General features: G+C 36.5%; 2 protein-coding genes across 2 annotated transcripts; one reads left to right on the top strand and one right to left on the bottom strand.

Moving 5' to 3' along the window:
• The first annotated feature begins 20,504 nt into the window (after positions 1–20,504).
• CLDN16 (claudin 16) lies at positions 20,505–43,855 on the top strand. Its single transcript, XM_004278752.3, has 5 exons — positions 20,505–21,084; positions 34,301–34,403; positions 37,992–38,156; positions 41,049–41,240; positions 41,907–43,855. The coding sequence occupies exons 1-5, from the start codon at positions 20,971–20,973 to the stop codon at positions 42,038–42,040; spliced, it is 708 nt and encodes a 235-aa protein (XP_004278800.2). The 5' UTR covers positions 20,505–20,970; the 3' UTR covers positions 42,041–43,855.
• A 14,491-nt stretch (positions 43,856–58,346) lies between these two features.
• TMEM207 (transmembrane protein 207) lies at positions 58,347–70,192 on the bottom strand. Its single transcript, XM_004278827.1, has 5 exons — positions 70,118–70,192; positions 68,225–68,262; positions 62,520–62,564; positions 61,336–61,478; positions 58,347–58,486 (listed from the first exon to the last, which is right to left on the bottom strand). Exons 1-5 carry the CDS (start codon positions 70,190–70,192, stop codon positions 58,347–58,349), a joined length of 441 nt encoding a protein of 146 aa, XP_004278875.1.
• Positions 70,193–72,089: the final 1,897 nt, after the last annotated feature.

Raw genomic sequence — 72,089 nt, forward strand, 5'->3', positions numbered from 1 at the left:
TCTAAATCTTGTCCATTCTTCACTCTTTCCTTAGCTTAGCTCTTTCATTTAAAAAATACTTGATTAGTTACCTAGTTCCAAATTTATGTCTCCGTTGTCTCAGTATCTTGATTTCAGATTTTCACATTGCAACAGTAAGTCCAGTAACCACCTCCTTCACTTTGTCAAGCATCACAACCATTCTCACTTACTGTTTTACTGACAGGTCCTGCTTGGCATAGATTGGAACCGAAGAAGCATTGGGGTTGGCTGGTTGAGGCACAATTTGCAAACTAATCCACACTGCCTTCAGAATAAATTTTTCCAAAACCGTCTATTACACATTTATTTATTATTAAGAATCTTGTCTCTTTGGAACAGCTTCAAGATGGCGGAGGAGTGAGACATGGAGATTACCTTCCTCCCCACAAATACATCAGAAATACATCTACAAGTGGAACAACTCCTATAGAATGACTACTGAACGCTGGCAGAAGACCTCAGACTTCCCAAAAGGCAAGAAACTCCCCACGTACCTGGGTAGGGCAAAAAAAAAAAGAATAAACAGAGACAAAAGGATAGGGACAGGACCTGCACTAGTGGGAGGGAGCCGTGAAGGAGGAAAGGTTTCCACACACTAGGAAGCCCCTTCGTGGGCGGAGACGCGGGTGGCGGAGGGGGGAAGCTTCGGAGCCGCAGAGGAGAGCGCAGCAACAGGGGTGCGGAGGGCAAACTGGAGAGATTCCCGCACAGAGGATCAGTGCCAACCAGCACTCACCAGCCCGAGAAGCTTGTCTGCTCACCTGCCGGGGCGAGCGGGGGCTGGGAGCTGAGGCTTGGGCTTCAGAGGTCAGATCCCAGGGAGAGGACTGGGGTTGGCTGCGAGAACACAGCCTGAGGGGGCTAGTGCAACACAGCTAGCCGGGAGGGAGTCCGGGAAAAAGTCTGGACCTGCCTAAGAGGCAAGAGACCATTGTTTCGTGGTGCACGAAGAGAGGGGATTCAAAGAACTGCCTAAATGAGCTCCAGAGATGGGCGCAAGCCACGTCTATCAGCGTGGACCCCAGAGACGGGCATGAGACGCTAAGGTTGCTGCTGCAGCCACCAAGAAGCCTGTGTGCAAGCACAGGTTACTATCCACACCTCCCCTCCCAGGAGACTGTGCAGCCCACCACTGCCAGGGTCCCGTGATCCAGGGACAACTTCCCAGGGAAAACACAGGGCACACCTCAGGCTGGTGCAACGTCACGTTGGCCTCTGCCGCTGCAGGCTCGCCCCGCATCCGTACCCCTCCCTCCCCCCAGCCTGAGTGAGCCAGAGCCCCCGAATCATCTGCTCCTTTAACCCCGTCCTGTCTGAGAGAAGAACAGATGCCCTCAGGCGACCAACACGCAGAGGCGGGGCCAAATCCAAAGCTGAACCCTGGGAGCTGTGCAAACAAAGAAGAGAAAAGGGGCTTCCCTGGTGGCGCAGTGGTTGGGGGTCCGCCTGCCGGTGCAGGGGACACGGGTTCGTGCCCTGGTCTGGGAGGATCCCACATGCCGCGGAGCGGCTGGGCCCGCGGGCCATGGCTGCTGGGCCTGCGCGTCCGGAGCCTGTGCTCCGCAAGGGGAGAGGCCACAGCAGTGAGAGGCCCACGTAACGCAAAAAAAAAAAAAAAAAAAAAGAAGAGAAAGGGAAATGCCTCCCAGCAGCCTCAGGAGCAGCGGATTAAATCCCCACAATCAACTTGATGTACCCTGCGTCTGTGGAATACATGAATAGGCAATGAATCATCCCAAAATTCAGGCAGTGGACTTTGGGAGCAAGGGTAGACTTGGGGTTTGCTGTATGCAACAGACTACTTTCTGATTTTTATGTTTATCTGAGTATAGTTTTTAGCATTTGTTATCATTGGTGGATTTGTTTATTGGTTTGGTTGGTCTATTCCATTTTTTAAAATTAATTTTTAATTTTAATAATATAGTTTTATAATTTTTTATTTTAATAACTTTATTTTATTTATTTTCTTTCTTTTATTTTTTTCTTGCTTTTCTTCTGAGCCATGTGGCTGACAGGGTCTTGGTGCTCTGGCCGGGTGTCAGGCATGAGCCTCTGAGGAGGGAGAGCCGAGTTCAGGACATTGGACCACCAGAGACCTCCCAGCCCCACATAATATCAATTGGCAAGAGCTCTCCCAGAGATCTCCGTCTCAACACAAAGACCCAGCTCCACTCAGAGACCAACAAGCTCCAGTGCTGGACACCCCATGCCAAACAACAACCAAGATAGAAACACAACCCCATCCATTAGCAGAGAGGCTGCCTAAAATCAAAATAAATTCACAAACAGCCCAAAACACACCACCGGACCCACATCAGAAAGACAAGGTCCAGCCTTATTCACCAGAACACAGGCACCAGTCTCCTCCACCAGGAAGCCTACACAACCTACTGAACCAACCTTATCAACTGGAGGCAGACAACAAAAACAACAGAAAAGCAGGAACTACAAACCTGCAGCCTGCGAAAAGGAGACCCCAAACACAATAAGTTAAGCAAAATGAGAAGACAGAGAAATACACAGCAGATGAAAGAGCAAAGTAAAAAACCATGAGACCAAACAAATGAAGAGGAAATAGGCAGTCTACCTGAAAAAGAATTGAGAGTAATAATAGTAAAGATGATCCAAAATCTTGGAAATAGAATGGAGAAAATTCAAGAAGCATTTAACAAGGGCTTAGAAGAACTAAAGAGCAAACAAACAATGATGAACAACACAATAAATGAAATAAAAAATTCTCTAGAAGAAATCAATATCAGAATAACTGAGGCAGAAGAACAGATAAGTGACCTGGAAGATAAAATAGTGGAAATAACTACTGCAGAGCAGAATAAAGAAAAAAGAATGAAAAGAATTGAGGACGGTCTCAGAGACCTCTGAGACAACATTAAATGCACCAACATTCGAATTATAGGGGTCCCAGAAGAAGAGGAGAAAAAGAAAGGAACTAAGAAAATATTTGAAGAGAATATAGTTGCAAACTTCCCTATTATGGGAAAGGAAATAATCAAACAAGTCCAGGAAATGCAGAGAGTCCCAGACAGGGTAAATCCAAGGAGAAACATGCCAAGGCATGCATTAATCAAACTAACAAAAATTAAATACAAAGAAAATATATTAAAAGCAGCAAGGGAAAAACAACAAATAACATACAAGTGAATCCTCATAAGGTTAACAGCTGATCTTTCAGCAAAAACTCTGCAAGCCAGAAGGGTGTGGCAGGACATATTTAACGTGATGAAAGGGAAAAACCTACAACCAAGATTACTCTACCAAGCAAGGATCTCATTCAGATTCGATGGAGAAATTAAAACCTTTACAGACAAGCAAAAGCTAAGAGAATTCAGCACCACCAAACCAGCTTTACAACAAATCCTAAAGGAACTTCTCTAGGCAGGAAACACAAGAAAAGGAAATGATCTACAAGAACAAAACCAAAACAATTAAGAAAATGGGAAAAGGAACATACATGTCGATAATTACCTTAAATGTAAAAGGATTAAATGCTCCAACCAAAAGACCTAAACTGGCTGAATGGATACAAAAACAAGACCCATATATATGCTGTCTACAAGAGACCCACTTCAGACTTAGGAACACATACAGATTGAAAGTGAGGGGATGGAAAAAAGATATACCATGCAAATGGGAATCAAAAGAAAGCTGGAGTAGCAATTCTCATATCACACAAAATAGACTTTAAAATAAAGACTATTTCAAGAGACAAAGAAGGACACTACATAATGATCAGGGATCAATCCTAGAAGACGATATAAAAATTGTAAAAATTTATGCACCCAACATAGGAGCACCTCAATATATAAGGCAAATGCTAACAGCAAACAAAGGGGAAATAGACAGTAATACAATCATAGTAGGGGAGTTTAACGACCCACTTTCACCAATGGACAGGTCATCCAAAATGAAAATAAATAAGGAAACACAAGCTTTAAATGACACATTAAACAAGATGGACTTAATTGATATTTATAGGACATTCCATCCCAAAACAACAGAATACACTTTATTCTCAAGTGCTCATGGAACATTCTCCAGGATAGATCATATCTTGGGTCACAAATCAAACCTTGGTAAATTTAAGAAAATTGAAATAGTATCAATTATCTTTTCTGACTGCAATGCTATGAGACTAGATATAAATTACAGGGAAAAAATGTAAAAAATACAAACACATGGAGGCTAAACAATACACAGCTAAATAACCAAGTGATCACTGAAGAAATCATAGAGGAAATCAGAAAATACCTAGAAACAAATGACAATGAAAACAGGATGACCCAAAAACTACGGGATGCAGAAAAAGCAGTTCTAAGAGGGAAGTTTATAGCAATACAATCTTACCTCAAGAAACAAGAAAACTCTCAAATAAACAACCTAACCTTACATTTAAAGCAATTAGCGAAAGAAGATCAAAAAAACCCCTAAAGTTAGCAGAAGGAAAGAAATCATAAAGATCAGATCAGAAATAAATGAATAATAACTGAAGGAAATGATAACAAACATCAATAAAACTAAAGGCTGGTTCTTTGAGAAGATAAACAAAATTGATAAACCCTTAGCCAGACTCATCAAGAAAAAAAGGGAGAAGACTCAAATCAACAGAATTAGAAATGAAAAAGGAGAAGTAACAGCTGACAGTGCAAAAATTCAAAGGATCATGAGAGATTACTACAAGCAACTATATGCCAATAAAATGGACAACCTGGAAGAAATAGATAAATTCTTAGAAAAGCACAACAACAACAAAAAAGCACAGCCTTCAAAGACTGAACCAGGAAAAAATAGAAAATATAAACAGACCAATCACATGCACTGAAATTGAAACTGTGATTAAAAATCTTCCAACAAACAAAAGCCCATGACTAGATGGCTTCACAGGCTAATTCTGTCAAATATTTACAGAAGAGTTTACACCTAGCCTTCTCAAATTCTTCCAAAATATAGCAGAGGGGAAACTCTCCCCAAATCATTCTACGAGGCCACCATCACCCTGATATAAAAACAATACAAAGATGTCACAGAAAAAGAAAACTACAGGCTAGTATACTGATGAACATGCTTGCAAAAATCCTCAACGAAATACTAGCAAACAGAATCCAACAGCACATTAAAAGGATCATACAGATGATCAAGTAGGGTTTATCCCAGGAATGTAAGGATTCTTCAATATATGCAAATCAATCAATGTGATAAACCATATTAACAAATTGAAGGAGAAAAACCATATGTTAATCTCAATAGATGCAGAAAAAGCTTTTGACAAAATTCAACACGCATTTATGATAAAGACCTTCCAGAAAGTAGGCATAAAGAGAAGTTACTTCAATATAATAAAGGCCATATATGAAAAACCCACAGCCAACATTGCTCTCAATGGTGAAAAATGAAACCATTTCCACTAAAATCAGGAACAAGACAAGGTTGCCCACTCTCACCACTATTATGCAACATAGTTTTGGAAGTTTTAGCCACAGCAATCAGAGAAGAAATAGAAATAAAAGTAGTCCAAATTCTTAAAAAAGAAGTAAAACTGTTACTGTTTGCAGATGACATGACAGTATACGTAGAGTATCCTAAAGATGCTACCAGAAAACTCGTAGAGCTAATCAATGAATCTGGTAAAGTAGCAGGATATAAAATTAATGCACAGAAATGTCTTGCATTCCTATACACTAATGATGAAAAATCTGAAAGAGAAATTAAAGAAACACTCCCATTTGCCATTGCAACAAAAATAATAAAATACCTAGGAATAAACCTACCTAAGGAGACAAAAGACCTGTATGCAGAAAACTATAAGACACTGATGAAAGAAATTAAGGATGATACAAACAGATGGAGAGATATGCCACGTTCTTGGATTGAAAGAATCAACATTTTGAAAATAACTATACTACCCAAAGCAATCTACAGATACAATGCAATCCTTATCAAACTACAAATGGCATTTTTCACAGAACTAGAACAAAAAATTTCACAATTGGTATGGAAACACGAAAGACCCTGAATAGCAAAAGCAATCTTGAGAAAGAAAAACGGAGCTGGAGGAATCAGGCTCCCAGACTTCAGATTATACTACAAAGCTACAGTAATCAAGACAGTATGGTACTGGCACAAAAACAGAAACATAGATCAATGGAACAGGATAGAAAGCCCAGAGATAAACCCACACACATATGGTCACCTTATTTTTGATAAAGGAGGCAAGAATATACAATGGAGAAAAGACAGCCTCTTCAATAAGTGGTGCTGGGAAAACGGGACAGCTACACGTAAAAGAAAGAAATTAGAACACTTCTTAACACCATACACAAAAATAAACTCAAAATGGATTAAAGACCTAAATATAAAGCCAGACACTATAAAACTCTTAGAGGAATACACAGGCAGAACACTCTATGACATAAACCACAGCAAGATCCTTTTGACCCACCTCTTAGAGAAATGGAAATAAAAACAAAAATAACAGATGGGACCTAATGAAACTTAAATGCTTTTGCACAGCAAAGGAAGCCATAAACAAGGTAAAAAGACAACCCTCAGAATGGGAGAAAATATTTGCAAATGAAGCAACTGACGAAGGTTTAATGTCCACAATATACAAGCAGCTCATACAGTTCAATATCAATAAAACAAACAGCCCAATCCAAAAATGGGCAGAAGACCTAAACAGACATTTCTTCAAAGAAGATATACAGATTGCCAACAAACACATGAAAGGATGCTCAACATCACTAATCATTAGAGAAATGCAAATCAAAACTACAATGAGGTATCACTTCAAACCTGTCAGAATGGCCATCATCAAAAAAATCTACAAACAGTAAATTCTGGAGAGGGTGTGGAGAAAACGGAATCCTTTTGCGCTGTTGTTGGGTATGTAAACTGACACAGCCACTATGGAGAACAGTATGGGGGTTCCTTAAAATACTAAAAATAGAACTACCATATGACCCAGCAATCCCACTACTGGGTGTATACCCAGAGACAACCATAATTCAAAAAGAGTCATGTACCACAATGTTCATTGCAGCACTGTTTACAGTAGCCAGGACATGGAAGCAACCTAAGTGTCCATCAACAGATGAATGGATAAAGAAGGTGTGGCACATATATACAATGGAATATTACTCAGCCATAAAAAGAAACAAGTTCTTGGTAGTGAGGTGGATGGACATAGAGTCTGTCATGCAAAGTGAAGTAAGTCATAAAGGGAAAAGCAAATACCGTGTGCTAACACATATATATGGAATCTTAAAAAAAAAAAAAAGGTTCTGAAGAACCTAGGGGCAGGACAGGAGTAAAGACACAGATGTAGAGAATGGACTAGAGGATGTGGGGAGGGGGAAGGATAAGCTGGGATTAAGTGAGAGAGTGGCATGGACATATATATACTACCAAATGTAAAATAGATAGCTAGTCGGAAGGCCACATAGCACAGGGAGAACAGCTCGGTGCTTTGTGACCACCTAGAGTGGTGGAATAGGGAGGGTGGGAGGGAGACGCAAGAGGGAGGGGATATGGGGATATATGTATACGTATAGCTGATTCACTTTGTTATACAGCAGAAACTAACACACCACTGTAAAGCAATTATACTCCAATAAAGATGTTAAAAAAAAGAATGTTGTGTCGTTGCACTCTTGTACAGATTATGTCCTACTCCAAATGTCTGAAACCTCATCTCTCTTCTTGTTGGTGATGTGTGTGTGTGTTACACACACACACACTCATATATATATATATATGCATACCTATACATATATAGATATCACATTGATATGAGTGTGGTCCTCATAAAGCTTGGGAATCAAAAGCTTTGCATATGAGATCAACTTAAGATTATTGGATATATTTCTGCATGTTATATGTTATGTGATCATAAGGATTTTATTTACTCTGGGAATATGAAAGATTAGAAACCTAAAGAAATTAAAATTTTGGTTTAATTCAACAAGTATGGATAGCGTATGTTGATGACTGCTTAAAGAGTCACAAAATTGAAAAAGACTTAGTCTCTGACATCGGGGGCTCAGAATTCAGAGGGAGCCATGCACAAATACATAAATATAAAACAGGCTATAAAGTGTTACAAGAGAAAAAGAAATAAAAATATCTGCCATAGTAATATACAGCAAGGAGAAATTAACTTTAACTAAGAGAATCTGAAAAGATTATCAGAAAATAATGGTGTAGATATGCTCATGTATAGCCAGAGGAAACAATTTGAGCAAAGATGCTGATGATTTGTCCACTTCATTTACTCATCCAGTGTTTATTACTGATCTAATGCTGGCTAGCATTAGAGAAATGGAAGGCATGTCTCTGCTGATAAAGAGCTCTTAACCTGATAGGGAGGAGAGACACAGACAATAACAGTCTGATGTAAAAGGGAAGTTATCTATGGCAGTGAATTCCCCGAATTTCTGGGAGATATTTTAAGAATTTATGATGTTTGGAAATCACAATCTCTGCAGGTATCTACTTTTTGATAACCACTCCCCAGGTGATTCTGTTGAGCAAACAGGTTTTAGAGTCAACCAGCTATGAGGTAATGAAACCTGAGTCCAGAAAGAGGCAGAGGAGTTAGTTAAATGGTGAGGAGAGGGGAAGGGCAAGGATCTTCCAGGCAGAGGGAAAAGCTTTTTCCAAATGCTGGAGAGATAGTCATTGGTTCAAAGGAACATCACTGCATGTTAGAAGTCATAACAGGTGAATCTAGAGAAGCAGAGAAGGGTCAGATTGAGAAAGATCTTGCATGCTATGTTAAACACTTTGTATTTTGTCCGTAGAGTGATGGGAATCTTTAAAAGGGTAATGGGGAGCAATGTGGTAAAGGAGGCATGAAGGAATTACTCCTAATGCATTTGATTCCCAAAGAATTTTTTTCACTAATGTTTGAATTTTGTAGTTGGAACATTTCACTAAAATGGAGGAATCACATGATTGGTCTCCTTCTATCATAAGAGTTTCCACTCTTGGGCTCCATTTTGTGCTTTATCAATTTTAGTTAGTTTTATCTCTGTAAATCAGTTTAGCTTACCAGAATTTAGTTGGTCCCAGGTTAAAAAAACAAAAACAAAACCAACTCTTTGCTCTTCTGTTTTAACGACTCCTTAGATATGCAAGTAAATTATAGTTACTAGTGTGTATTCTATGTGTGTAATTAATAATCATGATATGCTGTAATATCTCAGTGTGTTATAATTAATGATCTCTGATCACAAAAACTTCCAATAAATTGAATTCTTAAGGACTTGCTATAAACAAGATATCTGTGCAATACTGTAGGTGATAAGAGGACGAGGAGGTGCCTTTCACGGCCTTATGAATCTCTCAGGCACTATGTAAAGTGTGAAGTGGAGGGGTTTTGGGTCTAATCAATCTCAGTAACTATTGAGTCACCTAGGATAAGATATTTTACTGGAGCCTCAGTTTCCTCATCTGTTAATCCAAGGTAGCTTTCCAATTTTAACCATGGGTTTCCAGTGACGTAGTAGAAAAAGGTATGGTGATAATGCAATGTGGAAGTCTGTAGTGCATAGTGATATCAGGACCACCTTCCCTGGAGTCAGTCAGACCTGGGTTTGGATCCTGGCTCCATTATTTGCTAGTTGTGAAAACTGGGATAAGTTACAATATCACCCTAATCATCTGTTTCCTTATCCATAAAGTATATGTTTATAATAGAACTACCTCTTATGATTGTTGGGAGAATGTAAAAAGATAACACTCAAAAATCAATTAGCGTAGTCCATAGCATGTAATAAGCCCTCAATAAATGTTATACAAGCTAAGAGTTAATATTGACTCAGAGGAGAGATTACATAAAAATAGGAGCCTTGCAATGCACTGAAACAATGATAATATTTGAGAAGATCCTGGAAGATGGAAGAGCATCTCAGCAGGTGGGTTTGGGAGACAAGAGTGAGAAGAGGCAAGAGTGGGAGGAGAAAGTTTTCCTGAAGGGGGTTAGAACTTCACAGTGTTTATACACGTGCATAAAACAGGACATGAAGTACAATGGAGTTTTCCACCCTTCATGAGTGATGTCACTGCCTCCCTGAGGGCAGATGGGTTGAAACTATTTCACTGATAAATTCAAACAAGTAAAATGACATGCTTCATAGTTTCAGCAGAGAGCTTTCGTCCTACCAGGATGGTAATCCAAATATCACGAGAGCCAGGTCCTGATTCTTTCCTATTCAGTGGTGGTTAGGACGGATCTTACATCTGACTCCTGCTTTAGGATTAAGGAGTCAGAATGTTGGACAGGTAACAGGTGGAGTGAAACTGTCCCTGAACACTTGCCAGGTTTAAGTGGGTCTGCTGTCCTCTGGAGGACTTCCATTTCCCTGACTTACCTCCATTGTCTTTTACAGTTTCCATTGGATGCTTGCCTCTGCTCCACTTAGGTTGCCTTGGATCCAAACCCTGATTTTGCCACCTTCCAGCTCCATCAGCTTGGGTAAGTAATTAAACAAATGATCCTTATTTTCCTCTTCTGTATGTGATATGATGCCTCTCCAATTGTGTCTTTAATACAAAATGAAATAATACAAATGAAAATGCCTATAAACTCCAATTAAATATGATTAAAATTAGGAATGTTGATACAGAGTTTTTCATAAATTCTTTAAGCACTTGTATATAGACCTTTTTGCTCATTTGATGCATAAGTAGAGAAATATACTTGATTTTTTTGTTTTAAGCCTCAGTTATATAGATTGGCTATCTAAAATGATCAAGTTACTGGACAGTTTTTAAAGGACCTTTTAACATTTATTTTATTATTTTATTTATTTTGTTTTACAATATTGTGTTAATTTCTGCTGTATAGCAAAAGGATTCTGTTTTACATATATATACATTCTTTTTCATATTCTTTTCCATTATGGTTTATCACAGAATATTGAATATAGTTCCCTGTGCTATACAGTAGGATTAAAGGTCCTTTATTTTCATGTAATACAAGCTAATAAAATCTAAAATGTACCTTGAACTGAAACCAAGTATATGGAATTCCAGCCCAATATTTTCTATTAAAACACCCTGCATCTAGAACATAAGATACATTCTAAATAAGCTATATTATAACTGGGTCACCTTTGAAGGACCTTTTTAGAATACTCATGCTAAATTTATAGCTTTATCTCACAGAAAAACATCAACTATCTATTAAGAGCGTAAATACTATTGAATATCTTTCCTCCACTAGAATATTTTGTTCTTAGATGTATTTCTAGTGCCTAGCATGATGCCTGGCACATGGAATTTATTCATTCATTTATTCATTCACTCAACGTGTATTTATTGAAACCTAGCATTCAATAAAGCTATTCACATAGTTCCTACTTCTATGGGGCTTAAAATTTTAAACAAACAAATAAACATCCCCAGCACGTGAGCTTCTACAATGATGCCATCACTGTAGTTGATATTGTGGAGCATTTAAAGTACAGGCAAAACATGAAATAAAACAAAAAAGGATTCCTGCTTGCTTATTGGTACTTGTCACAAACTCATTTCTCAATAATGTGATGCACATTCACACACCTCTCTCTTTGCTCAAGATGTTTCCCTTGTCTGTTCCCTTCCTTTATGTTTAACGAATTATCACTTAAAAACCAAATCAGCCATTTTCTTTTCCACAAAGCTTTTTGTAATGATTGCCTAGAGATATCAATCATTCCATCATTTATGCTCCTAAAACATTTTTCAAAAACATATACTTCAATACAAGATCTATCTATCTATCTATCTATCTATCTATCTATCTATCTATCTATCTATCATCTATCTATCTATCTATCTCGTCATCTCTTCTCCCAATCAACTGCAAACTTCTTGAATGGTGTTTTATTAATATTTGGATATGAAGTAACTAACCCTGTGCCTGACACATACTTTCTACTTGGTGAATTTTGTTTGTTTGTTTCTTAAACACCATCTGGAGACATCAAAATAGTGTATAGAAAACTTGAAATGATGGCATGCTAAACTATGTGGTTATTGATTACATGTCAGACAGAGAGGTGAGTGAGCTAGAGATATCATATAAGGCTTTGTAAAGTTAATATTCATCCCTTTGTTGATGATTAGGATTATAATAAATGGTGAGAAAAATGAAAAGCATTTCATCCAGAAGAGATAGCATAAACATATGTTAAGAGACAGAAGTAACCAGAGGTTAAGAAAGAAACTGCATAATGTCTAGAAAGGAAACTCTGTTGAGAAGGACTGAATGAGCAAATAGAGGTGATACATAATCTTCTTATTAGATGTGTATTAGGGTTCTCCAGAGACATGAACACACACCCACCCACACACACACACACATGCACATGCACTCGATTATGGAGGTGGGCAAATCAAATCCCAAGATCTGCATGGTGAGTAGGCAAGACCCAGGTGACCCAGAAGAACTAGATACAAAGTGCACAGGTCTGAAAACGAGGAAGGCCAATGGTGTAGCTCTCATTTTAAGGTTGGCAGGCTCTAGACCCAAGTTCAGTTTCAATTCAAGGCTGAAGGGAGGAAAAAAGCCAAATGCCAGTTCTAAGGCAGCCCAGCAGGAAGAATTCTCTCTTATTCAGGGAAAGGTCAGAACTTTTGTTCTATTCAAGCCTTCAGTGGATTGGACGAGGCCCACTTACATTAGGGAGGGCAATCTGCTTAACTTAGAGTACTGATTTACATGTTAATCTCACCCAAAACACCTTCACAGAAATACCTGGTCATCTTGACCAAATATCTGGTCAAGCTCTAGCTCAATCAGTTTGACACAGAAAGTTAACTACCACAAGATGTATAGAGGAAACATTAGAAAGATGATTTTCATCAGCATTATTAGTAAGAGGCTTTATGAAAAAGACATCTTTAAGGATATATAGGTTTGGGATAAGTGGACTTTGGGTTTTATTGGGGGTCATTCCTGATGACAAAGCAGCATGAACAAAGGTATAATTCAGGAAAGGACAGGGTATTCGTAGTTCAGGCAATGGTCACCTACATGGGGCATCAGTGAGGATACAGGGAGGGAGTGGCAAAATGACCCATCCTTGCCTCCTCTCCCCTCAATAGTCAAGACCTTTGAGTTTCTGTTCTCTTCTCATTCCCTCCTGCTTTTCCAGCTCAAAGTTGACTGTGAAAATACTGCTGGAAAAAATTATGAAGATTTACAAAAATTAGGCTGGTGGATTTTTTATAAATTAGTAAAATTTTAGCTCACCTGCCAAGGAATCAGAGGGACAATCAAGGCTTGGAGTTGCTTCCCCTTGGTGGGCAGAAGGAAATAGATCTTGCAAATTAACTGATACAAAGTAGGGTCCCCAGGACCAGAGCTGCAGAGGATGCAATGGAGGTTATTCAGATTGGCCAGGAGGGTGAGCATGAGCTATACCCTCGGGAGCACCAAAGGTAAAAGCTAGGGAATATGTCAACTTCCCAAGTCCAAGGGGTCAGTGCTGGGATTTAAATGACAGATAAACTACAAAGGCTCTGGATTCAGGAAGACAGGGCAGTGGTACAGGGTGATGTGCAGCAAAGTGCACGGGACAGAGTGAAGAGGGAGGACCGGAAATAGTTTCCTAAAATATAATTAGTTGACTAGAACTTGTTTTTATTAGCTTCCCCACACCTGGTTGGTAGCAGATCTTCTGGTTTAAAGGCTAAGGATTAGGGCAGTTAGGAATTAATTTTATAAGTAGTAGTAAAAAGGGAGGCTACCTGAACTGTCTGTTACTTGACCACTCTCACTCTCTTGTCTAAAACTTTCAGTGGCTCTCAACAAATAGCACGTTAATCCACGCTCCTTAACCTAGGGTTGAGGATCTTCTGCAATGTGACTGTAACTTGCCACTCCAGCTTTCTTTTCCTCTATCGTCCTAAACATATACTTAACTCTCTGCACAGCAGAGCACTCAAGGCTTACTCATCATATACTTTATCCTTCTGCCTCTAGGCCCTTTATACCATTATTTTTTATCACTGACGTCATCTAGCACCAGTGTATTGAATGAAACCCCAAATTAGTCATCTATTGTCTTAGATAGGGACTTTGTGCAATTTTCATTCCAAAAGAGCTGAGTTAAGAATACATCAATTAAGCCAACTGGATTGTAAAGGTGAGCACAAGGGCAATGATAAGGACACAACCTGATAGCTTATAAGAACATCTCCTACAATTTCCTGACAAGTTCAATATTTTCCTGCTCAACGTGGACTAAGTATACACTGAACATTCACCATTCATATAGCCTTCATAATTTACAAAGAAGAACTGAAACTGACTCCCTAAGTGAATGCTTAAATATGCAGAGAGAAAACAAGAAGAAGGAAATGCAAAATGGTGAGGAAAAAAAATCACAACTGTCAAGTGAATGCGCTTGAGTCAAATGAAGAAAGTTCAACTTGTGAAATAAACCCTGATTCTGATAGATTTACTTAACACCATTTTAACAATGAACATAAGGATATATGTGAAACGGTGCAGGCCATTGAAGAGAAAAGTTTCATGTGAGAATGGTTTCATGAGTTACCTGTTACCTCAAAGAGAATAAAATGCTAACCTTCGATACCAGGTTTATTACATTGCAGTTCCCCTAGAGCACCCTTGATAGCTTAATCATACTGTACCATGATGAAAAGCTTGTTTTTCAAGGTGAAGTAAGTTACAGAATGAGTAATGATACATGCATTACTGCTGAAGTTGAGGTGTGATTTTTGACGAATGATTCACTGAGTCATCGTTAAGGTTTGCTTAAGAAAGACTCAAATTCTGTGTAAGGTAAGAGATAACTTAAGTGCACAAGTTTTCCTGGACCCCATGCCCTCCAAGCATTCTCCAAATCAGAGTACAATTATCCCATCATGAACTGATTCATGAACCCTCTGCCAATGGTAATCCTTTCTCTGTTTGAATGTCTCCAGTATTAAGAAAACCATCAGACCAGACCACTTCCCTTTCAGTCAGTTCTGATTTTTGGAAATTCTTCCTGAATTGAACACAACTTTGCCTTTCTGCGCTTTTACAATATTTTCTAGTTATGTTTTCTGAAGCCTCCCAGCAAGATTATTATTAAAGATTATTATTCCTTTCCCGTTTGACAACCCTTCCATTATTTAAAACCCACTGTTGTGTTTACTATCTCCTTTATTTAGATTTAAAATACCCTCTTCTTCCCAACTTCCTTCAGTTATACTTAATAGGAGATAGCTGCCAATCTCCTCACTAACTTCACTAACTGGAACCTTCTCCTCTAGGTGGGCTCCAGTCTTTCTTAAATGATGTACTCAGGAGTAAACTCAGTGACTCCAGGTGTGGTCTAGCCAGGATGAGCATTAGACTTTCAGTCTAACACTAAATGAGTATGTGTAGAGGTTTTTCCATTGGAACCATTTTAGTCCCAGGTTTTTGGTTTTTTATTTTATTTTATTTTATTTTTTTGTGCGGGCCTCTCACTGTTGTGGCCTCTCCCATTGCGGAGCACAGGCTCCGGACGCACAGGCTCAGCGGCCATGGCTCATGGGCCCAGCCGCTCCGCGGCATGTGGGATCTTCCCGGACCGGGGTACGAACCCGTGTCCCCTGCATCGGCAGGTGGACTCTCAACCACTGCGCCACCAGGGAAGCCCTATTTTTTTATTTTTATTTTTTTTAGTTCCAGTTTTGACTGAAGTCACTAGACAGTAAATACCACACTCCAAAATGAGATGAGGGATCCCAAGCTGGAGTTGCAAAAGAGGTGTCTTAGAACCAGTTTTGCAACTCTTAGTGGGCCAGCTATCTCCACCCTGCCCACTCTTCCCCATCCGTTGACAGAAAAAGACAAAGTTATCTCCAAGAAAAGAGATGAATATTAGGAGAGCTTTTTGGAGACTGACATGTATTGAGTCCCGCTTCCCTGGCACCATAGAGGCGAATGATAGTTCTAATACCTTACTTTAAGCCCAGAGAAAGGAGTTCCAACTCGTCTACACTGAAAGCCTGGTATTTGTTCCCTGGACCTGGAGAGACATAATGGACTGCTGTCTGTCTCGGGCCCAAGAAATCTAAAGGGCAGAGACCGTGGCAAGCACGTTGCTATGAGGGAGGCCTGCACGAAGGAGGATTGGCTGCAAAGGGCTTCGCCTCTGTACAGGAGTACAGATGTTTACATAACTGGAATGAGGCTGTGTCTTTGTGCCTTGAAATGACCAAAAGAATTTATATTACCTAAGAATGACAGCGATGTCATGGGACCTACCCTAGATTTCATCCTAGAGGCAGGGGAAGAAATGGCCCAAAACGAATGGATTGAAAGGATCATGGGAGAGAAAAATGAAATTTCTTCATGGTTACACCTTTTGTTTCCTCTGTGTTCAATTAAGTTGTTTTACTATGTATATATGATGTCTATGTGTACGCACATATATGCATACACCACGTATACCTACCTGTACACACGTGTATATATATATTGATATATATATATATGGCACATATGTAGAAGAGCAAGATTGTAACATAAAAATAATAATAGCTATAATTTATTGATTGTTTATTATGTTCCAGGCACTGTATTAAGACCTCTACAAATGTTATTTATTTTTCACAGCCATCTTAGACAGAATTTGTCATTTTCATTTTATTGAGCCAGCTATTAAGTAGCAAGTAGTGTTCCCAAGAGCTCACGTATGTTAAGTGGCTTAGTCTGAACTTGAGTCTGCCTGACTCTGAGGTCCAAACATTTTAACCACTGGTTTATTTTGCCCTTAGTTATAGGCAGTATGGCCTTTGACAACAACAAATGATTTTATTATGTACTTTTTTCCAGTGAGCACTGGGCAATTAAAAAGGAGTGAGAAGATTATTCGTAAGATGTGGTATAAATCAGCTTATTCCTCCTAAGGACGTATAATGAACATAGAAGGAACAGTGCGTGACCCTAACAGAAACAACAGTTAGCACAAAAACAACTTGCTGCTTTTCTCAACTGAAAATGCAGAGCTACTTCCACCTGCAGGCCAAAGGGACAACTGCAGTATTTCCAGCTGAGCAGAGACTGACAGAGTGCTGGACCAAGGGCACCACTCACTTCATCACCAGGTGGCTCTAAATCTTCAACCAGGAGTAATGCACGTACTGGGTGAGTGGGAACACAGTGCTAAGGAATCGACCACGATGTCTTAGGGATCCTGCAGAACGAAAAGCTCTGGAGCTGCAAAGATGATTGAGCCGCTTCTGCCAGCACAGTATTTATCCTGGGGGACCCTGGATGATTCAGAAAGAGCAAGCTCACCTTTACTATCTCTTCTGTCGAACATGGGGGCTTTGAGGATTAAATGAAATTCATCACCTAGTTGTTGAGAGCCTACTATAGGCCAGGCAGAATTTTAAGCATTTGGGGTGCAGTGATGAATCAAATAAAGCTGTCTGTCTTCATGGAGCTTAGATGAGATAATGTATTTGAAAATATTTTATAAACACTACTGGGTCACACGCAGAGGGATGATTGTCCTTTGTGTTTATACTATAATGGGAATCCCTGCATGTTTTTAACCAATGTGCCCGTGTACTACTATTGGAAGTCGTACTATCACTTAAGACTGTACTCAGCGTTGCCTGAACGGAACTCTCACTTCCTTTCATGTGCCAGGCTCTGGTCCACTCACTGTAGCTTCTCAAGGACGGGGACCAGGTCTTCCATATTCTATTTTCTCTGTGTCTCCAGGACCTAGCATAGTGCTGGTCAGAGTAGGCTATATGTATATGTGTACTGAGTGGAATGGAACTAAACTAGGATTGAGTAGATAAAGCTAAGTATTGGAATCTAGAGCATGGGCAAAAAGAAGAATTGATTTAATTACATAGGCTCATGAATGTTTTTTTGCTTTTGTTTTATTGAAGTATAGTTAATTTACAATGTTTAGTTTCAAGTGTACAGCAAAGTGATTCAGTTATATATATATATATACACACATATATATGCATATATATAATTTCTTTTTTCAGATTCTTTTCCATCAAAGTTATTATAAGATACTGAGTATAGTTCTCTTGTTTGTCCTTGTTGTTTACTTGTTTTATATATAATAGTGTGTATTTTTTAATCCCAGTTGCCTATTTGGCCCGTCCCCCATCCCACTCTCCCCTTTGGTAACCATAAGTTTGTTTCCTAGACTCGTGAACGGTTTACTCTGCATGTGCACCTCCATGCTCACAGCTCCCAACACGTTTGTCTCCTCCTTTGAAGTGCACTCACACTCCACCCATGGAGTCCTTCTTACTCATTGGTTAGTCTGCATGTCTCTCCTTTCTTGGATCTCCTATCATATTATGGCCTCACCCACAGAAATTGACCCTGAAGCATGCTTGTCTTACGTTATTCTCTAAAAGTACTATACTTTGATTCAGGAACAGCTCTATAGTCACATTAATGGTCTCCCAATCCTTAACCACATAAGCCGTCCAGTACAATTTGGGGAATGAAATAAATTAAGGTACAGCCTATATATTTCCTGTGAAGGAAACTCTGATTTCCAGAGATATGTGTGTACTGGTGTGTGTTCGCATGCATAGTGCATGCATGGAGCCCAGTGTTTTTTTCCTTTACTTCACCTTCTTCATTAAGTCCTGATATTTGGATTTGGGACCTGTTATGGTACTGATTAGGGAAGACTTTGGTACCAAAGATGTAATTCTGGTGTCCCCCTCCCACAGCTTTGTCTGTGAGCTATAGTATATGAGTCTGTAAAGTAATATGCTGGTTTTAATGCTGATTTTTCTTCTCTTCTTCTTAGTCTCTCAAAGCATGGTCATCTGGTTCAGAATCAGAATTTTATACAAGACATTTACAAAATGGGAACTCTTGACTTCCGTTCCCAATTTCCCGAATCCAGATCTCTGAGGGTGGAGCTCCCAAGTCTGCATTTATAACAAGTGACTTTGGAGATTCCATTGTGCACTCAAGTTTAAGAACCATTGCCCTGGGGTGCACTGTTAGCAGGAAAAGTACATTGTGGAAGGTCCCTGGGTGGCAAGCCAGCAGCCAAGTCCAGGACTTTTCCTGTAATGGGCATGTGCTTTTGGAATTGGTTTCCCTCCCAGATCAACAGAGCATGAGCATTTTAGATTTTAGGGCACAGGGACAGATTCACTTGTGACTCACCGAAGCAGCATGTGTGCGTTGTAGCTGCCTTACACCATAGGTAATTCCATTCTTTGAATGGGTACTTTAAAAACTAAGTGTTCTTTTCCCCAATTGTTAGGTGAAATAAGTCAAAAAATAAATAAATAAAACTAAAAGCAATTGTAATGCCGCTCACAAACTAATGATAACTACTGATAACATATATATTTTATTTATGGCAGTAAATAGACATATTCCACATATGGTTTTACAAATGATTTTACATTTATATTTACAGTTTATACTTTTGAACACAAATCAATTAGAAAATAGCAAATTTTAGTCACAAAAGTTTATTATTTTAATATAGACTTGAAGGATGTTTTATCAATACTGATTTTAGTCTTTTACCCTAAATATTATGACTGAATCATTATTAAGTGGAAAAAAGTAATCCCTTCCTGAGCTGTCACTAAAATAACTTTCTTAGGAGATGATTCTTCCCAGAGTAATGACCTATTTCTAATCCTTTTCCCTTGATCCTCTGTCTCTTTCTCTCTCAATCTCTCTCTCTCCTCCGCCTTTCTCATTCCCTCTCTTGCATTAAGAACCATGTAAAATATTTTTTATTATCACTTAAAAATCTGTATTTTAGTGTAGGGAGGTCTATCTGATAATGATTAAATGAGGGTATGTATGCTCTTTTAAGTATTTTTTTTAAATTCTACTGGTTATGGAATATTTATACTCAATAAGTCTACCCATTCGGGTGTAGGTAAAACTCTAGTTGCCCCTGCTATATCACAGACTTAAAAAAATCCTTTTATTCTAGAATAAACAGTTTCTTTTTCAAGCATATTTTCAAACATTGGTTCATGGGGGAAAAGTAATCATATAGGGAATTCTTGGTCATGTTAATATTTACCATTTAGCTACTTTTGTCAGACACTGTTCTAAGTGATTTACAGATACAGTATCGTTTAATTTTCCCAAACATTTCATGATGTCTGTTTGTATTAATATCCCCATTTTACAGAAACCACAGCCCAAGTGCCTTCAGCCTGTAAGCTTCAGAGCAACGATTTATATCCAGAGCTCTTTGGGTTAAAATGCGCAACTCTTTCCCACTGAATGATGTCGAAAGGTTAGGAGCCATGGCTCTACCTGGGGCCCAGGTGCTTGGAAACCCTTTATGGGCTGTTCTGTCCAGCACTTTGGAATGCAAACTCCCTTGAGCAAGCCCTTGTTAGCATAGTTTCACCAGTGGCCTGTCTGTCTAAGGTAGTCAGCGAATATTAAAATAGTCCTAATAATAAAAGCACTCAGTCAACCATATAGCCCCCTTACTGAGGGGAGGAGGAGAATAGCTCACTTTCTCTGGAGGGCCTGAGAAGGATCAGTTTACAGGCGTCAGCATGGGGTGTGACCCTTCTTCCTTCTCTCCATCTTGGCGCTGGCACGTGCCTCTGGTGACCATCATCTCACATTAGCCCACGGTCTGGGCAGAAAACATTACCGGGGCTCCTTTTCTCCCCCACCCAAAACATTCTCAGTCCTTTCACTGTCCTGGCTTCTGATTGGAGGCTCGTTGCTTCAGATAATGACCTCCAGGACCCCTCTGTGGGTTATAGCCTGTTTGTATTACTCTTACCGCAGCTTAAGACGCCTGCAGTGGGGAGTAAGGAAAAGGAAAAGACCAGCATTTTCAACATCCCCAGGTACCAGAAGCACAGAAGACTGACAGCATTCCAGCTACCTGCGTGGGTCCAGGGCTGGCAGCTGCCCATGTGTCCCTTGCAGACAGGCCGTTCGTTAAGATGAGGGATCTTTTTCAGTATGTCGCCTGCTTCTTTGCATTTTTCTCTACTGGGTTCTTGGTTGTGGCCACCTGGACAGACTGTTGGATGGTGAATGCAGATGACTCCCTGGAGGTAAGAAGTCAGCAGCTTCTTTTACTGACCCAAGCCTGTCCAACTTTTCTCTAAGCCCCACTGGCCCATTACATTCACTAGGACTAAGATAGTAATAATAGCCAACATGGTTGGACTTGTTTCTTACTTACTACTTACTGAGTCTTTACATTATTAGCTTATGTAATTCTCACAGCTCATCTATGAGGTAGGTATTGTTGTTATCCCATTTTACAGATGAGGTAACTGAATAAGCCCTTTTTCATAAAGGTAAATTTACACAAGCGTAATTATATAAGCTCTCCAGAAATTCACCTCTTCCATTGCTGCATATACCAAATTGAATAACATTCCATTAACATCATTTCTCACAAACAGAAATTTGTTAACCTTGAAGACAGCATTAAAAGTAGTATGACAGACTTTCTTAAGGAGTGATCATCTAAATGTTGATCAAGTGATCAAATTCAAGTTATATAAAACCTACCCAATTACTGTGCAATGGAAAAAATGTCATTGTAAGGAGTTTCCAAGTAGGAGAAAACATTCTCTGGGAAACCAAGTTTTTCTAGTGTGTCCCAAAGTACAGGAGACAGATATGGGTTTAAGAAACCCTCTTTTAAAAATAAGTTGCTCTTGGGAACCTACTCTTCATGTACAAGATGAGTGAGTGGTTCATATTTTAAATTTTATTTTTCTCACTGGAGAAGCTCTGAAAGAAGTAGTTTTCAAATTTAGAATTATTTTCTGTGGCTATAGGAATCTGAGAGAGGTAAAACTAAGTAAAAATCAATTCTTCAGACTCAGCAACTATTCATTTGTAAGGTTTCAAAAAGCGTAGGTGAGAAAAAGGAACAATATATCAGGAACTCACTGAGAATATACAGCAACTCACTATGTTCTCCTATGTACATCCTGAATGGAACAATTTACTCTAGCAAATGCTATACGTTTATGAAGTTTAAGAAAGATACCTGAGGGCAAGTTTTTATATTTTTTCTTCTAATTTTATTTATTAAACTCCCAAGTTGGAGTTTTGAAGGGAAAGTAATAATCTTTTGTTTTTCTGTGTATTATTTTTGTGTTTTATTTTTTCTTGCTTTTAAATTTCCTCTGACTCTTACATGGTGTTTCAAAACCAAGAGAGTTTTAAGTGCTTCTTTAGCACTAGAAAATTATTTCTCTGAAAATTGTGATAGAACTGAAATACTATAAAGGATGTCTGCTATATGTTAATCCAGTGGTGCATTATCCGGCCATGCACATAAGTGGTGAATGAAAAAAACAAACCAAAACTCTCCTTTGAACAGTACTCAGAAAAGTGCAGATAGAAATGTTCTGCTGCCATTAGCTTGCTAGAGTATGGGCTGCCAGTAGTAGGTGATGAATACAGAAATATGTTGGACTTGAGCTCACTTAAAATTATGTTTTTAAAAACATGCAAAATCTCATCTAAAAGCATTCTTAAAATATTTTCCAGAACAATTTGAAAATCTTTCTCCTTAAGCTGATGGAACTGCTAACTTCACTTGATAAGAAATGAAAGTTTAGAAAGAGTCAGACCTTGCTGAGACGGATTGGGAGTTCTGGCATTTAAAGTGCCTTCTTGCTTTCATCTCAGTACATACAACCAATCTTCCCTCTGTTCTGTGCAAGAACACTTCTAGGTAAAATGAGTGGAATGAGTAGTCTAGTTTATTCACCTTGAGTAAATCCTTGCTAACCTCGGACTATAGTTTAGTAGTTCTTAGCTTCTTTCATATTTCCCATACTTGAGATGTATTGCAATAAATCTTCCCCAATAATCCTCCCCATTAAAAGAAGAACCCTTTAGTCATTTGTAGAGACGTGGATGGATCTAGAGACTGTCATACAGAGTGAAGTAAGTCAGAAAGAGAAAAACAAATATTGTATATTAACGCATATATGTGGAACCTAGAAAAATGGTACAGATGAACCGGTTTGCAGGGCAGAAATAGAGACACAGATGTAGAGAACAAATGTATGGACACCAAGGGGGGAAAGCGGCGGGGGATGGGGGTGGGATGAATTGGGAGATTGGCATTGACATGTATACACTAATATGTATAAAATGGATAACTAATAAGAACCTGCTGTATAAAAAAAATAAATAATATTCTAAAATTAAAAAAAAAAGAAGAACCCTTTAACAAATGAGGCCCCCTTCTCTCCAACAGTCTCTTTATTTGTCAGTATTTTTAAAGGGACATGGAACTCACATAACAATTACTCCTTCAGTTGGCTAGCATATAAAGTCATAATATTATCCATAAATGTCAAGGTTCTGATACTCACTGACTCAATTTTACTGTTTTGTCTCTTTGCTTCCTTCCTTGTGCATATATCGTTGTTGGTGCATATTAACAACTCACTTTAAACAACTACTGGACAAAAATTGACACAATAAAAGGGCTTTTAAAAAAAACATACCCACAGAAAATTTAAGCAAAAAAGAATATAATGAATTTTTTGCTTTGTTAATCTTTGACAGTGATGTAGGCATCAGTGTTGGAAAATGGATTCTGTAGTTCAGTTCAACAGAACAAACATGAAATGTATGTCATTTCAAAGGTGCCGTGCAAATCCTCCAAGGGGAGTCAAAGCTAAAGCAAGAACCATTCCTGCCTTTCATGAGCACACATTTAGGGAGGAACAAAGATGCACATGGAACTCTAATAAAGGGTGTAGGCCAATTCATATTTGAGAAAGAAATGAACAAAGCAAAGAAGAGAGAGCGATTATTTCCTGTCAGGAGCATTGAGACAGGCCTCAGGGAGGAAAAGACATTTGAACAAAGCATCAGAAAAGATGCCAAGGATTTCAAAAGTTAGAAATGGCAGCAGAGGTCTTCCAAGAGAGAGGACAAATAACAAAACTACAGGCTAAAGGCGAGTAACAGGGAGCAAGAAGCAGAGCTCAGGTATCCTTTTGACTTACTAGAGAATACTCAAAACACTACAAAATAGTATGGGGCCTCATTTATACCTGTCCTGAAGAGGTTAAATAAAGTAAAAACATTAGGAAAAAGAAATAGCACACGGAATTGTGCACAGTCCCAAGTCAGGGACCAGGGGTCCTGAGCTACCATGCTGCTCCTGTCATTCTTGATTCATGTGTGTCTTGGGGAAGACTGATGTGTGAAGAGAACCTGGGTTTTGAAATTATTCCAGCCTGTGTTCGCATCTTAACTGTCTTCTATTGAGCAGTCACAGCTCGTGTCTTCAGCTCAGTTTCCTCAATTATAAAATGAAGTTGAACTCAGTTGTTTTAAGGTCCTTTTTAGTCCTACATTCTTTAACATCAGAACTCCTTGACTATGACTATGTCTAGAGACATGACTATGTCTTTCAGAGAGATGGTCAGCCGCTGGAGGACTGATGGCATCTAGAGCCTCCCTAGAAATTTCCACTAGGAAATCTAGTGTGAATAGTCTTCATTTTTCTGTTAACTTTATATGCTTTTTCTTCCTATTTCCCACTCTACTTCTCTCCTTACTTTTTTTCTCCCTTCCTTTCTTCTTTCCTTCCTGCCTCCTTCCTCTTTCTTCTTCTTCCTCTTCTCCCTTCCTTCTCCCCCTTCTCCCTTTTCCTCCCTTTTAAAAATCCTTTCATGCCCTACTTCTCTTTTATTCTTCTTTTTCTACCCCCACCATTCTCCTTCATCTCTTTCTCTCTCTTTTGTGCTCCCCTTTTTTTTCTTTTCTTTCTATAATCTTTCATTCCACAAATGCTCTTTGATACCCACTCTCTACTTGGTACTGTGGTGGGTACAGGTTATGAAGGAGGATGAAACTTGGATCTTCCTTAGGTTTCTCCCAGCATATTGGCGGAGACAGACAGGTAAACTGATAGACAGTATGATATGACCAGTGTTATGATTACAGATAACTCTGAGTGGCCAGCTCACTCAGTCGTGTATAATCAGTGAAGGCTACCCAGAAGAAATATCTAAACTAGGCTTGAAGAACAAGTGAAGCGGGAAGAAAAAGTAGAGAGTATTGCATGCACAGGACATGATATAGGCAGAGATCTAGGTATGAGAGTGCTGTATGTTTATCACTTTGGACATATTGGAAAAAGTTTCCAACATAAGGAGGAGAATATAAGGGCTGGATCATCGAGGGCTTGTGTTCATGTAATATATAGATCTTACACCATAGACAAGGGTGGTTCACTGTAAGCAAACATATATGTGTGTTTTAGAAAGAGCAATCATTCTGGCTAATGTGGGGAATGATTAGAAAGGGTAAAATGAATTATAGGGAGATCAACTAGGCAGCTTTTCCCATAAAACAGGAGGAAAACATTGATGGTCTGAACTAGTGTAGCAGCAAGCATAAAAAGGGTAAAAATGAACTTGTTTACAAAACAGAAGTAGAGTCACAGATGTAGAAAACAAACTTATGGTTACCAGGGGATAAGGAGGGAGGGATAAATTGGGAGACTGGGATTGACATATACACACTACCATGTATAAAATAGATAACTAATAGGAACCTACTGTATAGCACAGGGAACTCTACTCAATACTCTGTAATGGTCTATATGGGAAAACAATCTGAAAAGAGTAGATATATGTATATGTATAACTGATTCACTTTGCTGTACATCTGAAACTAACATAACATTGTAAATCAACTATAATTCAATAAAATTTTTTTAAAAGACATGAAGATATGGGAAACTAAAGAACTCACATTGATGGGATTAATAATTGATTGCATGTGGGGAAAGAAGGCTGATGGAGAAGGAGAAGTAAAATTTGAAATCCACTTTACTGTTTTGGGGTAATTGGAGGAAGGATGGAACCACTCACCTAGAGCTGAAATGGAGGAAAGTTAGTCTCTATACAGAAGTCATTAAGCAGCAACATCCCTGGACCATGACACTATTTTTTTCTTACTTAGATGGTTGCACAGCACCTTGAGGGGGCCAGGAAGTGAATTCTTTTCAGTGTGAATGTTTATAGGTTGGACTTGATGTTACAGGGACCTAAGATTAAATCCCACCCTGCCAGGCAGTAGCTGTGTGAATTTAGACAGATGTTTAAGTTGTATAAAACGGCATTTCCTCTTCTATAAAGGGAGAGTAACAATATGCACATGGTAAGTGTCTTGTGAGGGTTAAATGAGCCTGTGGATCTAGTTGACCGCAGTACCAGGCAAATACAAATCAGTCAATAAATTTTAGCTATATTATCGTCTATTTGCAGTTTATTGTTTTGTTTTTGTTCTGGAGGAGGAGATGACATTTTGTACAATGTTCACTGAAGGGAGAAGTATGAGATTTAAGTTTTGTTCCTATTTTCTCTATTGATTCTCTTGGACACATTTTGTTTACTTCTCTGAGCTGTGGTTTTTTCCATTTTTACACTTATGACTGTTCCCTTTTTGTCTATCCAGGGGAATAAGGCAGAGAATAGAGACAAAATAGCATAAGTTATATATTGAATACATTTTAAAAGAAAATAAATTATGAATTAATAACAAAAATATGTTAATTACATCATAAAATGTGTAATTCTTCATTATCCACAGTAAAATAGGAAAGTAGCTTCTTCACAGAGTTACTGGTCTCTCAATTGTCAGAAAGAAAAAATGTTTTCACAAGTTTATTTCATTTTTCAGTTCAACTTTTGTTAATTATTTACTGAGAATTTGCCATGTACCAAGCACTGTTATGATTAAAATTTTATGACCTCAAATGAAAGGTAATCCACATTTGGATTTATTTTATCTTCATTACCAGGTTCTCCCCTGGGATTTCTATTTTAATAAATGATGCTACAATTCTTCCATACATAAATATTGAAATTATTAGAGCTAGCATGTACTCTGATTATATATACTTGTTTTGCTTTCCAACTGATTTTAAACTCCTTTAGCAGACATTTGAGCCTAGAAATATTCTTTAATTTGCCTCATGGTCTCCTACAGCTCCTAGCACCCCCTTCCACATAATGGGAACTCAGGATGCATTTGTTAATATGAAGTGAATGGGTACCTATTATGATACTTGACATACTTACTAAAAGAATGAACAAATGAGTGAAATATAATGTGAAGTGATATTTGGAAATCTCATGTTGAACACTAAATAAGAAGTATCTCTGTAGAAATACCATCATTTTTTCTTAGGGAAGATCTTTCATCTTGCTGCAGTTTAAATTTTTTCAAGATATGGATTTGGTCCCTCTTTTTAATCAGATAGGAAAAAAGAGCCAATCCTCTGAGATGTATAATAAAGTTGGTGAAGAGTGTATTCCTACCTAGAAAATATAGCTTTTCTTCCTGGTGCTTCAAAGAGGGAAAGAAATTAAGAAAAGGAGAGAGAGAAAAGGAAATTAATATTTTGTAATAATTCACTCAACATAAATTGTGATCTCTGCCACTGGCCAGTAATCTTTGCAAAGTTGTGATTCCATACTTTCATGAGGAAAACATTCTAAAATGATTAAATGTATGACTTAAATTAAATAATAAATATTAAAATGGAAATATTTATATAGTCCATATATGTAAATTAGGTAATATGACCATGAAGGCCACAAACATTATATTAATACCTAAGAAGTTTGCATTATCCCATTCTTGCCGTTTGTGCCTTTAGCCAGTGATCCACAGCTAAGCAAGAAGAGTTAAACCAAATATATTTTAGCAAATAAACTCATGGTACATAAATGGAGTAAAAAAGAAAGGTGACATCTATTTTATTTATTTTAATCTTGTTTTCTCATCCTTATAAATACCTGTCTTGAGTTCTTTTAGGCCCTGGGATAGTAAGAAAAAGAAAAGAAAATGTAAAAATTAAAAGTTCAGAACTTTAGTATGAAAAATTCAAATGCCTTTCTGTTCAAAGTGAAAATGTTTCATGTTTTAGTGGTAAAACATTATTTACTATAGTATTATTAAAACTTTTGCACCCCAATACATATATTCAATTAAGTACTGGAAACAAGTAAGTTGCATCTTCAGCATTAAAGTACACTAGCACAGGGATGGTAAAGTGGTGTGAAAACTATAAATCTCTATTTTATGTATACGCAAGGTGGTTTTTAAAAGAATATATCTTCATGACATCCCATTTTTCTTTTGGCTAATGATTATTCTTCCTATATGTATTATATTTACACACAAATCCCAATGCATATGCATTTATAACATAATGCATAGTGACAAAGAAAAATCTTGTTTGATGTGGTCAACCAAGAAAAAACATTTACTAAGCCTACTGTGTATAATTACTATATATATTGGATTGGCCAAATGGTTGGTTCCTTTTTTTCCATAAGATGGCTCTAGTAACACTTAGTTGTCTTTTAAATTCATTCAAAACAATTTTGTTAGAGTGTATGTGACAGCTGTCATATCAGAGTGCATTTAAAAAAGACTTATCAAAATTGGTGAATTTTTGTGTAGCCATTTTAATATTGAAGACGGAAGAAAAAAAGCAATGTTTTCAGCATATTATGCTTTATTATTTCAAGAAAGGTAAAAATGCAACCTAAATGCAAGAAAAGATTTGTGCAGCATATGGAGAAGGTGCTGTGACTTGTTGAAGGTGTCAAAAGTTGTTTGCCAAGTTTTGTGCTGGAGATTTCTCTCTGGACGATGCTCCATGGTTGGGTAGAGCAATTAAAGTTGATAGCAAACACATTGAGACATTAATTGAGAACAATCAACGTTGTACCACATGGGAGACAGCAGACATACTCAAAATATCCAAATCAAGCTTTGAAAACCATTTGCACCAGCTTGGTTATGTGAATCGCTTTGATGTTTGGGTTCTACATAAGGTAAGCGAGAAAAACCTTCTTGACCATATTTCCGCATGCAATTCTCTACTTAAACATAATGAAAACGTTCCGTTTTTAAAACAAATTGTGACGGGCGATGAAAAGCGGATACTGTACAATAATGTGGAACAGAAGAGATCGTGGGGCAGGCGAAATGAACCACCACCAACCACACCAAAGGCCGGTCTTTATCCAAAGAAGATGATGTTGTGTATATGGTGGGATTGGAAGGGAGTCCTCTATTATGAGTTGCTTCTGGAAAACCAAACAATTAATTCCAACAAGTACTGCTCCCAATTAGACCAAATGAAAGCAGCACTCGATGAAAAGCATCCGGAATTCGTCAACAGAAAACGCATCATCTTCCATCAGGATAACACAAGACCGCATGTTTGTTTGATGACCAGGCAAAAACTGTTACAGGTTGGCTGGGAAGTTCTTCATTCATCCACCGTATTCACCAGACATTGCACCTTCGGATTTCCATTTATTTTGGTCTTTACAAAATTCTCTTAATGAAAAAATTTCAATTGCCTGGAAGATTGTAAAAGGCATTTGGAACAGTTCTTTGCTCAGAAAGATAAAAAGTTTGGGGAAGATTGAATTATGAAGTTGCCTGAAAAGTGGCAGAAAGTAGTGGAACAAAACGGTGAATACATTGTTCAATAAAGTTCTTGGTGAAAATGAAAAATGTGGTTTTTTTTTTTAACTTAAAAACCGAAGACACTTTTTGGCCAACCCAATATATATATATATGTAAATTTCTCCTATGTAACAGGAGGAGAAAATGCCAATTAATTCAAGTATTTTTAAGTTTCTCTCTTCTCAAAAGATATATAAAATATATGGAGGCATGACAGGCACACTCAAAACTGCAGAAGATAAGACAATGCAGGCAAAATTGTGTGTTGCCACTTGTAAATATTTTCAGAGGGATAAGAAAAGGGAAATTGGCAGAGGCTAGGATAGAGAAAAGAGAAACCTTAATTGGAAACTGCTAAAGAGGTTAGAATAAGAAATTCCAGGAATTAAGGAATTAATTTATGCCATTATAAACTCAACTAGGAAGAGGGACCATCAGTCCCTCTTCCCGAAAGTTTCCTGAAACTATTTTTCTATGTGGTATCCTGCTCATCCTTAGTATTGTGGTGAACACTTTCCAGAGCCAGTTGAGTAGACAGGGTCCAGTCTGACACCAAATCAGCATAAACCCTCTGGTCTCAATAATATTTCTTTAACTCCTGGATTTAGACATTCTAGCCTGTTCAGTCAAGTCAAAAGGACATATTAAGCCTCAACTGTGTGTACAGTATATCAGTAACCATTTTCTATGCCAAGTGAGAAATGAGAGTTAATGTGTATGAATTAGAAAAATTGACAAATATTTTCCCTCAGCAAACATCTTTTGAGCATCTATTATATACTGAGAAGGCAGATTTGTAAGCTCCTTGAAGCAAGGTGCCATGCCTATCTTGGTCATTGCTGTATCCCCAGCACTTAGCCGGCTGACTGACACATGACAGACATTTAGTGAACATAGTTTGAAAGGCAGACTTGGGAGACAGATGCACATAAATGCACATAGAAAGATAATGCAATATTATAAATGCTATAGAATATGGACTAGTTACTGTGGGATCCAAGAAGAGATTAACTCCAGCTGGAGAGACTGGGAGAATCTCATGGAAGAAGGGATATCTTTGAGGTGAGATTTAAATGACAGGGAGAAATTTGAAGATCCACTCAGCTCCTGCTAATTGCTGCAGCCAGGGAGTCCAGGTGGCCAGACTGACCAAGTTTCCAAGGGAAGCCAGAAATCTGTACTCTTCTGTAAAATCTCTCTGTTTCACTGTTGGCAGGTAATTAATATTAAGAAATTTAGGTTGGCCTCATGTTTGTGACTTGCACTTTTATTGCCACATCTTGGATAAACTGACTTCTTCCCACTTCAGGACCAACAGATATTTATTGAAATGGTATAAAAATTCCCTGAGTATTATTTTATATGTTATTTATTAATATATGAATCACATGTTAAGAGCACAAAGATTAAATTTGTAATCGTCTATTTTGGACAACGCTGTGAGATAAAATTATTAGTTAACATTGTTTTTACCCGTTAAGTAAGGTTAACTGTAATATTTTAAGCATGAGTCTGCTTTGTAAGAACTTTGCCTTAAAACTTTAAAGAATGTAGATTTGCTTGTTTTAGAGAGTTCTTAATAAGCCATTGTACAACAGGAGGATAAGTGAAGATTCTAAATTATAGGCAAGGAGGGCTTTCCTAAATGTGATAAATAACGAACAGTCTTTTAACCTTGTATTTTGTGCACAAAGGCACCTTTAAGGGTGTCTCCAGTAAGTGCTATATTAACACAGAAGTTTAGTTAATTACAGCCGCTATTCTCACGTACCTTAACTGAGTGTGAATACCAAGCAATCTAATATTGTGCCCCTAAGCATTAATACCTAATGAAATTGGATTCCTTGTTTCCTTTAATGAGCTCATTGCTTTTCTAAATATGGTCATTGCAGGTAAATGATCAATAGCCTTGAAAATGACACCATTACTGGATTATTTTGGCAAGAAAAAAATACTCTTTTTAGTTTAAATATCCTCACATATATAGCTCAGCTCATTTCCTAAATAACCTCATATATAATGAGAATGACTATAGTAGGTTTTATTTGCTTGTTTCAGTGGCTGAGTTAGACAGCAGGAAATTGGGGACAGTCACTCTCTGATTGTAGAATAGGACTTCAGGTCCATATGACCTAGCTCAAATTGGAATGAACTGGATCCAGTGTGTTCCTGTTAATTGAGAGATTGAAGGGTAATAGGCTATGAGAAGGCTTGTCTTCTGTTGCGGTATAATAGTTCAGTACAAATTGTCTCTACTATCCATTTCTTAGGGCTGCCATAACACATTGCCACAATTTGGTGACTTAACACAAGAGACAGTTTTCTCTTACAGTTCTGAAGGCCAGGATTTTGAAATCAAAGTTTTGGCAGGGCTACACCGCCTCTGAAGGCTCTAGAGGAGAATGCATTCCTCGCCTCTTCCAGCTTCTGGTGACATAGGCATTCCTTGGCGTGGGCCCACGTCACTCCAGTGTCTGTGTCTGTGGGCACATTGCCTCCTCCTCTTCTATCTGTCTCTCCTCTGTGTGTCTCTTCTTATCAGGACACTTGTCATTAGATTTAGGGCCCACCCTGGTAATCCAGGAGGATCTACTTTTCTCAAAACCCTTAATTTAACTACATATGCAAAGTCCCTTTTTCCAAATAAGGTCACATTCACAGGTTCTGGGGATTAGAACATGGATACATCTTTTGGGGGGCTGCCATTCTACCCATTGCATCTACCTTTCTCCACTTTCATATGGTTAGTTAGTAATGCTGAACTTAGTCACTACTCAGGTTACTATGCTGTTTAAGTACTTTACTAGTATTATCATTTATTGAGCAAATCATTTATGTTGTGTGTGTTTGTAATTTTTAATTCTTATAGTCACCCTAGCATTAGCTCCTTTATAAAGATAAGGAGATTGAGCTCAAAAAAGGTAAGGCCTTTCCAAGGATGCAGCACAGCTAATAAGAGTGTCAATTTAAAGTCTGTGTTTTTTCAGTTATAGCTTAAATTTCATGTGCACGTAAGTTTAGATATTCACATCCTTCTTTAGAAATTGATATATTAGGTTTCGCAAGATGGATTTTCTTTATCAATATTTTGGTTTCTGTGGTGCCTCAGGTCAGATAATATTCCAACATTCTAAAACATCACTACTAGATTTAATCTTAGGAAGAGCAAGCCAAAGTGAGGTTTCATAGAATAATGGCCATAGGATGAGATTAAAGTTAGGGCTTACTACTTCACCCAAAACTATCTTCCAGTTTCCAATTCTGGAGTACTTTCACCTGAAGTAAAATTAGAATTTAAAAAAATAGGTTTTAAGTATACTGCAATGCTTAAGAGCGTACACACAGACTGCTGTATTTGAATCCTATCTCCTCCATTTAACTACACTTTCTGGGGTTATCACTTAACTTTCCTGTGCCTCCTTTTCCTTATTTGTAAAATGGACAGTAATAATGATAGATCACAGGATCCTCTAATTAATAAGTGAGGTGATAATACACTTAAACAGTAACTGCTTCAGAGTATAGATTCAATATAGAATTATTAATTATTACCAATTATAAGCATTTTACATACAAAGTGAAAATAGAAGTACAGCATTCAAAATTGTGATGGAGTAGCCAGCAGTAGAGTTTTATTTGGTGCACAGCACAACTTCAAAGCATATGGGTCAAAGAGTTTCATAGCACAAATATTCTCTGATATAATTTTCTTTTGCAAATCAAATGTTTCATGTTCCTTCCTTTCTTCTCCGTACCCGTTATAATCTCCCTGTCTTTGCATTTCTCTTCCCACTCTGCTCTGTTATTTCTTCTTTCTTTAAGGAAAACTTTAAGCTTTCATTTTCCAAGATAATTTGTGGTTAAATCTTACTAAACTATTCCCAGATTGCCAAGGTAATGTGAATCTGTAATCAAATCAGAATAAACAATCATATTAGTTCTGTTCCATATGTATGAGCTCTGTCAAGAATACTTGAACACATTTTCTGTTGGCATGTTTACAATTCTAGGAAATCTATTTTGACTTGCAGCTTATAGGTAAAATATGAGAAGGCTCAGGACACTTGTACCTTTTAGCTCTAAGTGGATACTTAGAATCATCTGTACAGCATTTCTACGTAAAAGCGATTTATGACTGCAAGGTTGTATGAAATTAATGTTCAGTTTGTTTACATCCATCTCATAGCTTAAACATTGGTAGTCCATCAGTGGAGCAAGGAAGACGTAGTATGGTCTTTATGTATAACTTTCTTTGACCATTATTTTAAATTTATGAACTTCATATATAATAACATGTTTCTTCATGGGACTCATTGTTCATGATGAAGAAAAATTAATATATATTCCTAATAGACTCAAGATGTCAGCAGTTATCATCTATTGTTATATTGATTTTTTTTTTTTTTGGATAAGTAAAGGTCAGCATATGGTAGTGAAATGAATTGTCGCCCTATTAAACTGACTCGATGATAGAACCAGCCATAGGCATTTGCATATGTTTAATTCTGATTTTATCCATCTTAGGCATGACTTCTTTCCGCCCCCCACCCCCAAATCAGGAAGTGATTTTACTTCCTGGTGGGGAAAGCCTTGAGTTGTTAGTGCTTAAGGGAAAATACTCTAAAATGCATTGTGTTTGTTGTAAATGAAATTCTGATCATGCTTGTAACCACTGTACTTTGCTATCAAACTCACAACAGCCAAGTTCTTCCTTTGATCAAGGTGAATTGAAGTGTGTCTGCCTGAGTTGTTTCACATGGTGTCTTCTCCAACATCTAGGTGAGCACAAAATGCCGAGGCCTCTGGTGGGAGTGTGTCACAAATGCTTTTGATGGGATTCGCACCTGTGATGAGTACGATTCTATACTTGCTGAACACTCCTGTACGTATGCCTTAGACATCACCCTTGTCAGGGAGGGAAGACCAAAGGAAATTGAACTCAGGTTTCCATTATGTGTTTTTGTTTTTTTTACGATTCAATATTAAGTTTCTGTCCAGTTTTAACTGTTTCAAATAGAAATTTAGTTTATTTCTAAAATGTGAATTGAAACATTTTTAGCATATTTTATCTTTTCCCATGTATTTATAAATTCCTTTAGGGTAAAAATATTATCTTGTTCAGTTCTGCTATCCCACAAAGGGTCTGGTATAAGCCTACTACAGCAGGCTTATAGTAAACACTTTTTAAATTGAAATGAAATCTTCAGGGTGCAGTGATTTTATGATTAGAATTGACCGGTTAGATGAAAAGCATTTCAGAGATGTCTTTTAGCTATGACTTAGGTCAGATAGAAAGTTTACAGTATTTCAATGGATGACTTGCTAAGATAGAGAGAGAGTGGATATAGAGGGCCAGAGACAGACAGAAAAACAAATAGGGAGAGAGACAGGCAAAGAGAGACACAGACTGTGGGATCAGGGAATGAAAAACATTAAAATATGTGACACATTCTTAGCAGAAATAATAAAGCCATCTCCTAGATCTTCCCTACCTTTAGCTTTAAATTATAATTAGGTGTTAACAAGGCCCATGTTTCTATGAATAAAAGATTTCATAGATCAAAAAACCTTATTACTGATTCTCTCAACTCTTCTCCATACCATTTATTTATTTATTTGTGTGTTTGTTTGTTTATTTACTTATTAGAACATCCAATCATGCCAAGAAGTACTGGTGCTGTTATTAAAGCAAATTGGTTTTAGTCTCTTTCAAATCAAACGATGGGTGGTGGTACAATATCACAACTTCTTTTCTCAAGATAAATGAAAAGTAAACCCTTAGAATGTGACTTTTCCCCTGAACAGCTATTTCGGTGCAGGGAAAAGCACTTAAAAGGAGCTGTGCTCTACAAATATCTTTCTCTGCCATTTAGGATTTGAGTGCCTGAAACATTTTTTAATTCATAAAGCTTTTATTTCATTTTTTAGAAAAAGGCCTTTTATGTTTTCCTCTTTTTTTCCCTTCTTGCACTAACCTAGTTCTATCTACAAAGAAGCACGATTTGGTCAATAGGAATGGGCATTCATGTTCACGTGGACCCTAGGCTATTGCAGAAATGTAGTTCTATGGTTAGAGTTGAGAAGAAAATAGAAAGATGAAATATTTCAAACTTTGAAATATTTGTTATATACATTTATGTAAGAAGAAAATAAAATTATTCACAAGCCTACTACACAGAGAAAACCACTGTTTATATTTTTAAATGGTCCTTTATCTTTTGCCTATACTATCTCACATTTGTCTTTTGATATATTTTTACCTATTACTTTCAAATAATATGCTAAAAATCCATTAATTTTCTTTAAAAAATTCCATCATATGCTTAAAGACTAGAGAGATGAAAATGAGTTCTTAGAAAATAATATAACTGTACCCTCTAAGTTAGGATGTTACCTGTAAGAGAGTAGATTTTATTTTTAGTCTTTGGTATCTTTTATACAATCACAATTAGATCACATTTCTCATTACCTTGTATGCTTAGAGTATTTAGACCCAGATGCATTTTTATTTATTTATTTATTTATTTATTTATTTATTTATTTTTTGCGATACTCGGGCCTCTCACTGCTGTGGCCTCTCCCGTTGCGGAGCACAGGCTCCGGACGCGCAGGCTCAGCGGCCATGGCTCACGGGCCCAGCCGCTCCGCGGCATGTGGGATCTTCCCGGACCGGGGCATGAACCCGTGTCCCCTGCATCGGCAGGCGGACTCTCAACCACTGTGCCACCAGGGAAGCCCCGAGATGCATTTTTTAGGGCTCCTGTTGATACTGTTAATTTGAGCCCTTCTCCACCCCACAAATCAGGGTATTTAACATTATTCTGGCAGCCAAATCTCAGATAATCTCCAAAAGGAAATCCCTGGCTGGCCAGCATTAGCAATCTCTTGCAGAGCTGCCCTCTTGGAACTGGGCTAGCCATGTGGCCCCTGGATGACACCATAGGCATGAGTCCTGTAGTTCCACAGAGCATCTGAGACACACTTTGTATGGGAGCAAGGGTCAGAGAGGGGAAAACCAGGGCCAACAATGATTTCAGGGCACCCCATCTAGATAGCAACCCTGGCCCTGTTGATCCCAGGTTCCAGAAGAGGACTTAGAAAATTTCAAGGGAGGCACTTCAAAATGTGGGACCACTTAGTTTGGGGTGCTGAATAGGAAGTCCACTTATATATAACATTTGAGGATCAAGGAGATCTGCTAAAATATAAAAACTTATAACACCTAATGAGTTACATAGTTTTCTCTTTCCTTAATTTTGAAGAAAACAAAATGAACTTTAGATTTGGCCTAAATTTGAAATTTGAGCCTAAATTTTAAAAAATAATGTCAAATTTTGAGATCTTAAATATTCACCTATTAATAAGGTAGAAACTGATTTTATGCATTGATTTCCTCTCTTAGATGGATTATAAAAATAATTTTGAAATGAGGAAAATTGGCCACATTTTCACAAGCCATCTATAACTAAATAGCCCCTAAAGTTGCCTCATCATTGAGGAAAAATTATTTCAATACAAGGAAACTCTAGGTCACTATGAAAATAAAACATAATTATGATACCATCAAAGGAATAAATTTTATTACTCCTCTCCAGTAGCCAGCTAAAGTAACAATAGTTCTGACTTCAGATACTTAACCCTCCATTTGTGGCAACATTATTCTTCTTTTAATTTAGTGTCACTGGGACTCACAGGTGAGGAGACTTTCACAGTTGATGATGCTCCCATTGCAGATGACTGCTACTATTCTACTTCTTTGTACCTGATCTTCTCTTTCCTGGACTTTCTACCACATATTCTCATTGGCCATAGCTTTAAAATATGCTTCATTGACAATGCAAGGTTGAAGGGTTAATGCAGAGTGTTGGCCAAGAAGGGTCACCACCTGAAGGAATAAAAGAAAATAAATAGTCTTCTGTTTAATAATGGAAGCTCCTTCTCCTTCTAAAGATCTGCTGATGGCTCCTTCCTGAACTGGCAAGAGATGTCTTGAAGTATTTTATTCTGCTCCCCTATTTTAACCAATTTGTTACATTTTTTCAAATAAAACTTCAAACAAATGTAGTGATTATTTATTTATTGAATACTTATTGGTTGTCTTCAGAAGAAGAGATACTCTACTTTCAATTCAGCATTAAGCTAATACTTGTGAAAGAGACTCATTCCAAAACAGGAGGCAAAAAGGAAATAGTTATTTAGTCTCCACCATATGCCAGGCATTTTACTAGATGGCCAGCAAGACTATAATAAGCAGTCCTTAACCAAATAATACTGTTGATAGTCTTGTACTATTTTTGCATTTTATGAAAAATTAAGCGTATTTATTTTCAAGTTCATGCATACTTAAAGTCTGATTTTATTCGGTGGGCATGTGTTAATGTATGTGGTTGTCTGTTTTTTGGTGTACCTCTGTGTATTAACATGTCTCCTTCCTCTGACTATGCTGAAACCACATGCTCTGATCTTCTAGTGAAGCTGGTGGTAACTCGGGCGCTGATGATTACTGCAGATATTTTAGCTGGATTTGGATTTATTATCCTGCTCCTTGGTCTTGACTGTGTGAAATTCCTCCCTGATGAGCCATACATCAAAGTCCGCATCTGCTTTGTTGCTGGAACCACATTACTTATAGCAGGTATTGGTCTGGACTAGTGATGGGGATAAAGATACTCAACTAAGGTCTTGGGATGAAGAAGGGTGCTGTTCTGAAGTAGTTCATTTTAGGATAATATTTGACTTGCTTTTCTAGATTGAAGGAATAAGGAGCACATCCACCAACCCTGCTTTCCTTAGTTTTGGAATCAGATAATTAATCTTTTGTTAATATCCCTGGTCAGGGTTTATTGAAGTCCTCAAACTATTTTTTAACTATTTAAAAAGTTATATAAAGCTTTAACTTAAAAAAAAATTGTGATTATTCCTGAAGTTAAATCCTAAAATAAGCCTCCAGCCAACACCTTCTTGCCTGTACATGCCCTTATCAGTTCTTCTTGGCAATGAACTAAATTGTACCAAGTCCTGTGTTAGGCTTTTCTCATGTGCCAACTCATATGATCATAACTGTAACAATAAACAGATTATGCTCTTATCTCTACTTAAGAAGCTGCTGAATAAATGGAGTTCTGAAGACATAAATCAAGCATGAGTAATAAACAATAAATCAAGAATCACTTTATATGGTGTTTATTAGTGAAACAGCAAAATTGATATTTTACTGAGGTCTGTCATCAAATTCAATTTAGTCTTCCTTTATCATCATGTCTTTTTTGGATCGTAATACAAGTTGGGGGGAAGTACACTGTGAAAGAAATCAAAGTGTAGGAAGATTGAAAACCAATGAGTCCACCCTCCAGAGAGAAAACCATCTTCTTTTATGGTAGCAGCAAAAAGTTAGCAAATGCTTGCAGATATATATATATATATATATATATATACACACACATACATATATAAAATGTGTGACCTTAGGCCAGTTAATCTGTCTCCTTTTCTTGGTCTACAAATTAGCGTGAAGCCTCAGCAATAATATCTACTCCTAATTGTTGTTGTAAAGATCCCAATGTGGGCAGAGTAAGCCCATAGCTGAAAGTCTCACACATCACATAGTCAAGAGTGGGGCCTCCCTGATATTTTCACACAAGGCCCTAAGGATCCTTAGGTTGTACTAAAAAATCATAAGAATTTAGTGCTTTGTTTTCCTTTTAAAGATATTCATTCCCATATCCAGCCTAGTGATAACATAAAGCTTTTGTATGTAACAATATGTTCATGTAACACATTTAAACATCATTTAATGCTTTGCAATTTTATTCTAGAATGCTTTTTGAGACATCACTAATCTACTCCATTTTTTATAAAATAGAAAAATGAACTAAATTTTAAGAAAAATAAGTCACTGAAGAAAATCCCTGCAGGAACGGCTAAAGAGATACCCAATTAAATCGCCAGAGATGGCCAAAGCCTTGGAATCCTCATTTGAAATTAGTATGCCATGTATATATTTATATGTATACACACACACACATATATATATGCACACACATAGATATATACACATAACTAAAAGTGGGGTCTTTTTGCTCGCCGCTCAAAAGCCAATAAAGAGGTAAAGATGGTGGAAAGGAAAGTTTGCTTTATTTTGGATGCAGGCAACCAGTGGGGAGGGCAGACACCTGTCCAAAGGCTGACCACCCCCCCACACCCTGACAATCAGGGAGCAAGAGCTTTTATAGGTGGAGGGAAGGGGCTACATGTAGAAACAGTACAGTCAGCTCTGACAGCCATCTTGAAATTGGTCATCGGTGGTCTGACCAGCATCATCTTGATTGTTTTAAGTACAGTTAATCTTCAGTTCCATGGTCAGTTTGTTCCCATTTCTTTAAGGCCAGTTCTCAGAATTGTGGCAGCTTATGTCATGGCTACAGTCTGCTCATCATATAGTTAACTTCTTCCACCTGGTAGGGGTTTCAGTATCTATAAAACAGCCCACAGGATATGGCTCAGAGTACTATCCATAGCCCTTGAGAAGGAACTAAAGGTCCTTGACTTTGCTTACTGACTAAACTATCATTGTTTTGTCCTGTCTGACTGCTTTTTTTTCTTCTGCATTTTCTCACATCTCTGATTAAACTTATTCTTTGGCTAAAGTTTTTCCACAGACAAAAGGCAGGCGGAGGACGTGGGAGAGAAAGGACCATAAGGTCCTGCTCCATTTCACACACACACATATATATGTGTGTATATATATATGTGTGTGTGTGTGTATATATATATATATGCATATGTATATATATGCACACATATATATGTATATGTGTATATACCAAAATCTGTTTCTAAGTTTCGAAAAAAAGTTTTCATCCTAAACCTATGGGTTACAGTATTATGGGAAAGGTATGGTAATTTACACCCTGTATTTTAATGGTTACTATGTGTTCATGATCTGGTCCTTCTTAAACTTCTTGCATTAAACAATTGGGAAAAGAATGCAATTAAATTGTGACTTCAATAGATGTCACAGACAGACTTACTAGAGGAAAAAATGTGAGAATTTCTTGGGGGTTACAGATTTCAGAAGCACCATTTTCATATAGCCTTTTGTCTGACAACTCACCACTCTTTTTTCTTACCTCTGAGCCCTGGCATGCAATTTATACCTTTAAAGCAAGAGGACTCTAGTGGCATTGTTTCAAGACAATCAATTTTCAGAAAGACTAATCTGTGAGAATTAAATTTTATTTAAGATGGACAAAATTTCTTAGTCTATCCTAATATGGTGTGGGAGTGTTAGATAAATTTTCAATTTCTACTTCAGTTATTTGTTTTTAACCTCAAAGTACTAAAATGAAGGACTTTAAAAACATAGTTTCCATATGGGTGCTGATTATGTAGCTGACATAACTTCAGTCGTGGGTCTGGGGAGCCACAGAATACTCTTAAATACAATACAGTAGAATACTCTTAAATCTCCTTGGATTTAAATTTTTAAAAGGCCTGCATTATTTTTAGCAATTTTCATCTCCTTCAGGTGCCCCGGGAATCATTGGCTCTGTGTGGTATGCTGTTGATGTTTATGTGGAACGTTCTTCTCTGGTTTTGCACAATATATTTCTTGGCATCCAATATAAATTTGGTTGGTCCTGTTGGCTTGGAATGGCTGGGTCTCTGGGATGCTTCTTGGCTGGTGCTGTCCTCACATGCTGCTTATACCTCTTCAAAGGTAAGAACAAAATAAAATAGCACACTTCTCTGCCTCCAGTATCATTCCTCCCAACCCAATGGAAACACAACTCACCAGCTCAAACTAATGTTGATAACTTGATCCCTACCTATTACCATTAGAAATTTCAGTTGTTCAAGGACAACTGATTTGCAATACTAGAACCTTAATATCCTGTTAGTGGTATATTTGTTGAAAAGAAAAAAAAAGAATACTACAGCTACAACTGTATCTAACATTCAAATATATAATGGTTATTTTGATGTGTCATAATCTTATATATCTCACTTCACCCAATCAACTAAATTTATATCTACAATTTATATCTACAGAGAAGTAAACAGAGAACCAAGTCAAATGTATACTTGTTGTTAAAAAGTGTGATGTGTTACTATTGGGTTTCTCAAAATGTCACTGAAAAAAAATAAGGAAATCCCTCTTCTCATAAGAAAGAAAAGAAAAGGAAATTACTTGATTGAATTTTAAATCTAAAAGTAAATTTCCAGTTGAAAATCTTAGAGTTTCTTCTAGGTTCTTAGATGATTCCTTCTTATAATATTTATATTATTGCCTCTTTTGGGTAAGAGTATATAAAATTACATTTTCCCCCAAACTTTACTGAGCCATAATTATTTTTATATCGCCATGTTTATCTCTTCCAAACAGATGTTGGACCTGAGAGGAACTATCTGTATTCCAGGAGGAAAGGCTATTCAACTACAGCTGTTTCCATGGCCCAGTCATATGCAGCCCCTCGGACACAGACTGCCAAAATGTATGCTGTAGACACTAGGGTGTGAAGTGACACATATCAGTCAGTGTGTATATGTTGTTTAACTAACCAATCAATATGTTCAAGTTAATAAAATAGCCGGCCAATCCAGGAATAGTTATCTAGACTTCCTGTTCAACTAAATTAATTGCTTAGCTTAATCAAAAAGTGTGATTCTCCTATCACTTCTCCTTCTCAATTATTCTTATATTCTTCTACATTCTTTTACCCTCTCTCTCTCACACATATACACACGTACACTTTCCCTGTATTTTAAGATAAGGTTGCTGGGATATAAAACTGTTTGTTGTGATATTGCTGCTAGAGATAGTGACATAGTGATATTAAAATTAAATGACGCTTTAAGAATAGAAAACAACTTTCAAAAGAGGTCAGAGATTCTAATCTTTGAAAGGATTGTCAAGCTCTTAGCTCTTTCCCTGGTTTTTGGCTCACTTTTTGTATTCTCAATTGAGTGAGTTATTTGATAACTTTGAAGAAGATGATTTTTCCAAATTCAAACAAGTATATCAAAACTTACCATTGCTCTGATTCTGTTAAAATAGAAAAAGAAAATAACAGCTTCATGTACCAGCCACTGGTGGGAGTTAAAGATAAAAAGATCCCCCTCCAAACTCTAAATGTCAAAAGCAAATGCTAAATTAATACCAGAGTCAGTGCTGACCTTCTTCCTCATTAACCACATTAAAGATCTGTGTATTTTTTTAATCACTACTCCAAGTTTGCCTATAGATTGTCAAATATTAAACTACAGCAGTTAATAGCTAAACCGGAGAGTTCACTTAGCATTGATTGGGCATCCAAATGTATCTCAAGAATGTAACATATTAGAATTCACCATTTCAGGTGTCCTCTCACCACTGGATCCTCAGCACCCAGCAAAATAGCTGACATATGACAAAATGTAAAAAATATTTGTTGCTTGAAAGCAATAAAGGCTCAACAATTCTCTATTGAAAAAAATCAATTTTCCTCACAAAATATGTGCTTTTTGAAAAAATAGAATTATATACACACTTAAAGAAATCAATGAATAATTGCTAAAGGGATTTTGTTCATATCCATAATATAAACATATTTCAATTTTTTTAATTGTAGAGTTTTTTTTTAAGTTATAAACTTTAACCTCAGGTTTTCTGGTTCCTTGAAACTCACATGAATAGCATTAATAGCCATACAGTATCTTAACAGACTATCAACTGAACTACAAATTAGTTCTTTGGAAAATGGAAATTTAGTTGTGAACGTCTGAAGCTCCCAAAAGAAGTCTTTCCAATTTAAAACGCTAAAAATAATGTGAAAACGAGATGGTGGAAACTGGTACATACATTGCTGAGAATGATGTTCATGACTTCATATGACATCTCTTTACTAGTATCTCAGGAGAATTTATAATACAATCTTAGAATTAAGAGCAACTGATTCACTTTTATTTCATGGATGTTATTAACTGTAACTGACATTTAACAAAAGTAATTGTAGATTATGTTTACTAGTTATATGGGTATTATTCTAAGCATTTTAAAGCTTATTTTGTGTTGTTCTTTTTTCTCAACCTTAGCTTTTAAATTTTTTATTCCCATATTTATTTTATGATATACTGTCTGTCATGTTTTATATATTCTAATAAGTCTCTTGAAATACTTCTGGGGAAAGGCAGGGTAAATTTAATTAAATAATTAATTAGATTTTAGAGGTACAAATTTTTCCCTCCTTAAAGGTTTCATTTCTATGAGGAAAAATTTCAGAGGATTATGGTGATAATCGAAATCTATTAATGTTTTGAATATTTTTCTCAATAAAAACATTTTGCATATCCTGGGAAGAATATTAGTATTTTTTTAAAAAATCCCCTTGGGAATGTTCATTCCTAATCCACTGTAATCTAATGAAGCTTTCCAAAATAAAGCATAACAAAGAATATATTTTGTATAGCAACTACAATATATATTTGTTGTACAGTGAACAGCAAAATAATTATCAAATTGTGAAGAAGCAATAATTGACATAGAGGTAGCTCAGCATGCTCAGAAAGAAAAAAATAACATAAGCCCAAAGTATACTCATATCCGGTTATTAGGTTGAATCGTTAAAATAACCCACAAAATTCTGAGTACTATAATTTAGCCATGTCCTGTTAATTGCAATAGGAAAAAATAAAAATGTATAAAATGGAACAATCTTATTTACCTATCCCTTGATTAATCATGACTTTCTAATATCACATTTTTAACTGAAATTAGCCTTTTATTATTATAAAAGTTATATATGTGCATTGTAGAAAGTTGGAAAACAAAAACAACTAAAAATGTATCTTGTTTAAATACCATGGGACCATATTCTCTCCACCTATACCACTACTTCTAAAACCCTATTGAACATCTGCACATTCTTCCAGATATTCTGTTTATACACATACATGCAAAGACTATATATTCTTCTTTAAGAGACCATTCCATATCTGTGGCTTTGTAACCTAATTTCACCCCATTAATTATCATTGTCTTTTCATAGCAATAAATTTTCATCTTATTGATAACCAATCCATGTTTAAATTTACCCAAGTTTCACAAAATGCACCATACTACTGGTTTGTTTAAACCAGTATTTTCATTTCCTCTGATTATTAGGCCCCTTAAGTCTCTTTTAATCAAGCTACATGTTTTTCACCATCCCTGATTTATTAAAAAAAAAAGACAAAACTGAATCAGTTTTCCTACAGTTTATTCCTTCTGGATTTGTCTGGTGATGTCACTTAGCTTGTTTCTCTATACCTTGTATTTTCAGTAAATTGAAATTTAAATCAAAAGTCTTTGATGGAATTAAGTTAAGTAGTTTCTAAAATAAACCGTAGGTGATGTGAAGCATATCTGGAGACCTAATATCTTGTTGATTTAGCCTTAATTATGATAAAGTTGTTCGCTGGATTAGGGTGATGCTAATCTGATCTCTCCATTCTTCAGTTGTACATACTTTTCCTTTAGTGACAAAAACAAGTGATTATTGTGGTGTTATTTTGGAAACCATAGGAATATCCTATTCTCCATCAACCATAATAATAATTTTAAAATAATACTTTTAACAATTGATAATCTTTATTGGAGTCAGAACATTTGTTATAGTTTGTAGAAAGATGGTTTTCTAATTCTATTTTATCTTCATCTGTAGTAAAAACTCTTCTGTAAAATAAGCCTTGGTCTCTTCATTTGAGTCTATTTATTTTCCCTGAAAAGGCAGGATAAATGCCTAAAGTTCTTCCCTTTCATTTATCAATCCACAATACAAAATAAGGAGCTGACTTATTAGTGAGATAATATGTAATTTATCAGCCAAACAGGGACAATTTGAGAGTAAAAGTGTGGCCCATTAATAATTAAATCCTGGGAAAGTAAGGAGGTACTGTCTTTCTTTTAGCTCAAAGAGTGATGCATATTATTTTTCAATATTTCCTTATATTTGAGTGTCATTATGAACCTACAGATTACCATTGATTCAATGTGTTTTAATCCATAATAACTATTATTATTATGATACTTAAATTGTTCATCTTTGGTCTGCCTGCGCTTTTTTAAACCGGCTCCTGTGTTTTCTTGATACAGTACTTTAAAAAATTTTTCTTCCGTAATCGTAATGTTGAGGTATATCCAGAAAAGTACATGTTTACAGCTAGATGAATTTTCACAGAGTGAATATACCTGCATAATCTGTATTCATGTCAATAAATAGATTATCCTTTCCCAGAAGCTCCCTCTGCCCCACCTTCTTGTCCTTACCCTCACCGTTCCGTGGGTAACCACTATCCTGACTTCCAAAACCATAGATGAGTTTTGTCTGTTTTCGGACTACTGTATATTTAATTCTTTGAATCTAACTTCTTACCCAAAATTATGTCCTAAGATTCAAAATTCATCTATATGGTTTCATGTAGTTTAGTTCACTTATTTTCATTGCAGTACAGTATACTATTGCAGAATATACCACAACAAAATGTTTAATCCATTTTCCTGGTAATGGACATTTGGCACGTTTCCAGTTTTTAGCTATTACAAAGAGTGCTGCTATGAACTTTCTTTGTTTCTGTTTTTTATTGAAGTGTAGTTGATTTACAATATCGTGTTAGTTTAAGGTATACAGCATAGTGATTCTGTATTTTTGCAGATTATATTCTATTATAGGTTATTACAAGATATTGGGTATAGTTTCCTGTGCTATACAGTAAATCATTATGCTTAAACATTCTTGTATATGATTTGGGGAGAGCTATACCTTCCCTTCTCTGATACCTCGGAGTGGAATTGCTCCATCACAGGTGCGCTTGGGTTCAGGGGTAGTGGATATTGCCAAAACATGTTCCAAAGTGCTTATACCAATTTACACACTCACAGCAGTACATGATGTTCCACATCCTTGTCAATGCCTAATATTATCTATCTTCTTTCATTTTAGCCATTCTAGTAGGTATGTAGGGGGTCAAAAAATAAAAATTTGTAGTTTTTAACTCATCTTCCTAATAACTAATGAAGCCATACATATTTTACTATGGTTATTATCTATTTGACTATTCGATTTAGTGAATTATATGTTCAATTTCTTTGCCAATCATTCTACTTTCTTTTTTCTTTAAGAAGTTCTTTATATATTCTTGATCTGAGTCTTTTATCAGATATATGTGTTACAAATATCTTCTCCTAGCCTGTGGGCTGCTTTCCCACTTTATTAATGAAATTTTCTAATGACAAGCTATTTTTAATGTAGTCCAGTTCATCATTTTTTCCCTTTATGATGGTAATTTCTTTGTATACTGGTTAAGAAATTTTTGTATGCCCAAAATCGTGATGATATTCTCTTCTGTTTTCTTCTAAACTATTTTAGTGATCCCTTGTATATTCTTTTATGTATTTTCTTTCTTGTATTTAAGTATAACATATATACAGAAAAGTACACAGAGAATAAGTGTATAATTTGATAAATTTTTACAAAGTGAACATACTATGTAATCATCATCCAAATGATTACAAAAATGAGATCAAAAATAATACTATGCCGGAATTTCAGATTTATTTTTAATATACTTCCTAGATGATTCCTCTGCAGCTTGCATCGTCCCACTTAACCGATCCAAGGGTGAAAACCAGTTTTAGAAAAATATCTGGGTAAAGATAATTTCCATAAAAGGAGATAGGATAATACAACTGTACAGATTTCCAATTATGCCCTTCACCATATAATTTCCTTGTTCATAGTACCATAAACTTTACAGTTTTCAGATATACTGATATCAGAATGATCAATATATAATTCACAATTGATTGTACATGCACATGTGCACGCACACGCACACACACACACACACCCCTACATACACAATACTTACCGGGAGTAAAATCAAGTAGAGCAATTGAAGTACAATGTTGAAGAGTTTTTCTTTGGTCTCCAGAGTTTAAGTCCTCTAAACGTAGGTTATATTTCATGGGTGCCTGGGATTCATAAAGATTCAATCTCCCATTTTGTTTGAAAGCATGAACAACTGTTTCTTTTTAAGTACAATAGGAATCTCTGTCACTTATTCACCTTGGGGATCAAGTTTGCTACTTAATTTAAATATGAATCCAAGTGTTTTTGAATAAATTTAAAGAACAAAATAAATAGTATCCATAGCCAGCATTTTATTGGAAGATTAAAGAGTCCAGGAAAAACATCTTATACATAATTCCAATGAGTAGGTCAATTGGCTTTAACAAATTTCTTATAAAAATATTAATACATTTGGTTAGAATTTGTTCCCAGACAACTGAAATGAGGTCCTGAAAATATAGTTCTAAGATTTATTTTTAATTTGACAATTACTCAAACTAATAATTTTAAAATCACTGATTCTTTTCAGTTTTTCTTCATAAAAATGTATATAAAAATATAAAATATTAAAAAAATAAGGAAAAGGTGAGGGTATTCCAGGAAACTTTACAATAATGCAAAATATGTAAAAAATAATAGGATGTCATCTAGATTATTATTCTATTTGAAAATTAGCCTTCCATAGTGACACCTATCAGTTTAATTATTCATATCACCCTACCCTCATTTAACTCTCATGTTAGAGAGAAGTAATCATAGGAATGGAAATCTAAGTATCACAGGTTATCTTAACTAATTCTCTGCATAGAACTAGAAATTCACACACACACACACACACACACACACACACACACATACGCACGCACAGAGTGATCATTGGGAATATGGCTATTTTCCTTCAAATTGTTTTTTAAAACATAAAAGAAAAAGTTTAATGTTAGAAAGGAATCACTACAATAATGATTTAGAAGTAGAGATTTAGTCCTAGAATGAATTTTTGAGGTCATCTTGTTTAACCCCCTCATTCTATAAATGTGCTTACTGTTTCAATTACTTCTGATAATAACATGATAGAAGTAAAATAGAGAAGTGGCGTGGTGGTGGTGGGTTGAATTGGGAGATTGGGATTGGCATATATACACTAATGTATAAAATGGATAACTAATAAGAACCTGCTGTATAAAAAAATAAAATAAAATTCAGAAAAAAAAAGAAGTAAAACGGAGGATTTTTTTTTTTTTTTTTTTTTTTTTTTTTTTTTCAGTACGCGGGCCTCTCACTGTTGTGGCCTCTCCTGTTGCGGAGCACAGGCTCCGGAAGCGCAGGCTCAGCGGCCATGGCTCACGGGCCCAGCCGCTCCGCGGCATGTGGGATCTTCCCGGACCGGGGCACGAACGCATGTCCCCTGCATCGGCAGGCGGACTCTTAACCACTGCGCCAGCAGGGAAGCCCTTTAACATGATTTTTAAAGGTCAATCATGACTTGGTCCGTGGGTACCTCTCCTACTTCTTTTTTAGCACTCTCTCCTTTGCTCCACCCTCCAACCAGACTGCATTTCTTTCTCTGCCTCAGATGCCCCATGCTTCTCTTGCCTCTGGCTCTGGAACAGCTTCTTCCTTTTCCAGTTCTTATCCCTATCATCCGTCCTATCTCTAGTAACACATCACTTCTTCTGACTTCCACTAGACTAGGTTCCCTAACACCTGAGGGCTCTGCTTTCATTGCCCCCATTGCACTTCACTTATGAGTGTGTGATCTCCTGCAAGTTTGCAAGCTCTAAAAGGGTAAAACATTTTATACTTTGTGTACTGCTCTGTTCCCAGCAACTGGCACAGTGCCTGATGCATAGTAGACCTTCAATACATATTTTTGAATAAATGAGTGAGTGAATGATGATAATACCCTAGCCTGGAGAAACTAAGCATTTTATTTGTATCCATTGTATGCAGTTATTTGTTCATTGGATTATTCCTTCCATTATTAATGCATACATTTGTGCAGTTTTATTGAAAGACCGTCTCTATGTTTTCAAGCAACCAAAGACGCAGAGAGGACAGAGGCATAAAAAAAGAAGAAACTTAGAGTACAATAAAATAATTGCTATAATGTGGGTATGTACGGAATGTCATGGAACAAGCAATCTCTGCATCTGCCTGTGGAGTCAGGGAAGGCTTCATAGAGGAGGGAAATTTCAGTTGCATGAAGAAAGTTGACAGGCATTTTCAAAGAAAACAAATTAGGGGAAAGAATTCTGTGTAAAGAGGAAAACATGCACAAAGAAATAGAATCAAGAGAGGGCAAGTAATGTGCTGAAAATTACATGTAGTTCAATGTCCTCAGAGCATAATTGGGATAAGGAGGTTTCAACATATTCACAAGTTAACTTTAAAATGAAAACCCTAGGAAGATAGTATTTCCTTCTTTCCAAGTAGGAAAATGGAGATGAAGATGTTTGCTAAAAAACCCTCAATGCCACCATTAGAAATGCAAGCCAAGGTCATAAGGTGCTAGTTTTATTCTGTAGGATAACTATCCTGGTTTCCCTCCTACAGTCAGCCACTTTGAGGCATCACCCAAGGAGCAAAGTCTTATTGAAGACAGGCTTCACCATCACAGAGATAAGTTTCATTCCCAAATTAATATTCCTACCATATCTTCTCCTTTACACTTTCATCTTCTTTCAAATCAGTTCTTTCACCTTTTTGGTTTTGTTTCTTTATGTCAACATCCTCATGCTGGAGAGAATAGTTCCACTTTCATTTTAAGGAGATAAACTGGGGATTATGTGGAAAAAGCATTCCTAGAGCAGGTTCTGCAGCTTTTGAGCTACGAAGTAGTTACTCTCCAGTGAATAATGTTGACCCTTGATATGCTGTATTTAATTGGAAAACAATATAATACACAGTCCTATATTGGTTACTCTATGTTTCCGTTCAAAAAAGCTGGTGATTTGTCATTTAAAGTTTTATTGAAGTAATCTTTACTTTTTTAAAACAGAAAAGAATAAAACAACCAAACAAAAACACCATTTATCCCTGTACCCAGAGAGTGTTTGTTAACATAGAGGAAAATTATACGTGCATAAGATTTTTCACAAATTAACAGTACAGAAATGTAAATATTAAACAATGTCTCTCTTACCCACCTCCATGGTTTCCCCCCACCACCTCTCTCCCAAAAGATGTACCTATCACATATTTCTTATGTCTTTACAAAGAAAATACATTTTATGGCATATATGGATCCTTTGAAAATGTATACACCATACTCTTTATCTTCCCTTTAAAAATAAAATTAATAGTTAACTATACTTATTGGCATTTTCCATATCACCTTATTCTTTTTAATGGCTGCATAGTTCTTTGTTCATATGTACTATTACTTGTCTAATTTGTCCCCTTACACATCTCCATTACTTCCTCCGCTTTTTGTATCATAAGCACTGTGGCAATGAATATTCTTTTAAAAGCATCTTTGCCTTCTTATGGGATTACAACTATAGAATTACTGTCCAACTCTGTCTAAAAGTAGAAATGCTGAATCTATGAGAATATGTATTAACATTTTTGATACACATAGCCAAATTGGGTTCCAAAAAATGTTATGCCAATTCACACTTCTCCCAGTGGTATATAAAAAGGCTTCTTTCCTCATATCCTTGCCAACATAAGATATTGGCAACATTTAATATTGTTACCACTTTTATGGGTTAAAAAAATGATATCATATTATTGTTTTGATTTGCATTTATTTAACTAAATTGAGTACAGTTGATAAACTTTAAAAAATAATCACTAATTGTTTGAATATTTATTTCTGCAGATGGAAATTATTTTTTTATTGTTTTTACTACCCTGCTATGATCTATTCCCAATTTCAAAAGATGTATTTATTTTCTCAAAGTGTGTTATACTTCCTACCCATGGCATTTGAAATATTTTTAGGTGGTACATTGAATATTTTTATTTTACAGCCGTCGATTTATTTTTATGTGGATATGAAAAAACATGTTTTCCACTTAGAATACAATTTGAACTTTTCATTTAAATACATTTAAGTTTGAAACTGAGTTGACTTTAAAATACATTAAATAAAAATAAGTACAAATGCTTTTTGGGTTATCAAAAATGGGTAAGTCCATATTTGGCTGACTGAATTTTGGTATACAATGGGCTAATCAACATAATATCCTTAAAATAAAATATATGCTAAGCAAAAGTTTCAGTAGTTTATTAAGTTTCATTGCTCAGGCAAAGTAGAGCCACAGGCTAGAATTAGAGTTAGCAAGTGAAAAATGGGCATATGCTCAAATTCAACCTATAGGCTTTCTCCAGAGCCAGAAACTAAGAGTATTTATTTATTTGGTTATTTAAAATAGATCTCAGAAATCAAATCATTTCACTCATAAATACCTTATTTTATATATATATATAAAACAGATAAAGACTTTTTAACAATGTAACTACAATACCATTATCACAGTCAACAACATAAACAACAAATCCTTAATATCATTCTTCCCAATGTCTATTTTGTTCCAATTGTCTGAAAAATGTCTTTTCCTTTTACTAAATTTAAACTACATTATACAGTGCCTTTGTTTTCTAAAACTATGGAGCAAGAAGTATTGATTAGAGGAGGAAATCAGAGGGAGGCTTTATTTTACTGGTGAAGGGAAAAGCTTCAAGTTTAGTAAATAAAAACAAAATAAGCTAATTTGGTTAATATAGCAGCAACTGAAGCAGTTAGCAAACCTTGTCTAAAACAGACAAAATAAAGGTGAAGGAAACTAAGAATAAAATGCATTATTGGAAAATAAAAATTGGAGGTTAAAAACACAATGGAGGCTTAATCACATGGAGTTAATGTTCCAGTACTGGTTGTTCTGAGCATATGTCAATTCTTGTTTTCTTCTTAGTGGAATCCTCTCCTTATGCTAATAAATTTATAGTAAAACTGTATTTATAAAGTAGAAAAACTCTCCTCTGAAGCCTTACACAGTTTAGTTTTGGTCCCAAACACTTAAACCTTAAACAGCAAAGCAGAGTTCCTGGGGTTACACAGACTTACCCTTTTTAGTGACCATCTATTGTTACTTGAGTGTGTCCTTTGACTGGCTTACACAGCTTATCAAAGCATTCCTTTCAACCACAAACTCTCCTTAAAAGAAACCCTTATCTCCAGAAAGACCTTAGAACCTCAGTAATGTTTTGGTATCCTTGAGAGATTGGCCTCCCAACCCTTCATCCAACTCTCCTCATATAGCATCAATCTATTTTGTTGGCCATGTCACAGGTGACAAGCATTCCACATGGTATCAGGTAAGCATGCAATCGTCCACTGATAGTTTAAAATCAGTCCCTAGGCTTTCTTATTTTGTGTCTCTCAATACTCTTCATGAAAAAATAATAGCTCCAGACCTTCTAAATCTAAAACGCAATTAGTCAGTGGTACCTAAGGCTCTTTAACAGTATAAATTTATCCAGATTTAGATACATAAATGAGAGAATAATCTGAATTGACAGATGAATTCAGGTTTCATATTCGATGAAAAAAGTTAAAGTTGATAATTTATTAAATATAAAGAGAGACAAAATTATATTAATTACTAGTGAAAGGGAAATTCTCTAAGTTTTGCTTACTGCATTCCATAAACAGATTTTCCAAAGAGGAAACTTTTCCTCAATAAACATGAGAATGAAACTAAGACACCTGAATTCTTTGATAATTTCAGTGCTTCTGAACAATACCATTTTTCAGCTTACTAATATAAAAATCTGACATTTTGATTGATATACATTACTTGCTTCATGAATCAGATAGATCTAGGCTGGCATAATTTTAGAAGGGGAAAAATAACTATTTCCAAATGCACAAATATAAATTACATTTTGTTTATCACCAAATTATATCATTTTGTAAAAGGACATTACTTTCATTTCATTTTCCCAGAACTACATTTAGTAATATAACAAAAAAATATATACTATTTTTCCAAGACGTAGTATTAAGCAGGAAGAAAAAAGCTTGTATTGTTATTTTGTACAAAATCACAAAGCAAAATGGATTTAAAAGTGAAAGATTCCTTTGGAATGTATACTCTATTTCCTTTCTTTGTTCTGATTAAAAAAATCTTTCCCTATTGAAAGTGGAGCCCTATAGTCAACACATTTTCATGGTGTCATTTTCTCTTATTCAAACCTGAAGTATTTCACATTTTGCCTTAAATATAATATTCTGGTTGAGTTTCATTTCCTTGTCCAGCTGAATGCTATTCAGTCTTATCCTAGCTCTATTTCATTTCCATGAAAGATACTGAATTTTATAGTTGTCTTTTATAAAAGTTGTGCTCCTAACACAAATGAAACAAATTGGAACTACAAAACTGAAAATTAAAGGGGAACTCATGGTCAGGTAGAAAAGTAATAGACTAGACCTATAGGGTCAGTGCTGTAGGTGTCATAGACCACATAAGGAGCATATACACAAATTACCTTGCCTTTTTAGGCAACTCAAACTTACAAGTGTCACCCTCAGAAGTACAAGTATATTTCAAACTTTCTAGACTCTCTGATGGCAGGTGTCTCACCTGGCGCTCAGCTTCATTGTGAGCAACAAGAGCTAAAGTACTAAATGCCTCTTTGCAAATGTGAACCTCATTATTATTCCATTCTGCTAGAGTGTGTCAAAAACCTAGCTTCATGGTTTCCCTTTAGCCATTAAATCAAATCTAGCCATTGGGCTAGAATCATGGGTAGGCTTTCATGCCCTCTGCTGGACATTCAAAGAAAAAGCTACATCCTTCAGCAGTAAGACAAACCTCCTTTTAAAAAATGAATGCTCTTTAACATGGGAAGAAAGAGAAAATCTAGTCCTATCAAAATTAAAATCTGAGATGCCAGGTTAAATTGAATTTTAATGACTTACTGATGAACTAAGATGCAGGCAAAGATTTTCAGAAATGAGATGACAGAAAGGGACACAGGTTTCTTTTTTTTTCTATTTTAGATATCATGATAATCTTATAACCCAAATTAGTTTTATCATTTTGTTATCTGCAGTAGTTTTCAGTGGACCATAAAGGGCACTTGCTATGGAACTTTCAAGTCTCTGTCTGGAGGTCAGATTAAAGTAGTGGAAACTCTAGTATCATGAAAAACAATACTAACAAAGTTTATCGGAGAAATACATCCAGAACCTTGAACAATATTTGACATATAGCAGTCATTCAGTAAGTATTCTAAGACATTAAATTAAAATACGACCCGTGATATTCGATAAAAAATCTTTGTCAGAAAATTTCTCTGAAAACAAACTATTTTCTGTCAACCCTACCCAACCGCTTACAGCCTATTCTCCACACTTCTTCCGCAGCCCCCAAATGTAAACCAACCAACCACACACCAAGCATGAACTTTGGTTAGACTTGCACTGGCACGTAAAATGCAAGTCACTTAAAAATGAATTCTGATGGCTTCAACCCTGACTTTCACTAATGTCTTCATCAAACTCCAGCTGCTGAATCACTAGCCCTGTTTCCAGATGTGCTTATACTTTTCTATGTGTTAATTATAACTGCTGCCTGTTCTGTAACTGGAATGAATTTTAACATACGTAGCTTATAGGATATGACCAAAATCTCTTTCGTTAGAGTTACATATTTGAAATAAATGTAATTATAACCCACATACTCCGATGTTAATTTCTATAGCCACTTTTGAAGATAAAAGATCATAGTGAAAAAATACTTGCGTCAGGAATTAAAAGATCAAAATAGTCTCTAGTTTTGTCTCACACTACTTAGCTATGTACCTTGAGTAGTCAATTATATTTCCAAAGCCCATTTTTCTCATCTATTAAATGAAGGCAGTGTTTTGTGCTTTTTTAAAACAGAATTTTGCTGAGATTTTCAATTATAAAAGTAATGTACACATGTTATTGAGTAATTAGAAAAATCCAAAAAAGTGAATAAAAAATAAACTCACCCGTAGCTCCACCACCTAAAGACACTTATGTTTAACTTTTTTCCTTGTGATATGATTTCCTCTGTTTGTTTGCAACTGCAAAGTATAAATCTGCCAAACCTTTATTTATCTAACTTCATTTTTATTAAAGTAACACTTGCATTTAGTTTTAAAAGTCAAATAGTACTATAGGCTCATGATGAAAATCAGCACATCTCTGCTTTACCTGTTCCCACACAGCATTATCTCCAAATACTATTTCTTGAGGAAATAATTTTCAACTCTTTGGCATTTTGTTTCAGATATTTATGATATTTCCACATGATGTACTTTACTACTATTTCTTGATTTTTTAAAAAATTTAGATATTATTCATTGATTCCACACAATCTGAGATTAGGATTTACTTTCTAACCCTAACCCTCATTCAAACTTTCCTCCTCTGCCTACACTGTCAATATGAATAACCCTCATTTTATAATTCAACATCAATTATTTACATTATTCACAACTTAACCATTTGGGTGGTTAATCCAACTTTTGTTTTTCATAGATTTATAATCACCTTGTTTTTTCAGTTTCTTCACTTTCCATTTGCCAATCGTTAGTTTATCACCACCTTTTCATTGCAGCTTTTTTTCCTTAATCTTACCTCTTATTCTTCTATAGCTATTCACTGTCATGTTCTGATTGGAACTGGCTCTTCTCTGGGCTGCTTCAATGCTATCTTCCTGTAGAAGAAGTTCATCATCATTCCCCAAATTCTCTTCACCTCTCTTGCCTCTAACTCTTGGGCATTTCTGCATTGGTACAGCAGGAATTTGCTTGATTATTCTCAGTTTCTTTCCATAGGTCCTTTAGCATAGCGGAGAAACTTGAAACCCCAGTCAGTTATGATTTATCTATCTTTACCTATCTTAGACATCTTACCATGTACTAAAACTTGTTGCTAATTTTCTTCATCATCTTCTTGCCACTCTCTTTGTTCTTGTGAATTAAAAAGCCCTTTTACTCCTTTACTATAATCTTCATGGGTTTAAGAAGAGAATGGATATATGTTCAATCTACCATGTATAACTTAAAGTTATACAGCATTGTCAGTTGTCCCTGGCTCTTAGTCACAGTCACTTTTGTAAGGCTTCATTCCCGTCAAATTCCCATCCAGTTATTTTTGGAACTTTTGAGAACTAGTGAGCTTTACTTATAAAATTGTTTGAATACATACTAAGTTCCAGGCTGCTTTAGGGGCTTGGGATATAAATTAGTGTATAATACAAAGATTCCTCCTTCATGGATTTATGTTCTAGCAAGGGAAGGCTGACAGCAGATTATAAAGCGAATTTTACTATGCAGTATAGTAGAAGATGATAAGTAGAAGACAATAGATGTTATGGGAACAGGAGTAGTGTACCTGAGACAAGGAGGTGAAAGTGCTAGGGTTGGGAGAAATTGCAATTTAAAGTAGGGTAATCAGGGCAGACCTCACTGAAAAAGTGACTTTCAAACAAAGACTTACAGGAGGTGAAGGCGTGAAGCAATGTTGATATCCGGGAGAAGAGTTTTGCAGGCAAAAGGAACAGAAGGCGCTAAGGCTGGAAAGGTCAGATGGGGGTTGGGTACAGCCTGGCAGGTTTGAGGGCCATGTGTCAAGGACTTTTGTCATTTTCTGAGTGAGATATGTTGTCATTGGAGTTTAGTTAAGGAACATGATCCTCCTTATGCTATAAGAATCCTACTCTAGTTACTGTGTTGGAAATAGAATATAGGAGGGCAAAGCTGGGAGCAAACAGACCCGTTTAGATGCTATTACAGTAATCCAGGGAAGAACTGACAGTACACGGCTCACACCAGAGATGGCGTAAGAAATGTTTAGAATCTAGAACTATTCTGAAGGTAGAGCCAAGCTAAGGCATTTCCTGATGTAGGAAGTCACATAAATGGAAAACTCAAGGCTCAAGTTATTTGGTCTAAGCACCTGGAAGCTTGCTATTACCATCAATTAAGATAGGGAAGGTTTGGATAAATATGTTTGGGAAGATATTAGGAGATAAGCTTGGTCAAAGTTAAATTTGAAAGGTATATTAGACTAACAAGTGAAGATGTCAACCATTCTGTTCAACAAAGACCATATGGCGTCTGCCACGGATGTCTTTTCCTGGACCCCTTGCTCATGGCCACTGCAAAAATGTCACTTGATGATATCTCACTGCTACTTCTGTAGTTAGAGTCCTCAATGGGAATACTGATATCTATGCCAAGGGTTCTTACCATGGTTTGCTAAGAAACGCCAAGTCTTGAGGCACCTGTCTTGGGCTCTGGAGTCTGCACTCACTCATACAAAATGGGAGCCTCTGCTTCTCCACACTGTGGGATTACATGTGCCTCACAGCTTAAGTAGTCTCCTTCAGCTTCAATCAACACTTTCTCCCTTCTCAGGCTGTGACATACAACTCCTTGAACTTTTAATCTTCCTCTTCATTCATCCTTCACCCTTCAACTCCAAATGGTCCTTCTTCCTACTCTCTCCCCTCACCCTAATTCAAATATTCTCTTGCTGGTTCTGGGTCTGGACATGTATCCATCTCTATTTGGGTCACTGTTAAATTATGATAATTTTATTAACTCCATACTAGGGAAGAGGTCAAATTAAAATAGAGATCAAGGCAGAAAAATTTGTGATGTGTACGACAGCAAAATCCTAAACTTAATGGAAGCCACTCCTTGAGTTAAGTACTGCCTATTTGAGTACATGGAGAAACTTGATTAGGAGCATAAAAGTATAAAGCAGCAGTGACATACCAAGAGTCCACTAATTTACTACGGTAACATCTCCATGCTCCAAATTCTTTTCCTACATTCATGCTTTTGTCTATTTGTCCTTTTTTAGACTACATTAATTGATCTCTAGGAATTCCCACTAAATGAAAGAACTGTTCTTAAATTTTATGTTTTGGAATTAAAAATATTTCTGAGTTTCAATTAATTATCCAGATCTAAAATCGGCTTGATTTTAGAATTTTTTCATATGGAGGTGGGGGGCCTAAAGCACCAAAACATGGAACATGATACAATTCAGGATTTTGAGTTTGAAGGTGCATTCCAATTCCAGTTGGATTCACAGTTGCTTCTGTCCCTGGAAAGAGAAAGGTGGAGATATAATCTTTCTAGTCAGCATAAAACAGAAGCACATGAACTGCCTAATAAAATCTGGCATTTCTTAGATCACTGGAGCAACAGAAAATTGTTTGTTCCCTTGAGAAAAAATTTACAACCATATCACTCTCTGCCACGATAGTTTAGTCATTACAGCAAGAAAATTTGCTCTCATGAACCGATTAGACCATCATTGACTAAGCCATAAAGAAGCACCTACAACTTAACAGCTGAAACCAGAAGAAATATCCCTTTTGGAAGATCAGGAGACAAGATTCCTGTAAACACTAATGGCATTTTAGCTAATGCTTCCATCATGAGATATGCAAATATCACTAGAAACATTAAAGTATTACCTCTGAACTTCATTATTTTATATGTATGCTCTGTAAACTGCAACTCACACAATTAATTAATTTCAACATCTCTATGATGAATAGTAAAAATATCAAGTTGTGAAGTTTTCCATTAAAGTATACACATGCAATAAACGAAAGGCATTCTCAAATTTTAAATTTTGAAATCAAAGCTCTTAACTTTAGATTATGCACACTACAAGCCATTATATATCAAAAAACAAACATTTTCTTCCTGAAACTGATCACCTTGAGAGATCATGCACTTATTCCAATAGTTCTCTGGGAAGTCTTCTGTTAGTATTGGCTTGAAAGACTGTTTTTGAGTCACACAGGAAATCAACAGTAATATTTTATAGCCATTTCTCTCTTTATATTTTTTCTTTTATTCACAGGGGTCTTTACCTTTCTGGGAATGATTTGGCTTCTTCTTCCCAAAACAATAATAACAACCATAAATTCACCTTTAAAAGAGAAACTACACCCTTAAACTAAATCTGGCCCTTTGACTGTTTTTGTATATTAAATTGAAACAGCACAAACATGTCCATTCATTTGCATATTGTCTCTGGTTGTTTTTCTACTATAATTGCAGAAGTGAGTCATCCCCACACGCTTGCAAAATCAAACATATTTTGGCCTTTAATATAAAAAATGTGATCTCTTTCTTAAAGGATTAAGATCCAATACCATTGAGAAGATTCCAAAGAACATGCCACCATTATCAAAATGATTCCACGAGTAGTTACATATCAGGCAATAGCTGCTTCACTGGAATCCATATGTAGATGACTCAAAATTATTACTTTGGAGTGCATTCTATTTATTTAGAATCATGAATTTCCATAATATAATAATTCAAATATTATTATAATATGTGAAGGGTGCGGCCATATTTAGAATATAAGTCTCACCTCCTGGTTCAACACTTTTCTTAAGGGGTTATTCATTTAATTGAATAATCTACTCCTAAGTTATTACACAATATTTTTACACCTCAGTTTGCTGTTGTGCCATAAAAATCTAGTGATGGTATCTACATCCATAAAAACAAGGCTAAATGAATGTAAAGTGCTTAAAACAAAGCCTGACACACATTAAAATTGATTGTCACTATTATTAGTAGTGATAATAGTATTAGTATTATTACTATATAGCAAGAACTGTACTATGCTAAGAGTATGATGCATTTTCTTTTATTTACAATAGTATTTCCCATCTTAATGGTTATCCTATCTTAATGGTTAAATAATGATTAAATAATGGTTAAATGAGGATTTAATCATTATCCTTACTAATGTTACAACACAGATGGGCTTCCCTGGTGGTGCAGTGGTTGAGAGTCCGCCTGCCGATGCAGGGGACATGGGTTCATGCCCCGGTCCAGGAAGATCCCACATGCCACGGAGCGGCTGGGCCCGTGAGCCATGGCTGCTAAGCCTGCGCGTCCAGAGCCTGTGCTCCACAACACTGAGAGGTCCGCGTACAACAAAAAAAAAAAAAAAAAAAAAAAGTACTGAATTTTGATATTAAAATTTTTTAGTTTATTTTTATCCCACTTCCTATTTAGCTGTTAGTTTTTCCAGGACATCTCCTGCTCTGTTGAAAATCTTATGCTGATCCAAGTTTCTGAAGGGCAGCTGTTAATCTCTACCAAGCACTCTTGAGGCAACTGTAGTATACAGTGCAGTGCCTTAACAGGAAAGTTTCATAACAGATGGTCTCTGGATGAGGACACTGCTTAACATGAAGAAATAAACTATCAATTGTCACTTCCCAGAAATCAGAAAATTGTCATTTTTCTATTTACAGCTGAGGCTAGCAATTACACATAACTCAAGACCATACTTTCCTCCTTTTCATACCTCTTAATGCAGACTGGAAAATAATAGGAAAGGCATGGTTTGGGGGGTGGGGTTTGGGAGCAGACAAGATCAGGATGCTGCCAATATGTCTGGGGAGAAAGGACATGAGTATTGACACTCGCCTGTCCAATTCCAGTATTTCAGGCCCTGCAGTGGCAGCAGACAATGTGTAAATTGTTGTTCAACATTACTGCAGGTAAGTGAGTCATGGAGAACTTTGTAAATGAGACTATGAACACGGGGTAGGATAGATGGATATTAAAATCCCAGAGATGCTCTTCTGTACCCTAAACCTTACCATTTACTTGGAGTGTCCAGCCCTGTGTATCTTTTCCCTTCTGCTTGTTGACTGAATGACATGTTTAGGTTCTATCCCCATACTCAACTCTGAGTCACTTCCCCAGGACACATTTTTTTTTTTTCTTTTGGGGTCTTTTTCTTCTGAAGTTTTCTCATTCAGACTCTCTCCCCAGTGCATGCCTTTGAGTCTTCAATAAACCATGTCTCATTCTATGTTTACAAATCTGCTTTTCACAGATTAGATTTTCAACCCACACAAAACTATAAGGTTTCCAGAGAGGAAGTCTAGAAGTGTGTAGACAGCTTACCATAAACAGGGTCCAAGTCTCCAACAGCAAAAACAGCCATGGTGCGTCTTCGGGAACCATTTTGGAGTTTCCTCAGCCAACACTGGAGGCAGAAGAGCACTGCTCCACAGAGAAGAGCCACCAGGAAAATCAGCAGCAAGAACCTTATGCCAGAAGAAGAAAGGGAGGAGTGAGGTGGAGCATTCTGGGAAGTTAAGAGCTCCTGCTACTTCCCGGAAAGGGGCAAAAACTCAACAAGACTGGATACAAGCAATCTGGGAGGCCAAATTCCTTAAGCAATCCCCCACCACCACTCATACATTTTCACTGACTCTGGAATGTTCACTGAGCTTACAGGGGGTCAGTCTTGCCAGGTAATCTTAACTGTTTTCTCTTTAGAAATTGGACAGTGGTTCAAAAGAGCAGCATCTTGATTCCTTAACTCATTCATCCATTATTCCTTCCATTCAGCCATCCATTCATTCATTCAACTAGTACCTTAAGTGACCAAATAGATTTTAGATGTTGGAGCTGGGAATTCACAGGTTGACAGGACAGGGTCTCTGTCTTTGAGAAGCTAACCATCTAATTGAGAGAACTGGTAATGTTTAGTTTTGAAAATACAGAAGCCAAGATTTAGGAAGTTATAACAATCCTTTTTTGTCATATTCTGAATGGCTTTTAGGGTCAGAACTAAAATCAGTGGAGGAGTCATTTTGGGAGATTTCAAGATAAAGAACAATGATTTCACCTTTAAAAATATCCAACTTGGGAATAAATTATTATTCTTAAAAATAGTAAGTTCCCGGGCTTCCCTGGTGGCGCAGTGGTTGAGAGCCCGCCTGCCGATGCAGGGGACACGGGTTTGTGCCCCAGTCCGGGAAGATGCCACATGCCGCGGAGCGGCTGGGCCCGTGAGCCACGGCCGCTGGGCCTGCGTGTCCGAAGCCTGTGCTCCGCAACGGGAGAGGCCACAACAGTGCGAGGCCCGCGTACCGCAAAAGAAAAAGAAAAAGTAAGTTCCCTGTCATAGGAAGTGTTTAAGTAAACACTGGCCAACAACCTGAAAGTGATGTTTCTGTTGATCCACATGGTCCCTAAAGTTTTCTTATGCTCTATGATTTCATATTCTATCTCAATTATTTAGGAAAAGGAGTGTCATATACCACTAAAGGTTTTATAACACAAATTGAGGGTGTCCTTACCAGATATACCAGCCATTTGTGTACTGATCTTTATAGTTTGTGCACCTGGTAATGAAGGAAGAGCAGTTAGTGCTGGACCTCTAGAGGGACAAGGATTATTCTTCTGGACCGTAGTATTTGTTCTGACCACACTTACTTCCTCAACAATCACCTATCCACTGCACCCCCCATAATTACACAAATGTTTACTGGATGTCCACTTCATTTAAGGCACTGAGAATACAGGTAAATGTGAAACTGTCAGATATGTAAGCAGATAATTTCACTGTAATAGGCTTGATTCTAGAGTTATGAATACTGTTGTGCATTGAGAAGGTAGTGACTATCTTTTCAGGGCTAACATGTCATAGATGTTAGGCATTAGGCAGATAACCATTGCAGTATTCTGTTTATTCAGAGACCTAGAGTTTTTCAAAATGCGAATTCTCCAGGGAAATTTCATAATCTCTATTATCCTTTAATATCTTGGTAAGGAAGATATTACTAAACCAGGCCTGTAGACTGGTTGGAGAAAAAAATTAGAATAAAAGTAAAATGGGTGTGTGTGGTCACACATACCATTTACCAAGAAGTTAGAAGTTGATCTTCCATTAGGATGGTTAAACCATTTTTGTATCTAGGCACAACTCAGTCATTCCTGGGTTTAGGTTAAAAAGATGACACAAAAACAAAGTTCACAGTGTAATTTTCAGGAGGTTTAACTCCCCAGGGATAGACACTCAAGTGCTATTCATTCCAGAGTCCCTCACTGTATCAGACACGGGCACTAAATGTATGTCTGCTGATGGACTTTTTTCACACCTTAGTGTATGGGCCGCTGTTAAAGTATTCTAGCATTAAATAGTGGAAAACCGTTCATCACAGCCTGATAAACTTCTGAGATAGAGCTGTACTTAATCATGTCTTCTTCGGCCATTGTTAAAATAATACTTAGTACTTTTCAGCTTGAAAGCATTTTTAAATGTCAGCTAATTTATTGCTCTCAGCATCTCTAAGGAAGCAGTGTGTCATGTTTATTATTATACTAGTCAGAAATGACTTTTTAACATATGTGAAGTATCAACTTGAAAATTTTACCACAAACATTTAAGACAAACGTCAGTCACCCAGACGACAAGACTTTTTTGTGTGTGTGCACCTAGAGGGTTTAGCCAAGTATATAGGTACAAATGGCAGGGGGGAAAATGGCAGCTGAAGTATAAATTTCAAAAACATCCTAAAACAAATGATCATCAATAAAGGATTATAAAGATAATTAATGGAACATCCTTATAAAGGAATATTATCCATTTATCAAAGAGAATTTATATTTATAATTAAACAGAATAATACAGAGAACTCAATTCTACTTTGTATATTTTCTTCTATGTAAATACAATGATTTCACTACATAGGTATTATACAGTTAGTATGTGTACATATATACCAAATTACTAACAATGCTTGCTTCTCCTGAAGATGGTATTGTGAGGCACTTTATATTTTCAGTATTTCTATATTCTTTGAATTTTTATAACGTGCATACATCACTTTTGTAGTCATAAAATTTTTACATAGTATATTATAAATACAAAAAATCTTTAAAATGTAGTATCCCACTTTAAAGATGTATGTAGAGAAATACTCCTGGTGTCCTGGCTCAATAAAACAGCTCAAGGTTCTTGGTTTTGAGTCTTGAAATCTAAGCTTATGACCAGAAAAAAGTATGGATTGCTTTATCTTCCTCCATACATAAATCTCTGCTTCTCTCCTTTACATTTAAAAATAGACCATATACTTATTAAAATGTCAATTCTATATACTAACTACCTTATGTCGTTTCTTTTTGACACTCAATAAGTGTCAATTATTGAGTGGCTCTTATTGAGCCACTCAATATTTTTTTCAAGTGCTAACAATTATCCAAACTTACTTACTTTACTTCCTTTTTCTGACCCTGTGCACACACTGGTGAAGCTACTGATACGCAATAAAATGGCCAGGAAGCAGTTAGCTGGAGAAATGCAAAGTGGTCCTACAATTTCACAACTGCAGGCTCCTTTAGGATCATTTATTTCACCTTTAGGATTTTGCACACTGTGCAACAGACACTCACAGTGGGAAGGGAAATGGGAGGCCACTACCTGACCGAAGAACTTCAACTAGAATAGAGGTCTTCTGCCTCCATGTGCCTCCTTCTTCACCATTGTTTCCATGTCTTTTACAAGTTCAATTTTTAAACAGAAATTTTTTGAGCTCTTAAAAAAAATTAAAAGTGTCTGAACAATATCAGTATTTTAAATATTTAAATTTTAGGTGCAAGATCTTCAGTGTAGAAAAAGTTATTTACTCAGAGATTTACTTATGCTTGATCAAATTGGGATGGGGATGCCAGAAAGATAAAAAAGAAATCCAGGAGAAGTGAGAGCTGACTATAACGTTTAAGGAAGACATTTCCAATAATCAGAGCTCTCTAGAAGTAGGTGTCGAAGGAGATAATTTCCGTCCCTTCCAGAACAACCAGTGCCCTACTTTGATGTATGGAGATAATTCCTGCTCTATAGGGATGGTTAAACTCGTTGATCTTAATTGTTTTTTCTCAGTGCTGAGAATCTGTGGACCTAAGATTAACTGCAAATTCATTACTTGGATAAATAGAAGAAGAGTGCAAAGTTGTTTCATTGGCTCCTCTACTAGAATTATCCATAATTTCCTGTGCTGGGCATTCTTCTAAACCAGTTGTATAACTGCATGTGAATTAACTCACTTTCAAACTTAAAATGCTATAAAGTGGGGTCACACTGTTATAATCCTTACTTTACAGTTGAGACAATTCAGTCATAAAGAGATTAAGTAACTTGTTCATGATAAGATGGCGGAAGTGGCAGAGGCAGGCTTTAAACCCAAATGGTCTGGCTGTGGAGTTCATGTCTCTTACCACTATGCAGCATTGTAACTGGGGAGAGTAAAATTCATCTCTAGCCTCATATTACTATGTGGACTACTGTCTGAATGGATTCAATATTCTGTGTTCCAAAATGCTTTAAGAAAATATTAAAAATACAAAAAAAATTAGAAATGAGAGCACAGAGTAGCAGACAAAGAGAATAAGCCAAAAGTGAGATCAGTTTGTAAACTGAATGTAGTAAATCTAAGCTTTCTAGCAATTAATAGGATGAAAGAAAGAACTGGTTATATAGTATCCTCTAAAATGAACAAAAACAGGCAGCATTATTCACCAAATGCACAACTATTCCAGCTATAGAAATGAGAGACAAATTCAAACTATGGGGCTTCATAAAGAGGCTGTCTTTAACAACAGGAACAATGTTTCCCACAGTACTCTTAGAATAAATGCAATAATAAATTTCATGGGTCCTTTCTGTAAAAATTACTCTTAACAGAAGCCGGAATGCAATTCAGCTACAATAATTTGGGGGAGGGACAGGTGCCAAATCATATCATCCAGAGACCAGTGGCCTGACCTAATTAATCTGGGGTGGGTAAATTGTACAGTACCCAAAAGGATGGTTGGATTGTGTACCCCTAGGTATTTCACCAGGTGTGTAATTTTATCTAAATATTGGACATGCAGTGTGGATTTGTAGTGAAAATCCCAGGCTCAGGAATCAGTCATAGGCCCAGATGCAAGCTCTGCCTTTTACTTGTTTACTCTTGAACAAAATACTTAGCTTCCCCAAGCCAGGTAATATGGTAGACTATCATCAGCAATGTATTAATGCAATTAATTTACAGAATCCCATATGTGTATGATTTTATTTATGTTTTGTAAGATACCCTATTTATGTACATACATGTACGTCAGTGTACGTGGTTATTTCTGGGGAAGGGAAAAGATTAAAGGTGTAATTTTTCAGAGGGACTCTGACGTGTTTGATTTCATACACTAAATTACTTATAATATCTAAATTATACACAAAAAGTCTAGCAATGCATTGTTTATACTAAAAATGCAGTTATAAAAATAAATTGATTGGCAGCCGCATAGCACAGGGAGATCAGCTCCGTGCTTTGTGACCACCTAGAGGGGTGGGATAGGGAGGGTGGGATGGAGATGCAAGAGGGAGGAGGTATGGGGATATATGTATATGAATAGCTGATTCACTTTGTTATACAGCAGAAACTAACACACTATTGTAAAGCAATTATACTCCAATAAAGATGTTAAAATAAATAAATAAATTGATCGGGTTAGAGCAGAAAAAAATTAGTCTTGTGCTGGAAAGAAAATGTAAATAGAACTAATAATAGATCCCACAAACACCTTCCTGTGTTGGCAAAATATTTGAAATATTGTGTCTACCTTCAATACATTTACTTACCTTATACGAACTCTCCACAAAATCAGCCACTTTCTTGCCTTTTCTGTCTTAATTTTCTGTTAATTTGCATTATATTTGAGGTGGTTTCTTGTTTTTATTCAAAAGCCATGATATTAAATAATGACTAATATAACAGACATTTACATGCAAAATGATGTAGCCAAAAAGTTTGTACCTAAGTGCTAATTTAAGTCCTGCAATTAATTTGTTACTCTCTTTGGGCCTCAATTTCTTCACCCAAAAAAAAGGCCAGTAGCCTCAGTGACTCTAAAGTGAGCTTATAAAGTCCCTCAATACCATATTCTCCTGTCATGTTGATTGGGGAATTAGATTCAACATTTCTGATCCTTTCCAATTATGAATTTCTTTATTCTATTATTCTGGGTCAAAGGCAGAAGACGAAAGGGCAAGATGAGACAGCCATGAGGTCCAAAGTTAGGTAAGCCCATCAATAGTCAAAAGTCCATTATGTCACCAACACCAGAAGACAGAGAAAAAAGCAAGTCCAAAATCAAGGCAAAGAAACAGCAATGGAGAGCCATGCAGTAGCTGAAAGAGTGGCACACATTTAATAAGCAGATGATCAATAATGGGAGGATCCATCAGAAATAGGTGAAGGATTCCAGGGCCAAGGAAAGCAGCCCACCCAGCATGGCCTCATAATCTGGAGACAATGCCCGGAGACCCCGGCCTTGAGGGTAACAGTCAATGATAAAAACAGCTAGCTGGCAGTGAGGGCTGCTCCCAGGAGAAGATAGGGCTTGACAGAAGTGCTTTCTGACACTTGCACAAAGTCTCAGTACATTACAGTTATCGTTAATCATCAGCAGCTCTATTAATAGCACCTTCTCCCCATCTCCCGAATAGAATTCTGAGAAGAATTAAGCCTACAGTACGAAAAGTGAGAAAATAGTGTCCATTATTCACATAATATATCAAAAGCACTTTGAAAGGTACACATAATACAGGTTAGATCTTTGGTAGTTTGCTTATATTTGAAACCAAATTACCCAGAAAACTGTCTCCCATCGTCCCTGTGAGTTACACAGGTGGATGGAGTCGTAGAGGAAGTCATGATTCTTCCATGAACTTAAAGGACACTTAAAACTTCAAGTGTGGAGAATGCAGTGAGCAAAAATACCTAGAAATCAACTAGGCCCCTTATTTATTTAACAAAGTTGATCACAATGAAAGTGCATCTTTTCTGCTTTTAGAAAAATTGAGCCATTTGCATTTAAAAGCAATTTACTTTGTATTTTTCTTGCATGATTATAATGATCGTTTGAAACTCAGTTGGGGCTTCTCAAATGACTTGAGACATTTTTATTCTTTGAATTTTGAAAATGCTGAATAGAACCATAGAGCCTCTTGCTATTTACTTACATTTCATTTTCTTCACATGGTGAGTCCGATAGCACCAACTGAAACACATGTTTAGAACAATGAAATCCAAACATTTCATGTCTAATCCTTTAATACAGTGCCTAGAGACAATGTGTGTTGATATCATTTTGCTTGTTTTTCTGTTTTAATTAAAAGCTCCACAGCAGAGTCTATTGGTGCAAAGAATTGTAATTGAAAAAAATCTCTGGGTAGATTCTCCAGCTCAGCAGTGACAGGAGATATATACTGGGAGCCAGATTCCTATCCTACACACCGCCATAGGTGGGTGTGAAAACACTTTGTTTTTTCTATAGGCAGATTCTGCTTTATCTAAAGAGCTTTTGTGCACCTTGCATTTTTCTTTGTTTTCACATTTTAGCTAGAGGAAGGAGTTTCATTTCTTGTCAATATTATTTTCACGCAAAGGAATCAAGTTCCCTTCATGAAAACTGAAGTCCATTCCCTTAGCGTTAGTGGATGTTAAATACATGAATGAAGGAGGGAGTGATTTTAACCTGCTCTAAGGCTAAGGTCAGCCTACGATCCATTGACATTCCTGTTGAGATTTACATTTTTCTTTTTATCAAAGAAGAGGGGAAAACTAATAACCTTGATTGCTTTGTTTTAAAAGACCCAAACCGTAAGTATTCTAACACAATTTTCTTATCCTCTGTGTCGAGCCTTATAGGTTACAATAACTCATGTCACAGAGGAAAGAAAGTACTCCTATCTAGAGGACTTGCTTATAGGTTTGTCTTTCTCTTGAACTGAGACTATTTTCATGTACAATGAGAAAAATTGTTGAATATTATTTATATGTAGCCCTAAACATTGTGTTGATGAGGTCTGTGAAGTATTTATTTTCCTGGACCCTACATACAAATATCAATACAAGTAAGAAGTTACAAAATTTAAAATCATAGACTTGGAAATTTTGCGTGAGATACATTTTCTTTCCCTTAATCCCAAACTCATCTTCTTCAGCACCTCATATTTATTCCACCAAGTTTGTCTGGGCAAAGAGATTTGTGGAGTTGCAGATGGAGTCATGAATTGGCCATCAGAGAGCGTGGTAATGAACAATTTATAAGCACAGAAAATGAGTTGGACTCTCTTTTGCTAGAATGCTGCAAATAGACTTGCATACTAACTGAGAGGAAAATGAACGTTCAAATTTTGTCCATAAAGAAAGTTTATTTATGAGCAGATGAAATCATTTAGGATCCAGCTTAACAGATAAACAAATAAAGCCAGCATTTCACTTTCAAGTCACTTCCTTGAAACCCTAGCAAGAAGTACACAGTGTTACATTATTACCACCTCACTTCCAATGTCAGACTTTGCAGTTATCAAGAAATGGGGAGTGAAGTCTTAATATATTTCATACCTAAATATTTCAGATATGCTGCATTCAAGAAACACAGATACAGAAATGCAGGGATAAGTCAGAATGAGATACTAGAGCAGAGGAATCAAAATAGACTCTAAGATGGTTCTGTCTGCACTGTTCAGCACTGAAAAACTGTTGAGCCTCAAGTATGGCTTTGGGCAACAGTAAACATACCTTAAATTAATCCTGCCACAGCATTTTATGTCAATAACACTTCTGATTTTTAAAAATTTTACAGCATAACAAAGTTAAAAAAATATTAATCACATCATATTTCAATAGCAATAGAACTAAATAAAGAAGACATAGGACTAAGGTCATAAACCATTTTGTTATCTGTATGTTTAACCAATATATATAATGCCCTAAGATTCTGGTAACACATTCTTAAAGGAAATCTTCTAACTGTCGGAGTCATTGTTACCCAAACCACAAATCTATAACAAATCAGATCCTTAGAGTAGTAGCTTTGAAAATCTTTTCCCAGAAAGAGAGATGGTTACCTGGAATAGTGGCAAACACAAGATTCCTGTTTTTGAGACCATCGAAGTGACACTTAGAAGTCTGGATCTCGACATAACTTAAAGGACAAGAGGCTCAAAGATAGTGGTTTGCCGTCTGTGTTTATCTCCGTCTTTCTCAGAACGTGTTAGCTTCTCTATAAGTTCTGCTTCATGCCAGGGCACTCATTAATGCTGGCTCCTTGTGACTGGTAAAGTGCCTGCCAGGAGCTGGAATTTTAGGTGCAAGCTCACAGGTACTGAAAGTTCAAGGATTTCAGTTTAAGCTCAGAACACTGATAATGTTTCTCAAACCCTTAAAAGCCAGGGTAATACATGCTGACCTGCAAAACTAGCTGGCTGCTGAAATAACTTACAACATTCAAGTGCATGTTTTTATTCCAGGGTACTTCTGGGTTGTTTGTTTGTTTGTTTTGTAGATTTTTTTTTGGAAAATTTATGTTTCCTTCCCTTTGTTGGTCCTCTTTGCTCTTCTTTTCCAAAACATCATTTTCAGTCCCAGGTGTAACCCAACCTTGGACATAAAGCTTTCCCCTGTCTCATAATAATTGCAGCTTACTTTTAAACAGAGTATATTTCAATATATATATAAATGAAAGAACTCCAACACAACTGCCAACAAAAAAGTTACCAAAAATGTCAAAGGAAGTTCTGAAAAAGAACAACTAAAGAGGCACTAAACTACTATATATTAAGACATTATAAAAGCATAAAAATTGGTACTGACACATGTAAACAAAAAGATAGATGGAACAGAATAGAGTTCAGAAATAAATTAAAATACACATAGAGATTTATTTCAACTACCATTTTATTTTATTTTTTTAACATCTTTATTGGAGTATAATTGTTTTACAATGGTGTGTTAGTTTCTGCTGTAAAACAAAATGAATCAGCTATATGTATACATATATCCCCATATCCCCTCCCTCTTGTGTCTCCATCCCACCCTCACTATTCCACCCCTCTAGGTGGTCACAAAGCACTAAGCTGATCTCCCTGTGCTATGTGCTGCTTCCCACTAGCTAGCTATTTTACATTTGGTAGGGTATATATGTAAATTCCACTCTCTCACTTCATCCCAGCTTACCCTTCCCCCTCCCCATGTCCTCAAGTCCATTCTCTACATCTGCATCTTTATTCCTGTCCTAACTCTAGGTTCTTCAGACCATTTTTGTTTTTTTAGATTCCATGTATATGTGTTAGCATATGGTATTTGTTTTTCTCTTTCTGACTTGCTTCACTCTGAATGACAGTCTCTAGGTCCATCCACCTCAATACAGGTAAATCAATTTCATTTCTTTTTATGGCTGAGTAATATTCCATTTTATATATGTGCCATGTCTTCTTTATCCATTCATCTGTTGATGGACACTTACGTTGCTTCCATGTCCTGGCTATTTTATATAGAGCTGCAATGAACATTGTGGTACATGTATCTTTTTGAATTATGGTTTTCTCAGGTACATATACCCAGTAGTGGGATTGCTGGGTCATATGGTAGTTCTATTTTTAGTTTTTAAGGAACCTCCATACTGTTCTCCATAGTGGCTCTATCAATTTACATTCCCACCAACAGTGCAAGAGGGTTCCCTTTCTCCACACCTTCTCCAACATTTATTGTTTGTAGATTTTTTGATGATGGCCATTCCGATGGTGTGAGGTGATACCTCATTGTAGTTTTGATTTACATTTCTCTAATGATTAACGATGTTGAGCATCCTTTCATTTGTTTGCTGGAAATCTGTATAGCTTCTTTGGAGAAATGTCTATTTAGGTCTTCTGCCCATTTTTGGATTGGGTTGTTTGCTTTCTGATTTTGAGCTGCAATAGCTGATTGTATATTTTGGAGATTAATCCTTTGTCAGTTGCTTCATTTGCAAATATTTTCTCCTATACTGAGAGTTGCCTTTTTGTCTTATTTATGGTTTCCTTTGCTGTGCAAAAGCTTTTA

Source organism: Orcinus orca, chromosome 5 (assembly GCF_937001465.1).
Source record: "Orcinus orca chromosome 5, mOrcOrc1.1, whole genome shotgun sequence".
NCBI classification, from domain to species: Eukaryota; Metazoa; Chordata; class Mammalia; order Artiodactyla; family Delphinidae; genus Orcinus; species Orcinus orca.

Excerpts from the sequence above, each read along its gene's own strand:
- CLDN16 (XM_004278752.3), top strand. The coding sequence starts at position 20,971 with ATGAGGGATCTTTTTCAGTATGTCGCCTGCTTCTTTGCATTTTTCTCT. Across the intron at positions 34,404-37,991 it reads TATACTTGCTGAACACTCCT|TGAAGCTGGTGGTAACTCGG; the intron begins GTACGTATGCCT and ends CTGATCTTCTAG. Across the intron at positions 41,241-41,906 it reads CTGCTTATACCTCTTCAAAG|ATGTTGGACCTGAGAGGAAC; the intron begins GTAAGAACAAAA and ends TCTTCCAAACAG.
- TMEM207 (XM_004278827.1), bottom strand. The coding sequence starts at position 70,192 with ATGTCGAGATCCAGACTTCTAAGTGTCACTTCGATGGTCTCAAAAACA. Across the intron at positions 62,565-68,224 it reads CCATGTGAAGAAAATGAAAT|GTGCACAAACTATAAAGATC; the intron begins GTAAGTAAATAG and ends CTTCATTACCAG. Across the intron at positions 58,487-61,335 it reads AGACTTGGACCCTGTTTATG|GGACAGAAGCAACTGTGAAT; the intron begins GTAAGCTGTCTA and ends TTCTCTTTCCAG.